This window comes from Microtus pennsylvanicus, chromosome X (assembly GCF_037038515.1).
Source record: "Microtus pennsylvanicus isolate mMicPen1 chromosome X, mMicPen1.hap1, whole genome shotgun sequence".
NCBI classification, from domain to species: domain Eukaryota; kingdom Metazoa; phylum Chordata; class Mammalia; order Rodentia; family Cricetidae; genus Microtus; species Microtus pennsylvanicus.
In genome coordinates this window covers 90648145-90720233 of record NC_134601.1, presented here as the reverse complement: position 1 = coordinate 90720233, position 72089 = coordinate 90648145, and the positions used below count along the sequence as shown (strand labels likewise).

The 72089-nt window shown below is 37.5% G+C and overlaps 1 pseudogene; it reads right to left on the bottom strand.

The window, feature by feature from the left end:
* Positions 1-25051: 25051 nt before the first annotated feature.
* Positions 25052-27225, bottom strand: LOC142840948 (heat shock protein HSP 90-alpha pseudogene; annotated as a pseudogene).
* Positions 27226-72089: the final 44864 nt, after the last annotated feature.

The window sequence follows — 72089 nt, the reverse complement described above, 5'->3', positions numbered from 1 at the left end:
TTGTTTGATATCCCTGGGAAGCCTGTTCTTTTCTAAAAAGAAACAGAAGAGGAATGGATCTTGAAGAGAGGTGGGCAGAGGGACTGGGAAGAAAAAACGGTGGGAAAACTTTAATTGATGTGTAATATATGAGAGAAGAATAAATGAAAAACTACAAAAAGAAATTTAAATGAAGCCCAATATATATATATATATATATATATATATATATATATATATATACATATATATATATATACGTATATAAAACATTGGTTGTATATGTGATACACATAACACTACCATACACATAATACATAACACCGTCATACACATAACATACATACACCATACAATACACATACCACCACCATATATATATATATATATATATATATATATATATATATATATATATACAGTTATGTGTACCACATATACAACATTGGTACTTCACAGTAATCAGACATTATGTGGATATTACCAAAACTATAATACTGACCTCTCAGATGTGCTCATTGGTGTGATAATGGCAAGATTCTTTGGGTAAGGGTAATAAACCACTCTCTTGATTGAACTTGAGGCTTTTTCCATGGGGGAATTCTTAATATTTATGTTTATGTCCACAGTCTTAGACTATTCCCAACCTCTGTTAGAGTAGCTTCATTTTGTGGTAGATAGTGGTTAATTTCAGAGACAGTTAACTAGTCAACGTAGTGAGAATAAGCTACTTGGAATGCTCAAATTTAGACAGGATATCTATAGAGTTCTTGACTCCCCAAGGCTCAGGGAAATTCAGCAAGCAGGGACAGAAAATGTATGAGTTACCTTATAAAGAAGATTGGTGTAAAGTACTGTCTGCTCGATAACACAACCATTGATCATATGAACTCTCAATGGATGTCACTCTTTGCATAGACCAAAAAAGATCAAACCAATTAAATATCCCAGTATATAGAGGGGACACACACTCTCTGGTTTCCACAACTAACTGATAATTGCTTGATGGTTGGTAAAGGGAAAGTCCCTTTCTTTGGGGTGTGACTACAGGTAGGCAGCTCGTTCCATCATTTATGCAGCAGAGCCATGCATAAATGAAAAGTACAAGTTATATTCAGTGACTTCTCATGAAAAAAGGTACATGATGTTGAGAAAGTGTTCTGTAACCCTTTTCCTGTGAATACATGTCTACTAACTCCAGATAGGGTTCTGACAACAGACCAAAATAAAGATTCCACCAAAGTCCAACTTGGTGACCAATGAATTTTATTGAGTTTACTAACAGAGCAATCATAACGGCATCTTCAGCACCAAAACTCACCCATGTTTGCTAACAACTCATCAAAGCTGGAAAGCATACCACGCAGCCTCCAAGTAGTTCAAGAGGTTGCAGAGTGTCACTAGTTTCTCTTTCCTTCAGGTGGTTCAGCTGGTTTCTAACTCTTCCAGGCATTTTTGCTTATTTGTTTCTTCCAGGACATTAAGTTGTTTTGTCTGAGGCTCTTCTAGGCAGCTGAGCTTATTGAAAACCTTCTAGGCAGCTTGTTTTTTCTGAGAGTGTCTCTCAGAAGTACTTCCTGGGAAGGAGGGAATGATAAGTATGGTCAGACTAGGGGAAGAAGGGACTAGTATATTTCAGGGGTTTCCTGCAACTATCAAGTTGTTAATGAGATTTAAAGAGTCTCCTTGTAGAATGTGTTGGGGTCCGATGCCCCATCATAAAACTACATTTCCGCAACTGGACTAGTGCAGATGCGCGGAAAAAAACGAGACACAGTTCACGCAGCAATATTGGAAGGGAGTCTCATGCTTCATTCATTCCTGAAGATCACCCTCTTTTATTATTCAGACACCTTTTATTCCCCCAGATAAACCAAGGTGGAAGCCCATTAATATTTTCTTTCCAGGGACACGTGAGTATAGTTATACCTGCAACTCTGTCACCAGCTTGGAATTCCCACCTCTTCCCAGGCGATCTACATAATAACAGAAGAAAAGGAGCAATACATTCTGAGCCTTTTGTTAGGTAACCACAGGTTGTCTGGCAGGTCAGTAGCTGACTTGAAAACCAACTATGGCCCAAAAACTTGGCTGTCACACTATGTAATAAATATGGGCCTACAAGGATGGCATGATTGACCTTGTTACAACCACACTGCTTTTAATGGGATTCCCATTAAAATGGAAGGCTATAATCTTGGACACTGTTTTACAAAAGAAGGCCCTGATGGGAAGATGAAGGGAGAGATTAATGGATGAGTATGATTATGAAATGTTATATAGATATACAAGGATTTCAAAAAATTGCAAAACCCTTATTTTTTAGTAAACAAACCCAGGGAAATTATATGTGGAATGTGTCATAGATATAATCCATGTAAAATGAGTTATGTCTAAGGAAATAGCTGTCAATACTGACTTGATTTCAATTGTAACCAGTCTGAAAATGTATAAAATTAGATAGCTGTTTTGATGGCAACTCTTGGTAGTCAGTTTGACCATATTTGGAATGAACTACAATTCAGAAATGGAGAGCACACTTGTGATCCAGATCTTTAGGTGGGAAGACACACCTTCAATCTGGGCCACATCTTCTGCTGGAAGCCTATATAGAGACAATGGAAGACTGAAGGTTTTCTTCTTTGACTGCTTGATCTAGCCTCGCCAGCATATCCACTCCTCCACTGTCACTGGAGCCTACTTCTTCATCATTTCAGCATATACAGAAGAAGACCACCTGAGCCACACAGCTTTGTGTGACTGAGCAACTACTAGATTCTTGGACTTTCCATTCAAAGTTAATTGGGCTGTAGCTTGAAAGTCATTCCAATAAATTTTATATAGATATAGATTAGATTTAGATATAGTTATAGATGGATGGATGGATGAATGGATGAATAGATTTATTCCATAATTTGTGTGAATCTAGAAAACTTTGACTAATACAGAAGATTTGATACTTGAGTGGTGTAGAGAGACAGAAGTAGAAGGACGTGTAACGTAACATAAGGGCATCCATTTTTAGCCTACAGACCCATAGTATCTGGCAGAATTTTTCAAGGGTGACACATTAAAAAGTCTGCCAGACATTCTGCAGGACACAGAAGAAAGAGACTAACAAACTGCCAATATAGTCGGAACTCTCTTTGAAATTTCCTGCTTCAAGTGTGAGTCTTTTAAGTTTCTAGGATTGACTTTTTAATTCACCAGCACCTTCAAATTCACCAGCATCTTCAGCTTCTGAGGCCTCTCCAGTCACTCCTGTTGAGAGCTTGGAGAATACTTTAAAAACTATGTTTCAAACTTAAAGAAACAATGTCTTTGATTACCTTGATTCATCAATAGTGAGTGGCAATGGATTTAGTGACCCTAAGAGCAGGTCTGCAGAAAAGGATCGGTAGATGCCTGATATCCCTTGACTTAGTATTGATGAGAGGATTTTTAAGGCTCACGGAAATTGCGGTGCAAGAGTGGGTGCGATGTGGAAAACACAGTCCTCTCCAATGGGAAGGCTTGAAAGACACGATGACATTTCTTCATGAATCCTGTAAGATGCAAACTGAGGAGAGGGGCACCAGCACATTTGAAGAGTTTTGTTGTCGTCCTTTTCCTTGTGCCAGACTTTAGGATTGGAGATGACACTGTTCAACTGAATGAATTAAATGCCATGGGTTTAGTTTGGCCCTGAGGTAGCAGGGGCCAGGTGGCAGCACTGAATTGATGAGGTAAAGTATCATAGTTTTCATAAAGAGCAGTGTAAACAAAGCAATGCTCATGATGACCTAACCTGTAATAGTCAGCACAGGCAAAGGGAATTTTATAGTGGCATTACTCATATGTACCTTTAGTACTGGATAATCAGTTGTGGTGTTTCATAAAACAGATAAGAAGATAAGAAGTCCACTGCATTTTTTTTTACCTGTATAAGAAGAAAAATTCTCAAAGAAATGAAAGAAAGGCTGCACTGGATTATGACAAAAGGCAATCTCACAGTGAATCAATATCCAGGCTTGAGCCAGTTCTCAAACCCGGAACCCTTTGAATTAAGGGGTATCTAGATGAAGGATCCCGATAAGATACCTAAAAGTTCTATTCTTCGGTCAAGGGGCATTTAGGTTGTTTCCAGGTTCTGCTATGACAAACAAAGCTGCTATGAACATAGTTGAGCACATGTTCTTGTGGTATCATGAGCACCCTTTGGATATGTACCTCAAAGTGATATTGCTGGGTCTTGAAGTAGGTTGTTTCATACTTTTCTGAGAAATCACCATACTAATAATAAAAGGGGCTGCATCACTTTGCACTCCCACCAGCAATGGAGGAGTGTTCCCTTTAAGCCACATCCTCTCCAGCATAAGTTGTCATCAGTGTTTTTGGTCTTGGCCATTCTTATGGGTGTAAGATGGAATCTCAGAGTTGTTTTGATTTACATTTCTCTGATGGCTAAAGACGTTGAACTTTTCCTTAAGTGTCTTTAAGCCATTTTAGATTCTTCTGTTGAGTGTTCTCTGTACTCCATTTTTATTGGATTCTTTGTTCTTTTGATGACAAGATTCTTGAATACTTTGTGTATTTTAGAGATAGCCCTATGTCCAATGTGGGGTTGGTGCAGATCTTTTCCCATTCTGCAGGCTGCTGTTTCATCTTGTTGATCATGTCCTTTGTTTTAAAGAAGCTTTTAAGTTTCAGGAAGTCCCATTTATTGTTTCTCTCAGTGTCTGTGCTACTGGGGTTATATTTAGGAAGTGGTCTCCTGTACCAATGCATTCAAGTGTACTTCCCACTTTCTCTTCTATGAGGTTCAGTGTGGTTGGTTTTATGTTGAGGTCTTTGATCCATTTGGAGTTCAGTTTTGTGCATGGAGATAGATAAGGATCTGTGGTACATTTACACAATGGAGTACTACACACCAAAAAAATGACATCTTTAACTTTGCAGGCATATGAATGGATCTAGAAAACATCATATTGAGTGAGATAACCCAGGCCCAGAAAGACAAATATCATATGTACTCACTCATAAATGTCTTTTTGACATAAAACCAGAAAACCAGCCTATAATTCACAATCCCAGAGAACCTAGACAACAATGAGGACCCCAAGACATACATGGATCTAATCTGCATGGGAAGTAGAAAAAGAGATCTCCTGAGTAAATTGGGAGCATGAGGACCATGGGAGAGGGTTGAATGGAAGGGAAAGGAAGGGAGGGGGAAGTATATAGTTCAATAAAATCAATTAAAAAAGAAAAAAGTTACCTAAGATTTCTACTGTTAACCTTTCTCTAGTTTTTCCTCAGAGGGACCCAAGGCCTTTTTCAAGGATAAGTGTACACTGGGGGAGAGGAAACAATCAGACTTTTCAAGGTCTTTTGGATACTGATTTTTAACTGATGCTGATTTAGGGAGAGCTAAAAAAGCATTGTAGTCCTCCAATTAATGTAACAGCTGGTGGAGGCCAGGTGATTAAGGGAGTTTTGACTGGTGTCTATACCACAGTAGGTACAGTAGGTTCAATAGGTCCATGAACTTATCCTTTGGTTATTTCTTCTGTTTCAGGATATAAAATTGGGATAGATATACTTAGAAGTTGGCAGAATCCTCACATTAGTTCCCTGCCCTGTGGAGTGGGGGCTATTATAGTTAGAAAGGTTAAATGGAAGCCTTTAGAGTTGCCTCTGTCAAAGAAAACAGTCAATCAAAACAGTATCGTATTTCTGGAGAAATTGCAGAAATTAGTGCCACCACCAAGGACTTGAAAAATGCATGGGTGGTGATTGCCACCACATCTCCCTTTAACTCTCCTATCTGGTCAGTGCAGAAGGCAGATGGGTCATGAAGAATGACAGTTGACTCTTGAAAACTCAATCAGGTACTAACTCCAATTGAAGCTACTCTACTTGAGCAAATTAACACATCTCCTGCCATTTTGTCAGTACCTGTCCATAAGGTACAAGAACAATTTGTTTTCAGTTGGCAATGCCAGCAGCATACTTTTACAGTTTTGCCTCAAGGACATAGTAACTCTCCTACCCTGTTATAACTCTTCACAAAACATCACACTGGTGCAGTGTATTGATGACATGACGCTTCGTTGATGAAGTGTCTAGGAGGTAACAACCATTTTGAGCTCATTGATACCATATATGCATATCAAAGGATGGAAAATAAATCCAACAAAAATTCAAATACCTTCTATCTTGGTAACATTGCTAGGAGCCCAGTGGTGTCGGTCATGTAGAGATATTCCTTCTAAGGTGAAGGCAAAGCCATTGAACATGGTTGGCTATCCCACCACTAAGAAAGGAGCACATGCACCACTTGGGTGTGTTAATCCAGCTCATATTCCAAGTGACTCATAAAGCTACTAGCTTTCCATGGGTCCTGGAACAGAAAAGGGCTCTTCAACAGGCTGCCCTGCTTCTTGAACCATAAGAAGCAGCAGACCTGATGGTACTTGAGGTGTCATTGGAAGATAGGAATGATGTTTGGAGCCTTTGAGTGGCCCCTAGAGGTGAACCACAGAAGAGACCTTTGGGAGTTGGGAAGAGGGTTCCTCCATCATCTTCAGACAGCTATTTTCCCTTTGAAAGACAGCTCTTGGCCTGCTACTGAGCCTTACTAGAACTGAATGTTTGACAGTAGACCACCAAGTTACCATGTGATCTGAGCTGCCAATAATGAGCCAAGTGTCATCAGACCCACCAAGTTATAAATTAGGACATGCACAACTGCAATTTATTAGTCAAATGTAAATGCCTATGGTTTCGACTTCTGCTACAATGCTGTTTGCTGCCAAGCATACACCTATAGACTCATGGAGTGACTGGTTGACTGAGGAAGAGGAGACTAGGGCCTCTTTACTGATGATTATAGATATTATGCAGGCATCATCCAGAAGTAGACAGCCGCATTATTACAAGCACTTTCTGGGATAACCTTGAAGGATTCTGGCAAAGGGAAAAATCTTCACAGTGGGCAGAACTTTAGGCAGTACATGAGGTATTGTAATTATTTTGGAAGAAGAAATGGCCAGATGTATGATTGTTCACTGATTCATGGGCTGTAACCAATGGAATGGCTAGATGGTCAGGTACTTGGAAAAAGCATGATTGAAAAATTGGTGAGAAAGACACCCGGGAAAGACGTATGTGAATAGATCTCTCCCCATGAGCAAAGGATGTGAAGAAATTGTGTTCCACGTAAATGCTCATCAAAAGGTGCCTTCAGCTGGGGAAGACTTCAGTAATCAAGTAGGTAGGATTACCCATTCTGAGGACAGTCAGACATTTTCCTCAGCCATTCCTGTTGCTGCCCTTGAGGCCATGAGCAAAGTGACCATAGTGGCAGAAGATAGGAGCTATGCATGGGCTCAAAAACATGGACTTCCACTCACTAAGGTTGAAATAGCTACAGCTTCTGCTATGTGCCAGATCTGCCAACAGCAGAGACCAATGCTTAGCTTCAGATATGGCACCATTCCCTGGTGTGCTCAGTCCACATCCTGGTGGCAGGTTGACTACATTGGACCACTTCCTCTGTGGTAAGGACAAAGCATTGTCCTTACTGGAGTAGATACTTATCGTGGTTATGAATTTGCCTTTTCTGGATGTAATGCTTCTGTCAAAACCACCATCCATAGATGTATACCATGCTTTAACCACTGACATAGTATTCCACACAGAATTGCTTCTGACCAAGGAACTCACTTAACATACAGAGAAGTATAGCAGTGATCCCACACTCATGGAATCTACTGGTCTTACAATGTACCCCACTATCCTGAAGTAGCTGGCCTGACAGGAAGATTGAATGGCCTTTTGAACATACAGTTACCACATCAATTAAGTGGCAGTAGCATGTGGGACTGGAGCAGGAGTCTCCAGAAGGCAGAATATGCTTTGAATCACCATCTAATATATGGTACTCTTTCTCCAATAGCCAGCTTCCATGGGTCCAGGAATCAAAGGGTAGAAAAGGGAATAGCTCCATTCATAATCACCTCTAGGAACTCATTATGAAAGTTTTTATTTCTTCCTGTTCCTACAACCCTAAGTTTTTTGGGTCTAGAGGTTTTGATTCCAGAGAAAGCAGTGATATTCCTGCCAGAAGCCATAGCAAATGTTCCATTGAACTGGAAGTTTAGATTTCTCTCTGGTCGCTTTGGGCTATTGATTTTCTTAAATCAACAATATAAGAAAGGAATAACAGTGTTATGAAAGGATGATAGATCCAGATTACCTTAGGGAAATTGGATTGCCTCTCCACAATGAAGATAAGAAGGATTATTTCTGGAGTGCAGGAGATCTTTTAGGGCATCTCTTAGTACTATTGTGCCCTTTGATTAAAGTTAATAGAAAAATATAATAGCCTAATCCAAGGAGGATAACAAAGGGCACAGGACCATCAGGAATGAAAAGTATAGGTCACTCCTCCAGGAAAAGAGCCAAGTCCTGATGAGGTGCTGGTAGGAGGTGAAGAAAATACAGAATGAGTAGCAGACGAAGACAGTTATAAATACTATCAAATGCTATGTGAGCAGTTGCAGAAACGAGAATCATAGTTGACATGAGTTTTCTGTTATATTTTGTTAAAATGTATTTGTACATATATTTGTGTTATCTTTTAATTTCTTTAGAACCAATTAAGAGAATACAAATGGTTATTATATTTAAGTTTGGTACTAAAAGAATGTCCCTCAAGGGACATTGCTACCTATTCAAAATGTATAAATGAATTTACCGTTGTACAAGGAATAGTTATATCAGGTTAGGTGTTATTATTACCTGGTTAAACATAGTTTGATATTGTCTGTGGGATAGTTAAATTATGTTTAGGTGTTATTATGACCTGGTTAAACATAGTTTGAGATTGTCTATAGGATAGTTATATTATGTGTAGGTGTTATTATGACATGGTTATTGTTTTCATTCAGAAATTAATCATGACATAAGGAGATATAAATATGTGTCAAGCTGACAAGAAGTGGATTATGATAACTATCCTTTGTTGTCAACTTGATTATGTCTGGAATGAACTATAATACAGAAATGGAGGGTACCCATTTGATGAAGATCTTGAGGCTAGAAGACAGCATGCCTTTAATCTGGATCTTGAGGCTGGAAGACACACATTTAACCTGGGCCACATCTTCTGGAAGCCTATATAAGGACAATAGAAGAAGGAAGATTTCCATTCTTTCACTAGCATTGGAGCCTACTTCTTCAGGATTCCAACATATACAGAAGATCATCTGAGACACCCAGTCTCTGAAGACTGAACAACTACTAGATTCTTGGACTTTTGATCCACAGCTAGTCCTTGTTGGGTTTATTGAGCTATAAGTTCTAAGTCATTCCAATAAATTTCCATTTACATACACACACACACACACACACACACACACACACACACAGAGAGAGAGAGAGAGAGAGAGAGAGAGAGAGAGAGAGAGAGAGAGAGAGAGATTGATTCATTCCACAAGTTCTGTAACTCTAGAGAACCCTGACTAAAGCAGATTTTTTTGGCCTTTTCATTATATGTATTAAAAATTCTGCATGGTAGTCTGTTGTGTAAGCACATTTTTACAGAAGTAGTTTATAAAAACAATGTAATAATGTTTGTTAAAGGGACCTGTGTAGGAGGATCTTAGCAAGGTACAACACACATACCTTTAATTAATTTTTAAATCATTTCTGGAGAAGGTGCAATATAACGTTGATTTTTCTGGCAATTATATGATAAATTATCCATACCAACCATGAATAAGCTATACATAAGATCTCCAATCAGATTAATGTGACTTCTATTATTATATTTTTCAGAATACCATATGCATAGAATTAAAATATTAAAGTAAGTTGAAGTTGGTTTAAACACATATTGATTCTTGAGTGACACAGTTTGGTCCAAAGAAGCTTCTATATATATTGAACTTTTTCTTAGCTTAATAATCTAAATGAATTGGGAGCTATCTTTCTATTGACATTTTTATTGATTCCTGTTTTAGTTCTCTTACTCCTGTATTATTTTGTTGTTATCATTTTTTGATTTTTTAATTTATTTCTTTTATCTTCATTTTTATTTTTATATTTTTATTTCTACCATGAACTTTCATAGATATTTTAATATTAACTATGAATTTTGCATTAATCATAAATTCAATTACATGTTAAAACATATACTTTTATACTCCCATATACACACATCATATTTTCTTGAAGTCTTCAACTTCTTTTATATTTTGAATACATTATTAAATTTGGGTAATTATAATTCTTTTTACTATTTCTGTCTTTTAAGTTTTATACTCTAGTTTCATATAATGCATATATTACCATTTCTACATTATATTATTTGTATATATTAATATATAGTAATTCTAATGTACAATAGAAATATATATATATATTTGCTTGTGAGAATTAAAGTTGTGTATGTTTCATTGCTGTTTAGCATCTCTTTTTTTATTTTTTTTTACTTTTATTAAAAATTTTCGCCTCCTCCCCACCTCCCCTTTCCCTCCCCCCACTCCTCATGCTCCATTCCCCTCCCACTCCCTCTCCAGTCCAAAGAGCAGTCAAGGTTCCCTGCTCTGTGGGCAGTCCAAGGTCCTCTCCCCTCCATCCAGGTCTAGGAAGGTGAGCATCCAAACAGGCTAGGCTCCCACATGCAGTAGGATCAAAACCCAGTGCCATTGTCCTTAGCTTCTCAGCAGCCCTCCTTGTCCACCATATTCAGAGAGTCCGATTTTAGCCCATGCTTTTTCAGTCCCAATACAGGGACTTGGTAAGCTCCCAATAGATCAGCCCCACCTTCTCAGTGGGTGGGTTCCCCCTCGCGGTCTTGACTTCCTTGCTCATGTTCTCCCTCCTTCTGTTCCTCATTTGGACCTTGGGAGCTCAGTCCATTGCTCAAATGTAGGTCTCTGTCTCTATCTCCATCCTTCGCCAGATGAAGGTTCTATGGTGATATGCAAGATATTCATCAGTATGGTTATAGGATAGGGCCATTTCAGCCTCTCTCTCCTAAGCTGCCCAAGGACCTAGTTGGGGATATCTCTCTGGACCTCTGGGAACCCCTCTAGAGTCAAGGCTTTTGCCAACCCTAAAATGGCTCCCTTAATTAAGATATATACTTCCCTGCTCCCATATCCATCCTTCCATTATTCCAACCATCCCATTCCACCAAGCTCTCCCCATCCTCCCCTTCTCACTTGTCTCTCCCCATCTCCCCATCTCCCAGTTCCCAATTTTGCCCAGCAATCTTGTCTACTTCCAATATCCAGGAGGATAGCTATATGTTTTTCTTTGGGTTCACCTTCTTATTTAGCTTCTCTAGGATCACGAATTATAGGCTCAATGTCCTTTATTTATGGCTAGAAACCAATTATGATTGAGTACATCCCATGTTCATCTTTTTGGGTCTGGCTTACCTCACTCAGGATAATGTTTTCTATTTCCATAGATATGCATGCAAAACTTTGAGATACCATCTTATACCTGTCAGAATGGCTAAAATCAAAAACACCAAGGATAGCCTTTGCTGGAGACATTGTGGAGTAAGGGGTACACTCATCCATTGCTGGTGGGAATGCAAACTTGTGCAACCACTTTGGAAAGCAGTGTGGCAGTTTCTCAGGAAATTTGGGATCAACCTACCCCAGGACTCAGCAATACCACTCTTGGGAATATACCGAAGAGATGCCCTATCATAGTACAAAAGTATTTGTTCAACTATATTCATAGCAGCATTTGTAATAGCCAGAACCTGGAAACAACTTAGATGCCCTTCCATGGAAAAATGGATGAAGAAAGTGTGGAATATATACATATTAGAGTACCACTCAGCGGTAAAAAACAATGACTTCTTGAATTTTGCATGTTTAGCAACTCTTTATTTCATCTTGAAGATGCTGCCCAATATATTTCTCACAGCCCATCTTTAGAGTTAATACAATCACTCAGGTTATTATTGCCAAAAATACTTGAATAGCTCCAATATTTTCAAAGACCACCTTTTCAGAATATAGTCTTCTTGATTAGCATCTTACCCTTTCTATATTGTTAAATATATCTTGTAACTATCTTATGGCATGTAGGATCTGTGATGAATTATCTATCTGTTGAAAATGTTTGTAGTAATAGGAGTGGCAGGGCTGCATCCCCAGCACCCCGGCCGCCTGCTAGCTTATACCCGAAATAACAACACATAAACTGTATTCATTTAAACACTGCTTGGCCCATGTCTATCTATCCTCTTCTAGGCTAATTCTCATATATTAATTTAGCCCATTTCTAGTCACCTGTGTAGCACCGCTAGGTGAGCTTACCGGGAAGATTCTAACCTACATCCATCCTGGGTTGGAGCTTCATCGCGTGTGCCTCAGAGAGCAGAGCTATGGCATCTGCCCGAGAGAGGGGAGCATGGAATCTCTGAGCTCACTTCCTCTTCCTCCCAGCATTCTGTTCTGTTTACTCCTCCCACCTATGTTTTAACCTATCAGGGCCAAGCAGTTTCTTCATTGCTTAACCAATGAAATCAACAGATTGATATATGACACTCCCACATCAAATGTTCACTTATACATTATTCCACTATAAAATTTCTGTTTGCTTTTAAATTTATCACTGATTAAAATGAACATATATAGTCTGCTTCATGTTCAGTCTATTTAAGGAGTTATGGGATTCCTATCTGAATGTCGGTTTCTATTCTAGACTTGAAAAGTCTATGAATAAATATTCTATAATTTTATATTTTTATTCTTATAAAGTTTACTATGAAATTTATTTCATTTAATATTTCTCAATGAGTTTATCCATCTTATGGCATTATTTCTCTTGTGATTGGGTAATTTGTCTCCTCCTTATTTCACTTATATCTGATTATCTCTTTTTTTCCCCCTGAATGTTCTTTGAACATTTTAAGTTTCTATATTGATATGTTTGTATTATAGTGGAATATATCAGTTTGTATAGTTACCATACTTTTTTTCTATAATCATATTACAATATATTATATGCAGCATCTCACAGTCTAATTACATTTATGTTCTGCCATTTTAAGTAAGGTATAAAAATATATATACCATTTCGTGTTGCAAGGTGAGGGTCGCTTGTTTTTCCTGGCTACCTGGCTATCTTGCACCTGAAATAATTTACAGAAACTATATTAATTAAAACACTGCTTTGCCATTAGCTCTAACTTCTTATTGGCTAACTCTTACATATCAGTTTAACCCATCTCCATTAATCTGTATATCGCCATGTGGAAGTGGCTTACCAGAGATTCTAACCAGCATCCATCTCAGGCAGAGGATCCATGGCTTCTCTCTGACTCTGCTTTCTTCCTCCCAGCATTCAGTTTTGTTTTTTCCACCTACCTAAGTTGGAAGAAGAAGATTGTCATTGTAGAGGCCTACTTTGAGGTCTCATTTATGTTATAGCCATGCCTAGTGTCTCAGACTACTTTCTGTTGCCTGCAGGTCAAATTGTAGGATTCTCAGCTACTACTTTAGTACCATGTCTGGCTACATGTGGCCATGTCCCACCATGGTGATACTGGACTGAACCTCTGAAAATATAAGCCACTAGAATTAATTATTTTTCTTTATATAAGTTGCCATAGTCATGATGTCTCTTCACAGCAATAGAAACCCTAAGATAGGCATCACATACGTAAAAGCCAAGTTCAATATCTTAGACCACTTCCTATTGCCTAAGTGTCAAGATCTAAGAACTCTCAGCTTCTTCTCCTGCTTTCCAGCATTATGTCTGATAGCATTCTGCCTTGCTTACTGCCATAACTATAATGGACTAAAACTCTGAACTGTTATGTGAGCCATCCCAAGTAAATGTTTTCCTTTCTAAGAGTTGCTATGGTTATGGAGTCTTTTCACAGCAATAGAAACCCTAACTAAGACAGCTTTCTTTTTTTTCTATTCTGAAAGTTATGTATCTGGAATCAATTTATTGGTTAATATTTACACTTTTAAAAATTAAAACATTCTCATGGTGGTGATGGTGCACACCTTTAATGCCAGCACTCAGGGAGGCTGAGGCAGGTGGATCTCTGTGAGTCTGAGGCCAGCTTGGCCTACAGAATGAGTTCTAGGACAGCTTGATATATAGAGAATCCCAGTCCCAAACCACCAAAATCAATCAATCAATCAATCAATTAATAAATCATTCTATCTTTTTGGAATACAGGTGTTTATAATGTTCAAAAAAGGACTAAGTCTTAGTAGGGTATTGATGTGTCCTTTTCTTCTATGTAGTTTTTTTTCCTCAGAGCCAGATTCTATATTTCTAAGAGGTCTTCCTTTCAGAGTCATATTTCTATATACCAAGGATAGGCAGGCTAATGAAAGAAAACATGCCTACTCACAATACCTTCAAAAGAGATTAAATGTCTAGAAGTAAACCTAAGCAAGGAGTTGAATGATCTCTATAATAAGAACATCTCTGTATAAAGATATTGAAAAAGACACTAGAAGGTGAGAAGTCCTCCTATGTTCATGGATTGACTATGATCATTGTAACATAAGCACTTTATAGATTAAGTTCAATCTCAATCAAAATTTTCATGGATTATATTCTTCACAGTAATAAAAATTTGTAAAACTTATGCAGAAGTACAAAAGTATGTTTATTGAAAGCAACCCTAAACAAAAGTAAAAATGCCAGATGGATTGCCATTTCAGAACTCACGATATAGCAGAGAACTATAGTGATAAACACTTCATAGTACCAACAGGAAACCAGATATGTAAATCAGTTGAAGAAAGTAGAATACCAGAACATGAGCACATTAGTTACAGCCATCTGATATTTTAAAAAGATTCTAAAAAATATATAAGAGAAGAAAGACAGCATCTTCTAAAAATTTATGATGCTGGGAAAAAATGGTTGTTCACAAGTAGAAGAATGAAATTAGATCCATATGTGTGGGTCTTCACAAAAATAAACTTGAAATTGGTCAAAGACCTCAACATATTATATGAACCATGTAAATGCTAGGAGAAAATATGGAGATTATCCTACAACAGAAGTGTAAGAAATTTCTTTCTGAATATACTTCAACTTGACAAATCATTAAGGACAATAATTGACAAATGAGACTTCATAAAACTACTGAGCTTCTGGAAAAGTAATGAAATATTTGACTAAAGAGGGATCCCACAGAGTGAGGGAGAATTTTTACCAGCTATACATTTGACAGAGGATTAACATACAGAACATATAAAGAACTGAAAAAGCATAGTAAAAAATGACCAGCTTAAAAATGTGCAACAGATCTGAACCAAGAGTTTCCAAAAGACACAAAAGTAGCTATGAATACAGTTAAAGTGTTCTTCATTCTTAGGTATTAGGTAACTGCAAATTAAAACTTCATTGATGTTTCAACTTATAATCAGAATGACTAAGATCAAGAAAATTACTAACAAGTACTAGTGAGGATACAGAAAAAGGGGAATCCTTATTTACTGATGGTGGAATTGAAAACTGTTTCATCCACTATTGAAATCATTGTGGAGACTTTAAAACTCCTGAGCTTCTGGAAAAGTAATGAAATATTTGACTAAAGAGGGAGCCCACAGAGTGAGGGAGAATTTTTACCAGCTATACATTTGACAGAGGATTAACATACAGAACATATAAAGAACTGAAAAAAGCATAGTAAAAAATGACCAACTTAAAAATGTGCAACAGATCTGAACCAAGAGTTTCCAAAAGACACAAAAGTAGCTATGATTCAGCTACACCACTCCATGCCATGTGCTTGAAAGATTCTGTACCCTACTCTACAGAAAGTTTCTTTTTTATTATAGTTTATTATTTTTATTTTCATTTTACATTCCATCCATAGTTCTTCCCCTACCCCTCCTTCTACTCCCCTTGCCTCCCACCCAGTCAATCCTCCATCCATTCCTCCCAAACAGGTAAAGGTTTCCATGGGAATTCAAAAAAGTTTGGCACATTAAGTTGGTGAAGGACCAAGCCTTTTCTTTCTGCACTAAGGGTGAACATGCCATCCAATCACAGGGAATGGGTTCTGATAAGCTAGTTTATATATGAGGGATAAATCCTTGGTCCTACTGCCAGGTGTGTCACAGATAGTCCAAGCTTCACCACTGTCTCCCACATATGGAGGGCCTAGTTCGGACCCATGGAGGTTCTACAGTTGTTGGTCTAGGGTTCATGAATTTCCATGTGCTTGGTCCAAAAGTCTCTGTAGATTTCTCCATTATGTTCTTGACCTCCCTTGCTCATATATTCCCTCCTCCCTTTCTTCATTTGGATTCCCAGAACTTGGCCTGGTGCTTGGTTATAGATCTCTACATTTGATTCCATCAGTTACTGGGTGAAGGCTCTATGACAGTAGTTGGGGTATTTACCAATCAAATTACCGAGGAAAGTTAGTTCAGACTCCTTCTGTACTATTGCTAGGAGATTTAGCTGGAGTCATCCTTGTAGATTCTTGGGTATTTCCCTAGCACCAGGTTTCTCCCTAACCCCAAAGTGGCTCTCTCTATCAAGATCTGTCTTTCATTGCTCTCCCACTCCATCTCTCTCCCAACTCTGTAGCTAGAAGTATTCTCCATTCTGATGGCTCCCCTGGACAGGTTTTTTTCCACCCACCTGATCCTGAAGCCGCTTATAAAATAACCACTCTGAGGCTTGTTATTAGTTACAAGTGTTTAGTCAATGTCTTAGACTTCTTAATGGCTATCTCTAAGTATTAAATTAACCCATTTCTATTAATCTGTATATTGTCATAAGCTTGTGATTTACTCCGAGCTTGTGGCATGCTACTCCTTTGGTGGATACATGGTGTCTCTATCACTGCACTTACTTTCTTTCTCTATCTCTGTTCAGATTTCCTGTCTGGATTTACACTGCTAAGTCATTGGCTAAAACAGCTTTATTCATCAACAAATAAAAGCAATATTTATACAGATGTACATTCCACATCACTTCTTCTTCTCTGTCTAAATAAAAGGAAGGTTTTAACTTTAACATAGTAAAATTACATATAAAAACAGGTATACATGTAACTATCTACTCTCCAAATTCCATTAAAGACCCCAGAAGGATACAATGCTACCTAAGTAAAAAGAAAATACAGTGTAAGCAGCTTCCAAAACTCTAGAATTGACAGAGACATCTCATTGCCTGGAGAGTCACCCAAAGTTCTTTTGGTTAAAGATGGATGACCCAATGTTACAGAAGAACTTTGGAGACTACATAGTTACAATATAGTTTTCCTTAGTTATGATAAAAGATAAACCAGATATGAAACTTTAGACTCACAAAGAAAAAAATAGATGATAAACTATTTCTTTAATTTTGTCAAATATTTGTAACTAATTTTTGCTTTATAGCTGTCATTTGACAAGTTTAGCAGTCATTTTCCTGTGGATCCTGCATATTCAGTTCATATAGCATTCCATCTAGTCTAGGAAAGAACAGGGTTTTTTTGCATAAATGGCTAGCACACTCTATAAGGAGCTTCTTCAATGCTCTTCATCCTCTTGAAGTAGATTGGTGCTGTCCAAAGTAGACATTATCACTATCTAGAAAAGTCTAAGTTTTTAAAACATTTTAAATGCTGTATTCTATAGGCCTTTGAAGTCTTTGAAAGTTTATATATATATATATATATATATATATATATATATATATATATATATATATACACATATATATATATATAACTGAAATATATCTCTGTATATCTAGAAAGCCTAACTAACATGATTAAAGTTACTTATTATAAATGACTATCTATTAAACTGTATTTTTAATTATATAATACATTTTAAATGAGATTCATAAGCATAATACTTTAAACAAGGATATATATATATATATATATATATATATATATATATATAAACTTGACCTTAAATTTATATCAGTAGACCAAAATCCATACAAATGTATTAATTTTATAAATCATATCCCTTGTTTATTATTTTTAGAAAGAGAATGACTGTGACAATGAACCATTTATACCCAACCCCAATTAAATGAAAACAAACACTTATAAAAACTCATTTGGGGAATTTTACTATATTTTTTTCCAATCTTCTTCCTGCTCTTCATCAGGCAAAGTATTAGTAGGATTCATGGAGACCTTGCAGGGGTTTTGTTCCATTAAATCACAGTAGCTTGGAAGGAATCCACAGGTTTCCATCCTCTGTAGAAACAAAAACAGAAACTCTTTTCAAAAGTAACATATCCTTAGACTCAAATTTAAAGTCAACATACTTAAAAAATATATATGTTGGTTTAGTTTAACAGTTCCCAGAATCAAATGTCTCTCTGTAGTCAAAAACTACAAAGAAAATACAATAATATACATAATCCAGACTCGGTATTTTCCATCTTTTCATGACCCATTATGATTTTTTATTCTTATTTTCCTTCAAGAACCACAGTGTAATATCTTTAAATTATTTTTTTATGTATGACTCTTTTTTATCCTCTCTGACTCAAGTCCATGCACATTTATCAGTCTTACTGTTGCCCATTTATAGGCCTTGGCGGGGGGGGGGGGTCTGAATCTGTCTTTACTGTATATCTGTAATCCTTCTCTGACAAGGAACATTTTTCAAATGGTAAGCAGCATGGTCACAGGAGGCCCTGGATGTTGGCTCCATTTCTCTCGACCTTTTAAGATGGCAGAGGTTTGTTCATTGCCAGCCCCAGGACCACTCAATGGGAGCTGTGCTCACCACCTCAACTCTGGTAAGCAATGTGTAGCCCATAAACCCTTTTTGTCTGAGTAAATTTAAATCTGCCATGCAGCACACTGCAAGGCCTGGAAATGTCTCTGTGTATGGAGGCAGGAAACTGCCATGCTCTCCTGCCATGCACACCTAGCAGACCAGATCCATCTGCTTTGCCCAATCAGGGAGTGCTGAGCCACAGGCATGCTCACAGCTGCTTTCTTTCTAACCCCAAGCAGGTGTACAGACCCAAAGTGGTTGGGTGGTTCAGCCCCAAACATTTAGGCACCAGATATAACTAGAATTATTTTCTGTACTACTGGTCCCCCCAGACTCATTTTTCTCTGTCCACCTGTTCCTGGAGCTGATTATGAAATAAACACTCTGAGACTTATTATCAGTTACATTCGTTTGGCCAATGTTTTAGGCTTCTTACTGGCTATCTCTAACTATTAAATGAGCACATTTCTATTAATCTGTGTATTGCCATGAGGCTGTGGCTAACTGGTGTGGTAAGTTACTCCTTCCATGGATACATGGTATCTCTGTGACCCCACCTACCCTCTCTATCAATCAATCAATCTATCTCAGTTTGAATTTTCTACCTGGCTTTCCTCTGCTAAGCTATTGGTCAAAACAGATTTATTCATCAACCAATAAAAGTAATACATATACAGAAGGACATTTCACATCCCTTTACCTCATGTTCCCATCTCCTATCCCCTTCCCTTTACCACGTCCCCTTGTTTACAGTTTACCTAGGAAATCTCAAATAATTCCCCTTCTCTGGGAGATCCATATGTTGCGTTTAATGTCTTCCTTACTACATAGCTTCTCTGGAGCTGTGGATTATAGTCTAGTTATTCTTTGCTTTGCATCTCAATGAGTACATACTGTATTTGTCTTTCTGAATCTGGGTTACTTCACTCATGGTTTTTTCTTTCTAGTTCCATCCATTTGCCTGCAAACTTCATGGTGCCATTTTTTTTTTGCAGCTGAGTAATACTCCATTGTATAAATGTGCCACATTTTCGTTATCCATTCTTCAGTTGAGGGACATCTAGGTTATTTCCAGGTTTTAGCTATTATGAGTAATGCTACTATGAACATTGATGAATAAGTATCCTTATGGTATGATTGAATATTCTTTGGATATATGGTCAGGAGTGGTATCACTGGGTCTTCAGTTAGATTCCCAATTTTCTGAGAAACCATGATACTTATTTCTAAAGTGCCTGAACAAGTTTACACTTCCACCAGCAATAAAGGAGTATTCCCCTGACATAAGCTGTCCTCAGCACTTTTTGATCTTAGCCATTTTGACAGGTGGAAAATGGTATCTCAGAGTCATTTTGATTTGCATTCCCCTGATGATTAAGGATGTTGAGCAATTCCTCAAATGTCTTTCGGCCATTTGAGACTCTTCTGCTGAGTATTGTCTGTTTAAGTCTGTACCCCATTTTTTAATTGGATTGTTTTGTATTTTCATTTCTAGTCTCTTGAGATCTTTTTTTTTTTTTTTTTGATATCAGCCCTTTGTCAGATGTGGGGTTGGTGAATCTCTTTTCCCATTCTGTAGGTTGTCATTTTTGTTTTGCCTAATTTATCATGTCTTTTGCCTTACAGAATCTTTACAGCTTCAGGAGGTCTCATCTATTGTTTGTTGCTCTCTGTATCTGTGCTACTGGTGTTACATTTAGAAAGTGATCTCCTGTGTCAATGTATTTAAAACTGCTTCCTACTTTCGCTTCTATCAGATTCAATGTAACTGGATTAATATTGCGGTTTTTGATCCATTTGGAGTCGAGTTTTGTGCAAGGAGGCAGATATGGATCTATTTTCAGTCTTCTACATGTTGACATCCAGTTATGCCAGCACCATTTGATAAAGATACTTGGCTTTTTTCATTGTACCATTTTGACTTCTTTGTCCAAAACCAGACATTCATAAGTCTGTAGATTAATATCAGGGTCTTTGATTTGATTTCATTGGTCCACATGTATGTTTTTATGTTAGTACCAAGCTGTTTTTATTACTATAGCTTTGTAGTAGAGCTTGTTGTTAGGAATGGTGATGTCTCCAGAAGTTCTTTTATTGTGCAGGATTGTTCTAACTACTTTGGAAATTTTGTTTTTCCATATGAAGTTAAGTACTGTTGTTTTGAGGTCTATGAACAATTTTTTGCTTGGATTTTGATAGGGGTTATATTCAATCTGTAGATTGCTTTTGGTAAGATTGTCATTTTTATTATGTTGATCCTACCTATCCAAGAGCATGGGAGATCTTTTCATTTTCTGATATCTTTTTCAATTTCTTTCTTTAGAGACTTAAAGCTCATAAAACTGATAAATGGGCTGAGAAAGAACTCAGACAAATATCACAATGGACACAATTATAAAATATCTTGGGGTAACTCTAACCAAACAAGTGAAAGACCTGAATGACAAGAACTTGCAATGTCTACAGATACTTTTTAAGCCATGTCCATTGCTGCTCTATTCACAATAGCTAAGATGTGGAAATAATACAAATAACCATCAATTGATAAATGAGCAATCAAAATGTGGTATATAAACATGATGAAATACTATTAATCTGTAAAGAAAACTGAAATTATAAATTTTACAGGTAAATAGGGTATCTCAGAAATATACTAGTTGAGGTAACATTGTAGAATATTCCTTTATACTATGTGAAGATGTGTCATTGTGATTGGCTTAATAAAGGGCAAAATGGCCAATAGCTAGGCAGAAAGAGGCTACGTGTGACTTCTGGGGACAGGGAAGAGTCAGGAAAGAAGAGAGGTGGGGTCGCTGGCTAGATGTGTAGAAAGCAGCATGAGCAGTATGGAGAAATGAATTAATGAGCCATGTCACAGAACATGAATCAAAATGAATGGGTTAATTTGTTTTAAGAGCTAGTGGGACAAATCTAAGCTGAGTCCAAGTTTTCATAATTAATAATAAGTCTTTTTGTCATTATTTGGGAGTTTGTGGTACTGAAAAAGACTTACTACATGTGGTGTCCAACATGGAGACTTGAATATCCAAAAGTAGAGTCTGAGTAAGCTAAGCAAAATTCTGGACAAGGAGTTGGATGTAGCTTCCTAGTCTTGTATTTTCTCAGGCTGGCTGGCACTCAGTGGCATACAGAGGTGTGGCTACCAGCTGCTGCCTGCTGGCTGGATCCAGCTGCCAGCACTATGTGTCAGTGCCTTGCACCAGGCTGAGCTATACAGCTGCTGACATGACAATTTAAGATTTGTCTTGCATGGTCAGAGACCACTGCAGTTTCTTAGGAAAGTCAGGTCCAGACATAGAAAATCTCTAAAAAGGCACAGTATGTTTAAAAATATGTTTAGTTATATGCTAGAAAAGAAAATGGGTATAGACAGTAATAGCAAGCAGTAAATAGTTTTAAAATAATAAAATAAAATGTTTTAAAAGAAAGTAAAATAATATTTTAAAAAGTCATGTAAAATTGGAATACACGGGCCATCTGGATCCTGTATGGTGCTCTGTGGACTTGGAATTTTTTGAATGTTAAAGAAATGAAAACAATAGCTGCTGGGGGACATTGGAGTATGGAAGAGACTGTTGAATTAAACCAGTCTGTATACATTGGGGATATCTTGGCTTCAAAATATGTTGCATTGGGGGAGAGTCTATGCTTCTGTTACCACAGGAGTCAGATTTAGGGGTTAATGCTGAAGATCAGAGAATCAGAGTGGCCAGCCACTCAAGAGTTCTCTTATCTCTATCTATGCTCAAAAGGAAGTGGCGATCCTGTCCTTAGACTACATCTCCCAACTAAATACATCTCTCTCCACCAAACATCAGTCTGCAACTGTCTCCACCACACCTCAGACCGCAACTGATTCCATTAAACCTCAGACTGAAACTGTCTCCACAAAACTTCAGACTGCCACAGTCTCTACCAAACCTTAAACTGCAATGAGATCCTGTCCCCTTCCACCTTGTATTCCCTCTCTGCGCAGCCGTATCACTACTGTCTTCACCTTCCTAGTGCTCGGATTAAAGGTGTGTGATCTCAAATGATGGGATCACCTCTGTGTGAGCTCTGTTTCTTTTAAACAGATTCAATCTTGTGTGGCCCAGGATGGCCTTTGTTGAGGGAGGTCCTTCCGCTCCCTCAGCCAATAGCAGCTGAGGGCCTTAGCCAAAGTTGGTTGCTTCAACGCTGCAAACATGACTTTGGGTGATTGCCCAGGTAGCTAGTTGTCTCTGTGATTTGTTGCATGTTTTGGAAGTTGTTTTACTGAACTTCCTAATTACCCAGGTAACATTATTTCCCTTCTCAGATCTTCGATGGGGTTGAAGACTATATAAATGTAGTTACTTTTCTCTCATGACTTGGCTAAGTTATTTATTATACAAGACCTAAGCTAGTTAGAATAGGATATTTGTACTTATTGTATATAATTTTGTAGTAGGTTTAGAACTCTCTTACTTAAACAAAAGGGGGAGGTGTTGCAGGAGGTCCTTCTGCTCTTTCAGCCAATAGCTTTCAGCCAATAGCCACTCAGAGACCATGCCCCAATGGGCTGGTATCTTAGCGGCTATTGGCTGAAGGAGTGGAAGAACCTCCCGCAACAGGCCTTGAACTAACAGAGATCCCTCTACCTCTGTCTCCTAAATTTTGGGATTAAAGGTCTGTGTCTCCTCTCCCTGGCCTCTAGTGGTTTAGCTATGTACTCTGATCTTCAGGGAAGCTTTATTTGTTAAAACATAAACAAAATATTACTACACATCACCTTTCCGGTTTTCCAAATGTAAATCTCTCTTCCTTTCCTACTTGTCCTTGAGGCTCTGCCAAACGCACATGACAGAGGCTGACTCTTGCTAACGTAAGCCTTGATTGAATATTATTTGCTTAACTAAGTGTGGTAGTGCACAACTATAATTCCATCACACAACAGACTAAGGTAGGAATTGTTGTGAATACAAGGATAACCTGGACCACACTCAAGAAAGCTTAAGGTACAATGTGAGAACCTGTTTCCAAAATGTTATAAAATTCTGTGGTTTTAAGAGCCAGAGAATGTGGAGCTTGCTGTGAGATTGTGTCTCCTAGAAATGCCAGAAGCTATACCTGTTAAAGCTTACTAACATGGTTGCCTAAACATGGCCTGAACAAGGACAGCACCAATAGATTGCTAATGAGAGTTCTATGGTAAGCTCAGGAGGTCTCAACCCTAGACAAAGAACTGCAAGAAACTAAGTGCCTATAGAAGAAGAAATAGTCTTCCCCAGGGAAGATTACACCAATTGGTTATCTAATACTAAAGAATTAGCATGGAAAACTTATACAAATATCATCATTTAGACTGAGAAGGTTGTATTTAGGAATATCTAACTCCATATAGCTAGGAATATCTGCATGTAGATGGGATAGGTAGGTAGGTAAGTGGATGGATGGATGGATGGATGGATGGATGGACAGATGAAATTTTTAAAAAGAGATCATGAATTTGAAAGAGCAAATTGGGAGCATATGGGAAGTTTGGAGGGAGGAACAGAAAGGGGGTGATGTATTATAATCTCAAAAAATAAAGAAAACTATTTTTTCTCATGTAGATGATATATCACATTTTCCTTTGTCTCAGGTCACAGATATTTTCATGTTACTAAACTACATGCTTTCAATTTAGCATAGAATACCACAAAATGCTTCATTTTTTTCATAGCCATTGTTCTACTCACCCAACCCCTACTGTGAACTTGTTTTTTTTTTTTAATCTCATCTGCTTTACCTTTTAAAGTAGAATGCGGTTGGGCATTGCACTTCCATTCACAAGCCTTGTTGTGTTACAAGACTAAGTGAAGCTTAAGGTTTTGCTCTCCATACCTTACTTGAGAAAACAAGCCAAGTGAGGAATTTCTGTCAAGCTGCTTCAGCTTGTGATTTTTTTTTATTTATAGGACTAGTATATACAGAATTTATTACTGGGAATGAAAAATTTGGAAAGTAGATTCTATAAAGTGACTTTAAATCATCCATTTTTCCTTTTAAACATGAAGATATATACTTCAGTAGCAAACAATTTGCACTACTAAGGAATTAAGCTATGTAGCTAAACACTTCAGACCACATGATTAACAATAGGTTACATTTTCAACAAACCTTCTACCAGTCTGTAGAAACAAGCATACAGTATCACAGTATCCTAAGTAGAAAAAAAAATTATCTTCCACATAGTTTTCCTGCCAGGTAAATAACTTTAAATGCTAACAAAAGTAAACAAAAAAATACCCTGAAAAATATGTTATCAGAAGGAACTAAGGTAAGCGTTAAACATGTGGTTCTTCTAGTGAAGTTTAGTTTACTTCTTCCACATGTGATGTGTCATCTTCTCCTTCCAGGGACATCATTTCTTCAGCTACAGTGCACTGGCAGCATTTATCTGCAGTAGGCTCATCCTCATCAATACCTAGACAAAGCTTGATCAGCCTTTTCATCCTATTAGCACGTCTTCCAGACTGAAGCCAGAAGCCAGAAGTGCAGTTTCATACACAAGATAATCAGATCCTTCACAGACTTGTCATTCTTTGCTTTTTGCCTTGAGGTTTCGATAATTGAGTGGTCAGTGTTTATCTCCAGGTGTTTCTTGGCTGCCATGTAAACAATTGCTGTGTAGTCTCTGAGGGCTTGAGCTTTGATGATCCTCTCCATGTTTGCTGTGGATGCATGTGCTCTAGTGAAAAGGCAGTATGGGGTTGCCACCAATTGGTTTGAGACAACCTCCTTTTCAAACTTTTTCTCACAGATAACTTTCATCACACTGCAGAGCTTTTCAAACCTTGCTTTTCTCAATGTTTCTTTTTCTCCTCTTCATCTTCTGGAAGTTCCAGTCTTTTGGCAATTGACACTAAGGTTTTTTTCCTCAAATTCCTTCAGCTGTTGCACACAATACTCACCAATGGGCTCAGTCATAGAGATCACTCCTAAGCCAGGATTTCAGAGATGTTCCACAAAGGCTGAGTTAGCTATTTGGTGCTAGGTTTAACTTTTGATGAGAAATAAATGTGTTTCTGGTTTTCCTTCATTCTGGTGCAACACTCCTTGAGAGAACCCATCTCATCCCCAGAAAAAGATGTGAGTACCACAAGAGCTCTGTAAGTTTTTTTTTCTGATTTTGAGAGTCATAATGAATTCTAAGCTTTGTATTTTTTGAGGACTGTCCATAAAACTTTTTGTGGCACTCTTTCTTCTGCCAGTTCAGTGACAAGTTCTAAGCATTTCTTAATGAAATTATTTTGATAACCTTCAAATTTTTGCTTTCCTGCAATATTTCAAGGAAAATATTTAGAGGGAGAGCCTTGGAATATACCACCCCTCTAATAAAATGCAGATACTCATGAATGAACTCCTCATAGCTATTCATGATGAAACCTCTGCATACGTACAACTTGATATCTTTTTATTTCTGTTTTCAAACAGACAAAAAGAATCATGTCTTGGACATAGAACTTAAAATTCCTATTGTCCTTCAATAAAAAAAAATGTTTTACTGCCAAATGTTTTCCCCAATTATTGGTTAAGGGCTTGTATAACTCTCCATATTCTTTATTAGTAATGTCATCAGGATTTCTGTTCCAAATAGACTGTTTTGTTGAGTACTTGATCAGTAGTTGTTGTTTGTGAAAGTCCTTCTCCGTCTTTACCTCTTGCTCTCTTTCTCCTCCTCCTTCCTTCCTCCTCCTTCTGAACCAACATCATCTATTTCACACTTGTCATTATATTCCTTCTATTTTTTATTTCCTATTTGTCTTTATCTTTCTTTTCTTCAGTTTCATCATCATTGACTTCCCTATGATGCTCCTTCTTTACAAAGAGCAATGGGATAAAGAATGTTTCTTCACAATCTCCTTTATTTCCCTTTCTTCCAAATAGTCAGTTTAGCCTTCTTTAAGGTATAAGATAACTTTTGCTCCATGACCCATTGGTTCGTCTGTGTTAGTTTGCACTCTGAATGATCCCCCTGCCAAGGATTCTTAGGTATACTGTTCACCATTATTATGCTTGGTGATGATAATTATTTTTTAACCAACCAAATATGTAAAGTAAAAATCAACCCAAAATTGTCAGTCACAAAGTTATATTCACCAGCTTGCTAAGTATCCATGAAGGCTTTGATACTAGACTTGGCAATAGTGTTAGATTTATTGATCAAGCCAGTTTTAATTATTCCAATTCCAGTATCTACAATTGTTAAGTGTTCAGTCAGGAGTTTGCTGGAAATGAGATTAATCTGGAGCTCCTTCATAGAGTCTGGTTATCGGGGATCTGTCAAACTCTCATATCTCATCTTTTTCAGAGCACCTGATTAACTTGAAATGAGCACCTTCAGAAAGATCTCTTCATTCAAATAGAAAGTATTGATGGTTAAGGACATTAACCAGGCAATTTCTGTCTGAAAGACAAAATTTTCAACCTCTTCTTTCTCCACTGGGTTTATGTTTTGGTCTTGGGTATATGTTTCCTCAGGCATCTTTGCAGAGTAACGACCACACATGAAATAACACTAAAACTACTTCCCACTGTCAAATCTTAGAGTAGCCCAAATCTCCTTGCAAATATTCAGTAAGACCCCTTTAATAGATTTGCAAGTTTGTGGGGTTTCCACTTTTTTCTATTTCTCACACAGTTGGTAATTCTGCAATCACTGTCTTATCTGTTCCAAACATCTCTGATCATTTTACTGTCTTACCCAGAATATTACTATAGCTTCCTATCCCAAATAGGATAAAATAAGAACACCATGTTGTTACATGTTAAATATTTAGTTAGCCATCACTTTCTAATTTTTCAATTTTATCTCTAATCTCTTGTTTTAGCAAAACTTGATTTCTAAGATAAACTAAGCTTTTGCATAATTATAATCTCAGGATAGCCTTTTTTAACCTAGGAAGGCTGTCTGGGGAAAATAAATAAATAGATATTTGTAATTTCTCCAAGGTAATACATGCTTCTACCTCAAAATGAATGAATAAACCAATAAATAAAGCCAAAAAAGCCACTGTATTATATTCATTTATTTTTTTTCATGTAATTAACTTCTTTTTTGTTGCCATTTTGGACATTGACTGTCACTGTAATTCAAGCTAGCCTAGAACTCACACTGTTTCTCAGGCTGGCTTATAAGTCATGGTAATTCTATCCCAGGTTCTCAAGTATTGAGATTATAAGCAAGATGTATCACTGCATTTTTTTTTGCCATCACTTTTGCTTGAAACCATCACCAGCACTGACTATGATCTCAGTTCTGTTAAGAGTAAAATTAGAAGTTCTCTTCTTCTAAAAGGCAGGCTTCAAGGAGCTGCTGTACCTGGTACACTTGGTCACCCTTATTTATTCTCTTGCTCTTCAAGTAAATAGACAAAAATGTTATCTGTTCTTTCATTAATATTAATGTAATTCGTGGAATCAAACTAAAATAGTAAAGTAAAACCAATTCAACAAAAGACATATTGTGAAGTTAGTGACAATTCCCGGCTACAGTGATGATTGTACAGGGCAGTAAAAGTTTATCTACTAGAGCCTCCTAAACCTAAAAGGAAAGCTTTATCCACCTAATCACAGAAATTTTAGGAGACTTGAACTTTCTAATTAACCAATAAATTTGCATTTCTTCTTAAATAATATTTTAAATTATAGAAATATAGATTATAATCTACTTGCTATTCTCATTTTACAGATTAGGAGGCTGAGGTTATTAGATGTTCAGAAAGATTTTTGAGAAGGTCATGTTGTGCAGCCCATTAGCAGCACAGCAAAGAGAAAAACAAGTCTCGAGTTTTCCTCTCTATTATGGTTTCCATGACATCTCAAGGCCTTACAGCCACCACTAATGATATCCTCTATCTAGTGAATCTCAGACTAGAAAGGTCTCTGTAGACAAATCATTCAGAAGGAAATACTCTTTCTCTGATAAAGCCTGCAGATCACACTATGCTCTGAAGAGAATCCAAATAACACAAGTATTTATATAGTCAGAAATAAAGTTCTAAATAAAGTCTATTCTAATTCCTTATATTCATACAGGGAACATGAGGATCAGAGGTGGAAGAAGTAGTTTTCTCAAAGTCTCATTATAACTTGAAAGACAACTCTAAATTATTAGTGAGTTCTTGTAACTCTCAAACTTAAACACCATTCATTAATCTCATTTCTCATTGTTTAAGTTAGGGTTTCTATTTCTGTGAAGAGACGCCATGACCATGGCAAATCAAATAAACAAAATCATTTAATTGTGGTGGCTTACAGTTCATAGCTTAGTTCAGAGCTTTAGTACGTTATCATCATGGTGTAAGCATTGTGGTGTGCTGGCAGACATGGTGCTGGAGGAACTGAGAATTCTACAGCTTGATCTGAAGACAACACGAAGTGGATTGACACTGCGAATAGCCTGAGCATAGGAGACCTCAAAGTCCACCCCCACAGTGACACACTCCTCCAATAAAGCCATCATACCTACTTCAACAAAGCAACACCTTCTAATAGTGTTGCTCCCTATGAGCTTATGGGGACCAATTACATTCAAACTGCCACAATCACCAAGCCAAAATTTTAAGCCCATGTTGCCCATGGATTATAGTCAGCTATCAATACATGAGTGCTTCATTTGCACAACCTGTTCCTTTTTTTTATTGAAAAAATTTCCACCTCCTCCCAGCCTCCCATTCCCCCCACTCCTCTCCCCCTCCCCCACTCCTCTCCCCTTCCCCCGACTCCTCTCCCCCTCCCCCCACTCCTCTCTCCTTCCCTCTCCAGTCCAAAGAGCGGACAGGATTCCCTGCCCTGTGGGCAGTCCGAGGTCCTCCTCCCTCCATCCAGGTCTAGGAAGGTGAGCATCCAAACTTGCTAGGCTCCCACAAAGTCAGTACATACATAGGATCAAAACCCAGTGCCATCGTCCTTGGATTCTCTTCAGCCCTCATTGTCTGCCATTTTCAGAGAGTCCGGTTTTATCCCATGCTTTTTCAGTCCGAGTCCAGCTGGCCTTGGTGAGCTCCCAATAGATCAGCCCCACTGTCTCAGTGTGTGGGTGCACCCCTCGTGGTCCTGACTTCCTTGCTCATGTTCTCCCTTTTTCTGCTCCTCATTTGAACCTTGGGAGCTCAGTACAGTGCTCCAGTGTGGGTCTCTGTCTCTATCTCCATCCATCACCAGATGAAGGTTCTATGGTGATATGAAAGATATTCATCAGTATGGCTATAGGATAGGGCCATTTCAGGTTCCCTCTCCTCAGCTGCCCAAGGAACTAACTGGGGACATCTCTCTGGACACCTGGGAGTCCTTTTAGGGTCAAGTCTCTTGCCAACCCTAAGATGGCTCCCTTAATTAAGAAATATACTTCCCTGCTCCCATATCCACCCTTCTTTTATCCCAACCATCCCATTCCCCCAAGTTCCCCCATCCTCCTCTTCTCACTTTTCTCTCCCCATCTCCCCTTACCCCCATCCCACCCCACCCCCAAGTTCCCAATTTTTGCCCGGCAATTTTGTATATTTCCAATATCCAGGAGGATAATTATATGTTTTTCTTTGGATTCACCTTCTTATTTAGCTTCTCTAGGATCACAAATTATAGGCTCAATGTCCTTTATTTATGGCTAGAAACCAACTATGATTGAGTACATCCCATGTTCATCTTTTTGGGTCTGGGTTACCTCACTCAGGATAGTGTTTTCTATTTCCATATATTTGCAAGCAAAATTCAAGATGTAATTGTTTTTTACAGCAGAGTAGTACTCTAATATGTATATATTCCACACTTTCTTTATCCATTCTTCCATTGAAGGGCATCTAGGTGGTTTCCAGGTTCTGGCTATTACAAATAATGCTGCTATGAACATAGCTGAACAAATGCTCTTGTAATATGATAGGTCATCTCCTGAGTATATTCCCAAGAGTGGTAATGCTGGGTCCTGGGGTAGGTTGATCCCGATTTTCCTGAGAAATCACCACACTGCTTTCCAAAGTGGTTGCACAAGTTTGCATTCCCACCAGCAATGGATGAGTGTACCCCTTACTCCACAGCCTCTCCAGCAAAGGCTATCATTGGTGTTTTTGATTTTAGCCATTCTGACAGGTGTAAGATGGTATCTCAGAGTTGTTTTGATTTGCATTTCCCTGATTGCTAAGGAGGTTGAGCATGACCTTAAGTGTCTTTTGGCCCTTTGAACTTCTTCTGTTGAGAATTCTCTGTTCAGTTCAGTGCCCCATTTTTTAATTGGGTTAATTAGCATTTTAAAGACTAGTTTCTTGTGTTTGTTATGTACTTTGGAGATCAGACCTTTGTCTGTTGCGGGGTTGGTGAAGATCTTCTCCCAGTCAGTAGGTTGCCTTTGTGTCTTAGTGACAGTGTCCTTTGCTTTACAGAAGCTTCTCAGTTTTAGTAGGTCCCATTTATTCAATGTTGCCCTTAATGTCTGTGCTGCTGGGGTTATACATAGGAAGTGATCCCCTGTTCCCATATGTTGTAGAGTACTTCCCACTTTCTCTTCTATTAGGTTCAGTGTGTTCAGATTGATATTGAGGTCTTTGATCCATTTGGACTTGAGTTTTGTGCATGGTGATAGATATGGATCTATATTCATAATGTATACCTTAGATCTATCTCTCTAAAACATCAGTTTAAGACAAATGATTCAATATTTAATTTTTCCTAAAGATTGGGTTTAGTAGTAAAATCGTATGGGTTTTCAATTTACCATTATTGCCTAATAGCCTCATGACCTTGGACCTGTTAATCCATCTTTCTTACCTCAGTTTTCTCATATTTAAATGTTAATAAGTACTAAATCTGGGGATATATCAATAGCATAGCATTTACTTAGTGTGCATGTGATCTTGAGTTCTATCAGAATCATTGCAAAATAGATTAAAAAGTGCTGTCTTATAAATATTTGGTTATTCTGTGTATTAATGGCATATAATACTAACCGATGCCAACCAGTACTGACCAGTGGCAGAATTATTGCCAACAGATGTTGGTTTCTATATAACCATACCATTTTGTATTCATAAAGATTCTGTTGCTTTCTACATGGGATAAAACCGGACTCGCTGAACATAGCAGACAATGAGGACTACTGAGAACTCAAGAACAATGGCAATGGGTTTTTGATCCTACTGCACGTACTGGCTTTGTGGGAGCCTAGGCAGTCTGGATGCTCACCTTACTAGACCTGGATGGAGGTGGAAGGTCCTTGGACTTCCCACAGGGCAGGGAACCCTGATTGCTCTTCAGGCTGATGAGGGAGGGGGACTTGATCAGGGGAGGTGGAGGGAAATGGGAGGTGGTGGCAGGGAGGAGGCAGAAATCTTTAATAAATATAAATAAATAAATAAATAAATAAATAAATAAATAAATAAGAATTAAAACTCAGAAAGACATAATGATTTGAGTTTTAATTTAGGCACAGGCCTGCTAAGGATATAATATCTGTCATCCTAAGGTTTATGAGAATCCATGCACATGAAAGTTATTCTTCAGTTACTTTCCATTTTCCTTTGGCTCCTGAATACCATCTCTACATATTGAGTACCACAATATCTCTGGAATCACAACCCAAAATTGTTTTATTTGACAAAACCAATTTTTATATTTGGAGACAAAATACATAGTTTTATTCTATGTTATACACTATATAAGGAGTTAATGAATTTAATTAATGTAAATATCACACCACCAATATCATTTTGTTTATTAGAACATTAAAATATGAGGGTTTTATAATTTTGAAATATGTACTACCTTATAAATAATGGTTTTCACATAGTGCAATATGTCATTAAAGTTTCCCTGCAGTCTAATCTCCTTCACTCAGCCTTTCTTTTTTTCTCCAGGTAGCAACAATAACTTCCACTATTCTGTTTAAATGAAAATAAGTTCTGAAGATTTCCTTGAGAAAATGTATCATTTGTCTTACTGTGCCTTTTAATTTTACTTAATGTAATTTCTTTTATTTCTATCCACGTTGTATTAGTTATACAATTTCCCTTCCTTTCAAAACCATATAGTATTTTAACTACATAGAAGAGAACTCCATATGAATACTTCATTAATCCTTCAAGATAATATAATCAAAACCCAAAGTAACTCACCATCTTCTTCTCCATCCCAAATCTACCATCATTAAATGTTTTCTTTTTCTATATTAGGTGGGATTCTCTAGAGAAATAGATTTGATAAAATGGGCATATATTAATGGGAATTTATTGAAATAGATTTGATAAAATGGGCATATATTAATGGGTATTTATTGAACCGCTTATTGTGAAAGCCAAAGTTACATTTTAAGCTTTAAATACTATGCCTTAGAGATCCAGGACACAAAAATACCTCTTATCTGCGAGCTTCTTACCCAAGGACAGATAGTTCCTAAAATGCTGAAGGCTATTATTTAGAGGAGATAATAAGTCACACGAGTTTCATTCTCCGAAACTCGTTTGTTTGATCCTTGTGCACAAATGCTTGATCACATGTGGGTAGGAGGTCCACAGGCTAAAGGTACTCCAGGATGCATGTTGCCCTTGATTGGACCTGATGGGAAATACAATCAATTATTAGGTTTTTTTCTTAAGTTGCTACAAACAAGTTAGACAAAAACCATATATAAACTGACTAAAGGATGAAGAGAAAATATCCACATTAATAAAATCAGTAATAAAAGGGGAAATAACAACAGACACATAGAAAACCAAATAATCATAAGGACATACTTTAAAAAACCGGTACTTGACCAAATTGGAAAATATAAGTGAAATGAATAATTTTGAAGGTATCAAATTTGATAGGTACCACATACCACAGTTAAATCAAGATCAGAGAAAAAAAATGAATGGACCTATAATCTCTAGTGAAATAGAAATTCTACCAGGCATTCAGAGGAGTTAACATCAATACTCCTAAAATCATTCCAAAATAGAAATAGAAGGAACATTGTCCAACTCATTTTATGAGGGCACAGTTATCTTGATACCCAAACCACAAAAAATTCAACAAAGAAAGATAATTACAGACCAATTTCCCTTATGAATATAGATACAAAAGTACTCAGTGAAAGATTCACAAACAGAATCCAGGAACACATCAAAAAGATCCTCCACCACAGTCAAGCAGGTTTTATTCCAGAGATGTAGGGATGGTTCAACATACAAAAAACAATAAATGTAATCCACCATATAAATAAACAAAATAAAACAACAGCAACAACAAATAATCATGTCATTAGAAGCTGAAAAAAACTTTGACAAAATACAACACCCCTTCATGATAAAAGTACTGGAGAGAGGCCAGGCGGTGGTGGCACACGCCTTTAATCCTAGCACTCGGGAGGCAGAGGCAGGTGGATCTCTGCGAGTTCGAGGCCAGCCTGGTCTACAAGAGCTAGTTCCAGGACAGGAACCAAAAGCTAAGGAGAAACCCTGTCTCGAAAATCAAAAAAAAAAAAAAAGTACTGGAGAGATTAGGCATACAGGTGCATATTTAAGCATAGTAAAGGCAATTTACAACAAGCCTATACCCAACATCAAATTAAATGAGAGAATCTCAACGCAATTCCACTAAAATCAGGAACAAGACAATGCTGTACCCTCTCTCTGTATCCACTGAATATAGTACTTGAGGTTTCGGCTAGAGCAGTAGTAAAGCTAAAGGAGATCAAGGGGATACAAATTGGAAAAGACAAAGTAAAAGAAATGTTATTTGCAGATAATATAATACTATGTGTAAGTGATCCCAAAAAATCCAGCTGACAAACACTTTCTGGAGTCCAAAGGCTTAGGTAGCTCCATATATCCAGTTCTTCCATGCATAAACCTGTACAGCTTGTCTCTGATTTTAGTGGAATTGCGTTGAGATTCTAATCTCTCCAGTACTTTTTTTTTGATTTTCGAGACAGGGTTTCTCCTTAGCTTTTGGTTCCTGTCCTGGAACTAGCTCTTGTAGACCAGGCACAGAGTAACCAGATCTGGTTTTACAATACTAAATTCTTGTTTTGCATAAGTGTGGTTCTATCATCCCCTAGCTCTTAAATTTTAGGGGTAAGAAAGTAAGTTATTTTTTTAATTTTATTGTAGCCTACAGTTAAGAGACTAGATTTTAAAGAAACCTTGATATTTTAAAGGCCTAATTTTTTGATGACTGTAAGAATTGAACGGTTGTGCTGTGTTTGATGTAATAATATTTAAATAAGGATAAGAAATTTAAAGTTTACAGTTTCAAGTGTTGTGTTGTAAGTTATCAAGTAGTAGAGGGCTCTCATTAGCTTTAACTGTCATAACACATCCCAGAGTTATCTGAGAAGAGAGTCTCAATTGAGAAACCACCCAAATGAACTTGGCCTGTTGGCATTTCTGTAGAGGATTGTCTTGATTGCTGAGTGAGGTCAGAGTGTCTCGCTGGCTATACAGAGCACCATTCCTTGACAAATAGTCCTGGGCTGTATAAGAAAGCTAGTTAATTATGAACCAAAGAGTGAGTAAGTAATCATTGTTTATTAGTCTCTGCTTTGAATCCCTACTTTCCTCAGGTATAAACTATGACCTTATAAACTATAAGTTGAGTAAATCCTTTGCTCCCTGAATTTGCTTTTGGGCACAGTGTTTAATCAATATATATAAATATCTACAATATATTATAATCTATAAGCCTATAGTTAAAAGCATACTCATAAGTATATATAAGTATGGTCTATGAGTATATAATATATAAGTATAATATATGTAATATCATCTTCATTAAAGTTGAAATTTAGTAGCAAAATACAAAGTATTGGTATTAGACGCATAATTGTTATAGAGAAATCCTAGGATTCAATTCAAGTCCAATTTTACAAAACAGTCCTCTTTTTATTATACTCCCAACTCAAGTGTAGGGAAAGCAAATTATTAGGTGCAAGAACATTGCTAATATTCTTGTTATTAACTCTAATTAAGAATTTATTCACATTCACATTGTTATTTGTTCCTGAACATAAAGATCCCATCCCACAGGATGTACAACAGCAGTGTAAACACTCATAGACTTTAGATTTGTTTAGTATCTGACATAAAATTCATACTTAGTAAATTTCTAGGGAATAAATGAATGAGTGACTTGCTTAACCAAGGACGTTCCTTGTCATTGAAAATGGGAAGAGAGGATGTAGCTTAAGGAATATATACAAATATATGAATATCATATGTGGAGGTGTGCATGGAAGTCAGCAGAGGAAATTGGATTGTCTGGAATTGGAGTCACAAGTTGTTGTAAACTGCTCAATGTGAGTTTTTGAAACTGGATTTGGCTCCTCTAGAAGAGTGGTAACTACTTTTGGCCTCTGAGCCATTTCTCCAGACTCCAGTCATGATGTTTTAATACAGGTACATAGTCTTGTGTAAATAGATGGTTTAAGTGTAATGTATTTATGTCAAATATTCAATCCATCTTGGGAAGATTTTATGCATACTATGATAGAAAGTCCAGTTGTCCTAGTGCCATTTTTAAGAGAATATTTTTTATCCATTGGGTATTCTTGGAAGATTTTTTTACAGATAAGTTGACAATATATACACAGGACTTGTATAAAATATGTGTTTTGTAGTGCCAGGAATTGATCCTAAGAATTCATGCATGCTAGGCAAGCACTACACCACTGATATATGCCTCTGACTCCTTAAAATGTGTTAAGTTATTGAGCTAGGTTGAAATTCCCCAAATATATTCTGATTCTAATATCTGGAGCTTGTGAATATTGTGAACGAGAGCATATGCATGTGATTAACTTAAGGATTTGGAAACTTGGGGATTATTCTAAGATTGGATCCCAAATGACATCCTAAGTATCTTTATAGATGAAGGAAGTATATGATTATTGGATATGTCTTTGAATAGAGAACATAGAAAACCAAGGGATGCAAGGGACTTGTTATATATGCTGGCAAAAGGCAAAAAAAAAAAACATTTTATTTCCCAGATACTCTGTATAATATATAATCTAGTTAGCACCTTAATTTCACCTCTAGGACATTTTATATTGGAGTTTTGACCACCATAATTCTGAAACAATAAAATGTGTGATTTCAATATTAATTATTTATTTTAATTTGATATTATAACCACAGCAAAGTAGTATAGCAATTGAGGATAAACAGGAAAATAATTACTGTAGAATATTGACAACAATTTGATAGGAATAAAGCTGATAAGTATCTAAATTTTGGTTATAGTTGAAGACACTATGGTGACTAGTTGTTGAATTAAGAGCAATAAGAGAAAAAATTTAATTAAAACATTTTAAGCACCTGTAGAGATCATGATACGTTTTGCTAAGCTGGAGATCTCTAGGTGAAAAAAAGACATTAGGATGAAGAGAAGTATCACATTTTAACCATTTTATGTTGAGATGCCTACCAAGTGAAGTTGTAAACCCATGTCTGAAATTCGGGCTAAATAATATGGCTAGTGAATAACCAATATCCCTGCCTGTGATGTTTGGTGAGTAAAAGGGACTTCCATGGTATCCCTTTGGCCAACTATTAAACAAGATATACTATATTCCTGGCACTGACGGTGTTACTTGGTGGCATAAGATATACTTAGTTTATGGTTCTTTCCATTATATGACAATTCCTTTATATTCTTTTCAAGTTTGTATATGTTTTAGGAAACTTGTCCAGTACAGCAGTAGATTTCCATTTGATCTATTCTTTCCTTCTCTCTCACTCTCTTTCTTTCTTTTACTTTTATCTGCATTCATTTTATGTTGAATTTATTCCCACGCCAAAAGTTTCTGTTTCTTCAGGGATATCTTCTATTCTGTGCAACCCCCTTTTCTGGCTTTGGAACAAATTGTTCTTTTTCAGTGGTAAGGGGAGCTCCTGTGTGGGTATTATAGCCATGAGCTCTGTAAGCTTGTCGGTGCATCGTAGGTGTTTTGTTCTCCTGGATATGTTCAATGACTAGAGAACCTACATCTAAACCCTTCAGTTCAGCATTGCTTTCTGCAGTTTTAAGCTTGTGCAGTAAAAATTCAGCACTTTTTTTTTATTGGCTACTGACCTGTGTCCAGCCCCACTGTTTGACCTGGGCGCATTTACTGACTCCACCATTGTACTATCAGAATGGCACACACTGCTTCCTTAAAGTGATATCTTTCAGATACTTGGCTTTTTGGATATGCATACCCTTGATGGCTTGGGCAGTTTTATGGATTTTCTTAAAGCAAACCTGAAGATTTGTATAATTTATTGGGTTTTCTGAATCAGGAGAGTAGTGAACCATCTTCCCAGGTCACCTGAGGTGGCTTCCAAAAAGAGGATGCATCCATTTGACTTTTCAAAAGACCTTTAGTGATAGCTGTCTCTTCCCATATTTCCTTCGTTACTCCCATTTCCCTCCGCATTTAATCTTCCTATTAGTTTTCCCCTTGTCCCTCCATAAGACTTTGTTTTATTTCCCTTGCACTGGAAGATCCTCTTCTTTTCCCTGGCCCATTAATAAGTACCTAAACCTTCATGGTTATGTGGATTCTAGCATACATATTGAAAACTTAAATGATCAATCCACATTTAAGAGAAAATATACACTCTGCGGCTTTTATAGTTTAGGTTGCCTGATTCAGAATGAATTTTCTAACTCCAGCCATTTACCTGCAAATTTTATAGATTCTTTTTTCTTTACAACTGAATAGCATTCTACTGCGTGAATGTAGCAAATTTTCATTATTGATTTACCAGTTCAGGAATATCTATGCTTTTCTCGGTTTCTGGCTATTATGAATGCAGCAGCAATGATTATAGTTAGTGCTCCATTGCTAATAAAAAAAAAACCTTTATTTATTTCAAGAAGCCTGGAGAAGTCAAACTGATCTTCAACTAGGAGCTTTATGCATACTATCATTCATGTTTCTTAAAGGGACTCTGCACACTACTGGAGAAGAAATGTATTAATATCACCTAGCTACAAACTCCACAGCCTACAACAGCAACCGGCCTGCAAAATATACTGCTGCAGTAGTGACACAAATGTTATAGAAAAAACAACAAAAAAAAACCCATTGTTATTGGACTTAAGTCACACTCCATGAGATGGAGCATATAGTGCTAAAGTTGCCAAGACCCTGAACTTGATAGGCCATAGGCCTAGGGAAAAACCTAATACTATTATTTTGCTAAAGGAACATAGCAATAAAATGACTCCTAATGACACATTCATATATCCATAGATCAGTGTGTCATTTAACCCTCATCAGAAAAGGCTGTTTTTGCAATAGATAGAAATTAATAGACAGATACACAACCGAACAATGTGTAGAGGATGAGAGATTTTGGACTCTAAATGGGATGTCTTTAACAAAGCTCTCCCCTCAAGTCTCACTCATCTAGGTTGAAGAGATAAAAAGACTGTGAGAGCCAGATTTGTTGGATGAATCCAAGGAAACAGCATTTTCCAGACACTATGTGACTGAATATATTTTTTCTATGGCTGTGAAGAGACACCCATGACAAAACAAATTCAAAATAAAGCATTTAATAGGAAGATTGCTTGCAGTTTTAGAAAGTGAATCCATAAACATCATGGTTAGAAGCAAGGCAGCAAGTAAGCAAGCATGACACTGGAGCAGTAACCAAGAGCTTACATCTGATCTACAACCACAAGGTTGAGAGACGGACTGGAACTAACGTGGGCTTGAGCTCACCAACTCCAGCTGGACAGGGAAGGAAACAGCATAGGTCCAAACTAGTCCTCTGAATGTGGGTGACAGTTGTATGGCTGGGGCAGACTGAGGGGCCACTGGAAGTGGCACCAGAATTTATACCTACTGCTTGTTCTGGCTTTTTTGAAACCTATCCTCTTTGGATGGATACCTTGCTCGGCCTAGATATAGTAGGGAGGGCCTTGGACCTTCCACAAAGCAATGTACCTTACCCTCTCTGAGGTGTAGGTGGGGGTGGAGTAGGGGGTAGGTGGAGGGGAGGAGGGGAGGGAGTGGGAACTGGGATTGGTAAGTAAAATGAAAAACGTTAGTTTTCTTTAAAAAAATAACATAAAAATAGATAAGTAAATAAATCTCAAAATACACCCCAAGGACACATGTCCTCCAATAAGGGCACACCTCCTAGCCTTACCGCACCACTTCTACCAATAGGAACCAAGATTTTAAATATATGGGCATATGAGGGTCATTGGGTCATTTTAGTTCAAATCAACACTTTTCATCCCCTTTCCCCCATAGGTTTGCTGTCATGTCTTAATGAAAAATATATTTAATCCAATTTCAAAAGTCCCATAGTCTATCACAGTCTTAAAACAGTTTAAAAGTCTAAAGTCTTTTTCTGAGACTCAAGGCAATCTCTTAATGCAATTCCCTGAAAAAAAGCAAATTACATGCTCCCAACATGGAATATACACTACCATTACATGATGGGAAGCAAGACAGCAATCAGGGAGGCATAGTGCTGGAGCAGTAGCTGAGAGCTTACATCTGATCCACAACCACATACATGTCTGAAAAAGAGAGAGACTGGACCTGGAGTGGGCTTTGAAAATCTCAAAGCTCTCCCCCAGTGATACATGTCCTTCACACATATCGCAGTCATTCCCAAAACTCTTACACCAACTAGGGAACCAAGTGTTCATATATGGGGGCCATTCTCCTTCACATTGCTACAGACTCTCATATGAACTCACAGAGCCTGGGGCAGTATGCACAAGACCTGCCCAGCTTCAGCGCAGATTGAGCTACAATGCTAAGAGAGAGAAGTGGACACAAAGTCTCATTCCTACCTAGGAAGCCATTGGCAAATGGGAAAGGGAAGACCTGTTTTCTCCAACCAAGTGTCCCCGGGTTTATCAACCACATCCAGAGTAGGCCCAATGCTTAGTAGTCATTTTTATTTTGCCCTTCTTTTGTTTTTTGGCTTTTTGTTTGTTTTAATTTTTTATTTTTGTATTTTTGTGCTTTTTTTAAGAGAGAAAGAACATAAAATTGGGTGTTCAGGGAGGAGGGGAAGATCTGGGACGAGTTGGAGTAAGGAAAACACAATCAAATATACTGTATAAAAAATCTTAAATGTGGCTAGAGATTGAAATTTAGAAATCATTAGCATGTTGAAGGAATTTCAAACAATGAATCTAGAAATAGCCGTGTTGGTTCTCTTGTGATGAATGTCAAGCTGTATTTTCAGTGAAACCTTTCAAAGCTGAACTCCTCATTTCATTTTGAGTCTGTGCTCCTTTCAGTGCTATCTATTCAAATCTTTGGTACACTCAATGAAAAAGCTCTTGCATATTTTCTCTCATGTGTAGGAAAATGAAGAGGGGCAAAGGAAATGAATGCCAGACAGAAATACCCAGTAATATGAAGAAATGAATGCTAAATAGAAATCACCATGAATATGAAAAATGGAAATGGAAATGTGCACAAAAGATGATTGTTAAAGGAGATGAATCTGATCAAAGTACCTTAAATACAGGTGTGTGATATCATAATGAAACCCATTATTTGCATAATTAATAGATTCTAAGAGAATTTTTGCTACTGACGTTGCTAAGAAAAGGGGACAATTGAATGCTCAGCTCTGAAGAGGACATTTACATGACTGTATCTACCATTCATGGAATATTCCAAAATAAGAGACAGAAAGACTGTAAGACTCAGAAGGCAGCAAACGGGGAAGCAAAATGCTATGCTGAGTATGACACAGTTATTGCAATTACGAGAGCTATGGTTGCCTATAGTAGACCTGTATAAGGTTGGACCTGTCATCAGCCAGTCATGGATAGAAGAGACATCGGACATACCCGTGTCTGATAAATTGCTATCTAGTGATGGATTGTGGAGGAGGGGTAGTCACTGTCTTAAGATGTGCATCCACTGATGAACACACCAGTGACCAGTGAATAACTTAGTACCCATAGTCACAGAGACGGCCCTAGTTAAACTTACTTGGATTCCAATGAAAACAAAAAGATATAAACATGAAAGAGGAACCTGTAGGGGATTTGAGAAGATTCACAGGAGAGGATATGAAATAAAAAGGTGGGTGGTGAGAGTAATTAGAATGTATTACATAGATGTATAGGACTTTCAAAGAGCAAATTTAAACAATAAAATATTTAAAAATAGCAGTATGTCTGTCTGCTAGTCATCTAAGCTAAAAAAAAAATATTGGTTTTCCTAGACTTTCCCTTTCCTCCCATGCCTGTTGATTTTAGTTTCAGAATATTTCTTTAATCTGCCTTTTCAGTTTGTAGGTCAGGCATTTTGTCCTATGTTATTAAGGCTATTGTTATGGTCTCCTACGTGTTTGTACTGTCCTTATCCTACTTTCTCCAAATCCATAATTCTCATTGCTCCCAGAGATTTATTTGGAAATAATTTATAGTCATAGAATTCAAATTATTGTTATTTTATATTGGTCTTTCATATGTTCTGTTATTCAAAATATATTTAGTCATCAACCACTATGAGCCAGACACTGTAGTGGTCATAGGGAACCCAAGGTGAGAAAATCCAGACAGAATCATTGTTTCAAGGAGGTGACAGAGAATAAAGTCTGAGAGCTTTATCAGAGGGTACAAAGCCTTCCATCACCAGGCTGCTGTATATCTTTCTAACTTTATGGCATCTACTGCTTTTCAGTACTTCCTCTTGCATTTCAGATATAGGAAATATTTCACTCTTTTCCTTAGAGCGTATGCTTTTTAATTCCCTTTCTTCTGTACATGATTTTTTTTTTTGCTTAGAATACCAGTTCTGCCCTTCCTCTTTTAGGCACACCAATTTATCTTGGAAGGCTCCTCTCTTAGTGGTTTTAATTATTTGCGTATTGAAATGCTTCTCTGATACCTTAGGCTTACACTTATACAAACATATCATATTTATAGAAGTTAATTTCTGATAAGTCAGTCTCTCTATTTTATAAGTATCTTGAAATTGTCAAAATAATGTTGAAAATATATTAAAGCAATGAAAAGAAATATCTGTAAGTCTTAACAATAAACACCCAAGTTTGTATAGAAGAGACCAGTCATTTTAAGAGGAGAATGAATAAGTAGGGAGTGTGAAAACAGAAGCCTAGTTGTCAGTCATGGACAATACAATTCTTTTCCCTTATAGAGGCTTAAAAGATGGATACCTTAGCTCTGAAGATGGTATTTCAAGGAAATGATATTCAAGGTCCTAGAGAAGATAAATAGCCATTTTAAAAGGACAAAAGATACATTCACTATTGTAAATCTTTTGCAGTAAATGCCCCAAGGAAAGAAGTACAAAGGTGAGCTCAAGCATTGGCTAAAATAATAAACAAACAAACTTCACTAGGCAGGCATCTTAAGGAGGACAGAGATAATGCTAGAAAGCCAGATTGTGTCTTTCTCTTAGTGTCAAGATTTTCAGAGAGTGTTTGCTTTGTGTTATATAGTTCTCAAGGATAAGATCCCCCATTTATTTAGCTTTTTATACATAATTCACACTTCAGGCATCAAACAGACTGATTCAATCAGATCCTGAGAACACCAGGAGTAACTTAAGTTCTGATCAGGGGTATGGGATTTCCTTGGTATATGCTAGCCTGGATAGGGATTTCTCCATAAAGCCCATATAAATGAATTTTGGGTAGTGGGTTTATATTTCAAATGCTTGATATATGAAGGACATAGTAACTGAAACACCTAAGTGCCTACTATGAGCAAGGTTGTGAGCTGGGTTTAGCATGCTCTTAAAAGAGAACTACCCAAAGAGCTGAATTTGCTGCCCTCGGAAACTACATTTTGTTAAAGAGAAAAAGAAAAATACACATAAAAGACATTCTGAGCACCAAGTGAGAGATACCAACAATGAGTGGTTCACATACATGGTAAAAGGAGCAATTTTCTACCATCATTTTAATCAGGAAGACTCATTGTTCATGGTTATAACCTCCTCCACAGCCTCTTGAGCAGCTAGTTTTGGAAGAAGAGGGCATTAATGAAACCAGGAGGCATTGAAGCCTGAATAGACATTTCCCAGCATGGTTGAGTACATCTAGATTGAGATCCTTGAATTAATACTCTCGCCAACTTGAGTTGTTTTTAAAGTTTTTATCTATTTTTAAGGAACTGGAACATTTTGTTCCCAATTCTCTGACCTCTATGAGAAACCTGACATAGAGCAATCATGGTCAGCCTCTCACATGTCCCTGACAGAGCCATAGGGTAGCAACTTATACAAAGGCCTGGAGAAAGAAATCACTCGCTGCTGTTTTTATTACCTGACACATAAAATTATTAATTGTCTTGTTCTATTACATGCACAACCAAAAATATAAGAAACTAAAATTCTAAATCAAAGCAAATAAATGCTAATGAGGAAAATGTTCAAATGAGTGGATGCTAGGTATTGTGTGCCACAAACAAAATATGAGTCAGCAAAATACAGTCATCATTAAAGCAGGCAAAAGGGAAGCAGTGAAATGGCTCAGTGGGTAGAATTACTTACTGCTAAGCCTGACAACCTGTTTGATTCTCAGGATAGGAAAAAAACAGACGCCTTCAGGTTGTCTTATGACCTTCACACATATACCATGACATACACGCACATGCACACATGTGCAATTGCAAATAAATAGGTATTTTAAAAGAGAAAATGGATATTAATGCTAAAAGTAATTAAGTAAGCAAAACATATAATGACACAACTTGAAAGGTCAGTTTCTAGACACGGGAAATGAGGGCTACAAAGATGATGGAAATGTTTCAAACTTCCCCCAAGCAAACAGTCGCATGCAAATCCCAAAGTTTTCAGCTCTTTGACTTTTACTTTCTTTCAGATAGTTCCTTTAGTATGTATTTTTCCAGGCTAGAGAGATAGATCAGCTGTTAGGAGCATGTGTTACTCTTGCCGGGGACTTTGGTCTGCTTCCTCTAGCATCTACACGGTGGTTCACAAGCATCCATAACTTCAATTCCAGGAAACCTGACACCCCTTTTGACTTCCATTGGAACCAAAAAAGCACATGGTTAATGTGAGAGTACCCTCTGTGTGCTGTGATTACCATTAATGAATAAAGAAACTGCCTTGGACCTATATCAAGGCAGAACTTAGGTAGGCAGGGAAAGCTAAGTTGAATGCTGGGAGGAAAAAGGGCAGAGTCAGGGAGATGCCACAGAACAGCCACTAGAGATAGACATGCTGAAACTTTGCTGGTAGGCCACGACCTCATGGTGCTATACAGATTAATAGAAATTGGTTAATTTAAATAAATATATAAGACTTAACCAATAAGAAGCTAGAGCTAATGACCCAAACAGTGACTAATAAATACAATTTCTGTGTGATTATTTCAGGTCTAAGTCAGCCGGGCAACCAGGAACCAACAAGCAGCTCACTCCCTCCAACACATGGCGTCTATATATAAATGAAGCAAAACACTCCTGCACATAAAATAATAAACCTTTAAAAACTTAAATTAATTTTAATGTTTTAGAGAATAATGGTCTTACCATATAGCCCAGGCAGGTCTCAAATCTGCAATATCCCTGCCTGTATCTCTCAGTGCTGAGGTTATAAATATGTACCAGCATGCTATGATCATTAGGTGCCTTTCATTACTCAAAGTTTTATAAGAATTGACTTTGAGGAAGCAAAGAAGACTGAAGTATAAGGCATAGGTTGAAATTAAAACTCTTCTTTATTATAAATTTACATGTCCTTATTAATTGCTAGTTTGAAATTTTCTTATAAGACAGATCACTGACTTGTAATTCTGAGTCCAGCAATGATGCTAGGCTATGCGTCATCAATATAAAGGTTTCAGTCACAACCAATTAATTGCAGTCACCCCTCTACACGCTCCCAATACCGTTCTCTGATCGCTTCTATGTGGCACATGTCATGTACTCACAATCCTTAATAGCTCATTTGTGTCTTTTTCCTACAACTTCTTTCTCACAAGCCCCATTTAAATGCTTGGTCTCCCAAAAGAGCCAGAGGTTGCGCTGGCAGCATAGCCCAGAAAGCTGGCATTTCAAAATGGCTGAGGCTTTTTTCTTGCTATGGCTAAGTCAGGAAAATCTCTCTTAAAGGAGCTGTGGCAAGCCACCAGCAAACACAAGAAGCTGTGTTAAACTCTATTACTTTTTGTCTAGAATTCCTTTTTAAGCCCTCTCAGTTTTTATGTGGATTCAGTTGGCCACGTGGGTGTCAATTTGTCAGGAGCCGTTTCCTCCTAGGATTATTACAGGAACCGTCACCCTGGGGAGTCTGCAGAGAACCCCACACCCATAATTGTGTTAAGAATCGTTCTATTGACAGAACCTACCCCACACTCAATTAGCTGTTAATAGAGAGCTATCTGTTAGCGGAACCCATCCCACATTCCAAACTATCTAGAGAACTAGGTGTGTCAACTCCTAGTTGTGATTTCCTGGCCTATGTGACCTGACCATACGTAACCTCCTGGCCTAAGTGACCAACGTGAACCATGTGACCAACGTGAACCATGCGGCAAGAGTCCAGGCCCCTGTGCCCACCCCCCAACTCCTTATCCTATATAAGCTGTAACCTGTCTCTAATAAACAGAGGCTTTGACAAGAACCCCACTTAGCCTCCTTCGTCTCTCTTATCCCATTATCTTCCAGATAGTGCCTCTCCGTGACCCTGGAATAACTGACTGCAGGGTGGGTTACAACCCCTAGACTAAGTAACCCACCCAAAGCAGTCTACACCAATTGTTTCAAGGAAGGGTTTGTTCATCCCAGCCGCCTAGAACCAAAATAACCACACAGAAACTATATTAATTAAATCACTGCCTGGCACATTAGCTCTAACATCTTATTATACATACATATACATACATATATATATATATATATATATAAAACATATTAATTTAACCTATTAATATGTATATCACCATGTGGCAGTGGCTTACCAGGTAAAGTTCCCAGCATCTGTCTCTGGCAGCCTAATGGCATCTCTTTCTCTCTGCCTTCCTTGTCCCAACATTCAGTTTTGTCTTCCCTACCTACCTAACTTCTGCCCTATCAACAGGCCAAGGCAGTTTTTTTATTCATTAATGGTAATCACAGCACACAGGGGGGACTCCCACATCATCATTTAGAGTATTTCTTACTTTGTTGAAATAGCCATTGTAAAAGCAAATGGAATTGAATCATTTGATTTATTTGAAACTTCACGCTACAACTTAATGTGTGGCATAATGGTAAGAGTACTTGATCAGCATGAACATAACCTAGAATTCCATACACAGCCCCATAAAAATATATAAGTAGAAATTAAAACTTTACTATAATGCATCTGATGCCTAGACCAGCAAATGTGACAGAACAAGTAAGAGTCAGGATGTCTGTCTTGTTTTAGAAATCCTGTCAATAAATTCAGCTTGAGAAAATTTACATGGCACCTCCACTTTGGTGTGGCTCATGTTTTATATTAGTCTGGGGTAAGATTTATGGATATATCCAATATTTATAACCCTCATTCGGATACACAGCATAATAAATGATAGGCCCCCCAGGACTAAATCTGGAGGCTGTAAAGTTCGATATTTTCACAGCATAAATTATAGTAGATAGTGTCAGCTCTATCAATGGGAATCAATTAAATTATAATTGCAAAGAAGGAACTTGAACTTCTAATTCTTTCTGCGCATTGTAGCCAGACTGATCTTAAAATACTACTTTCATAGTATCATTGCTTTGATAGCTAGCCTAAAATGAACCCCTAATTTCTGATCCAAACTTAGCTTTATAGTCCAGGTACATTATAACCATGAACTATATACGTCTTTTAATTTTAACTTTAAATATATATATATATATATATATATATATATATATATATATGTGTGTGTGTGTGTGTGTGTGTGTGTGTGTGTGTGTGTGTGTGTGTGTGGTTAGTGTTATGTTTTACTACATATACATTGTAAGCATAGAATAAAGTCATCCTCCATTTAGCTGCCTTACCCAAACCCTTTCCAGTGTATACTAATTACACTAGTATACTCACTTTGTCTTTTTTAAACTTCCATATATGAAAAAGAACGTTTGAATTTGTATTTTGTGCCTGGTTTATTACATCTAACATCAAGTCCTCCATTTCTTTGCAATTTGCTGCAAATAAATGCTTTATTCTTCTTTGTGACTTAATAACTTCCTCTTTTCCTTTATCTGTTAAAGGGCACCTAGATTGATTTTGCATCTTAGCTACTGGGGATACTGTTGCCATAAATAAATGCATATAGGCTTTACTTTAGTATGCTGATGATTTCATGTCACTTCAGAAGTAGCAAGGTTGAATCATATGCAGATATATTTCTAGACTTTTAAGGGCACTCCACACTGTTCTCCACAATAGTGGCATTAATTTATATTCCTACTAACACTATGTGAAAATTCCCTCTTCTTTAACATCCTCACAAGTATTTGTTTTCATATTATTCATTGTAATTGGACTGAGAAGGAATCTCAGTGTAGGTTTTAGTTGTGTTTCCCTAGTGGTTAATGATATTGAGTTTTTGTTCCTTATATTCTTGTCAGTTGAAGTGTATGTTCACATGATTTGCCAAATTTTAAGTTGGATTAATTTGGTTCATAATTTTTGTTTGTTCTGTTTTCCTATTAAGAATTTTTGGCTTCCTTATATTCTGGAAATTAATCCTCCATTTAGTGAACAGTTGGAAAATGTTTTCTTCTGTCCTGCACGTTGTCCTTCTCAATGTGACAACTCTTCCTTTTACTGACCATGTCATTTGACTTATCAGTTTTTACTTATTTTTGTTTTATTTCTACTCATAAATTCCCCATCTTCTATAACACTGAAATCAATAAAGATCACTGAATACATAAGCTATAAGAGTTTTAGAAAAAAAATGTAGGGGAAAATCCAGAGTATCTATAGCTATGTAAAAATATTTTTAGAGTTTACAAAAAGTGTATTACAAATAAATACCAAAGTGATAAACTGTATTTCATTAGAATTATAATCTGCTATTTTATGAAACATTAAGAGTATGGCTATAGAAAGTACAGGCTTGAAAAAATATTTTCAAAGTGAATAAATTACGTATCTGCCAAATGGTTAGTCTGTATAATATTTAAAAACCGTCAGAAACATAGCATGACAAAGTAGCACTGCACTCAGTTATCTTGGGCACCTTATTTTCAAACACAAGGCAGTCTTTTGCTCAACAGAGACCAACATATTGTGCTGTACATGGTACATTCACAGTTAGTATATCCCTGCAAAGTGTATTTAAGTCTCAATAAAGCTTCAGACTCAGAAAATGCCTCTTTTAGCTATATGACACATAAACCTCAAGACACCTACCTCAAGTTCTATTTTATGAAATAATTTGTATCTTATGAAATTTTCATTGTTTTATAGGTTAGAACAAGCTCATGTCTTAGTCTTATTTGTGATACTGTAATACAACAAATGAGGCTAGGCGCTTTATAGGTAAAGATGTTTAAACTTAGTACTGTATTATTCATCTATAGTCCCAGCTACTCAAGAGACATGGGTAAAAGAATCACTTGATTCTGCAAGTTCAATGGTAATCTACTCAACATGGTAAGACCTAGAAAATAAATAAATAAATTGATCCCAGTTTTAGTGGCTTGGAGGACCAATGAGCATAGTTCTAGAATTTTGACAAGGACCTCCTCTGCTGACACAGAACATATCAGAAAAGCTAAAGAAAATGGCCACATCTAGAATAGGCTAAGTATTTGAGCTGACATCACTTTCTAACAACCTGCTCTAGTAGTTACTACTCTATCTCCGAAACATTACCACTGTAACAATAGTAATTCATTCAGGAGCACTTATAAACTAACCACTTCTGAAATAAGTCCCACGTCTTATAGGCCCTAATACTTATTTTAGGCCCATATTTCTGTATGGCACAAGAGCCATAAGCCCAGTCTGAGGTGGTCACGTAACTCTGCAGACAAACTGTCTCTGTTTAACAATAGCCAGGATGTGCTGCTCCTAGTTTCTTTTGTTATAATGTAGATTATCTGAGAAGAGATGTTGGCTGAAGCTGATGACTTAAGAGTTAAGAGGTTTGGTGCTTCCTTCCTTTGTAATTTGGAGGATGTCCTATAGAAATGCTAATTCATGGCCTACTTGACTGCTAGCATACAAGTAGATGCGGACGTGACTTAAGCCCATTCACCTGGTTGCCTAGGAGACAGCATAATGTGTTTTTCTGCTCAATTGATGTGATGATATATAAGGTGTTTGGATGATAAACGAGAGATCTTGCCCTTCCATGATGACCATGTAGGCTGAGTCTAATTATTCCTCACGACTCCATTCCAGTCCAATTAGAAAATCTGTGTTGGACCCACATGGACTTCAAGAACTTACTACCCAAGTTTCCTCATATGTAGCATGACTAGGTATATCCTGTCCCTCACAGACATTATAAGACCTCATTATTCAATTCAATTAGGTTCTTAGAACAATAACTTTCCCAGGCACTATACCCTCCTAAGCTATTGATACTTGAGTTATGGTAGGAGATGGTGGGCTATAGAACTATAGTAGTATCACTAAGAGAGAAATAATAACATGATTATAAAAGGATCTATTTGAACACTGTAGGTTGGGATACTGGAAAGTGAGTGCAAAAGCTATACTAGAAAATGAGAAAGCATTATTGAAAAGTGGAAAGTAAGCACACAGCCTATGCGCATGGAGCAGAGAACTTATTCTCCAAATCAAAAAGAGCAACACATAATCAATACAAAAGATGTGTGCTTTGAAAAACCCACAAAAAATTGTATTGTAGAGCCACATTAATGGAAAGAGCCTGAATCCATAAGCAGAGGACTGTTGTGAAGTGTCTGTGCTCCCCAAGAAAACCTGCAGATATGGTACGAACCCCTTTTTATCTTAGTAGGCATTCTGTGCAAATGAGTAAGTCAATTTTAAAATTTCAAGGAACCCCAAATAGTCAAGACAATGTTGAAAAAGATGAAAACAGGACTAACCTGGGTATGATGACACATACTTATAATTTTAGCTTTCAAGACAGAAGACTCACAAGTTGATTGCAGTCTGAGTCATATACCCTGTCTCAAACAAAACAAAAAAAATGTTGAAATTACAGACATCATATAACCCTGCAATTCTACTCTTATGAGTACTCCTAAACAAAATAAAAAAATCATATTCACACAAAGTTTTGCATAGCAACATCATCTTATTTGGAATAATTTAAAATTAAAATATCATTATATAATTTCCTTCATGTTTCTCCCAACTCCTCTAATATTACATTCCTATTCTCAAATTCATGGCCTTATTTCCTTTAAGCATTATTGTGTGTGCCTGTGTTTATGTATGTATGTATAAGCACATACAAATATAAATACAACCCGCTAAGTACATTTAATGTTGCTTATATGTATAGTGTAGTTGGAGATTTAAAAGGCAAAATTTTTATGTCATAGAGTCTTCAATATTTTAGGAGGCTAAATGAAATGTTTGTTTGTTTGTTTGTTTGTTTGTTTTTTACCCAATCGTAGTCTGAGTGTCATGAAAGTTCACAAAAGCCCAAAGTCATCGAGGCCCAGACCTGGGACAGACACAAGCCAGTCATGAACACTACTGCTTGCCAAAGGCTTCTTTGAAATCGGAACATGTACAAATCCTTAGATTCATTTTGATTCCCCCCAAACACGGAGTCTTTCTTCACATAAATGCAACAGCCACTATAGCAGTCTTCAATTACCGGAACAGATGTGATGTATCTGACCCGCCAAAGATGTTACTTGGAGAGTAGTTCTCATGTCTTTTTGTTCCGTAGCCCACAGATCACTTATGTGTGGGTTCCATAGCCCACAGATCACTTATGTGTGGGTTCCATAGCCCACAGATCACTCATGTGTTGGTTCTATACCACATTCATATTCCTCGGAATATGTCACCACATTTGCCACTAAGATTTTTTGTCTGACTGCTGTCTTAGAACAATAACCTTGTAAGACTAGGATGTTGCTGGATGGTGGTGGTGCACGCCTTTATTCCAACCATTTGTGAGGAAGAGACAGGCAAATATCCATGGGTTTGAGGCTAGCCTGGTCTACAGATCAAGTTCCAGGGCATGTTCCAAGGCTACACATAGAAACCATGTATCAAAAAACAAAACAAAAACACATAGACAGACAGACAGATAAATAGCAAGCTATGTTTTTGCCTGTTCTATCTTTCTAAAAAAGAAAATGGAAGTCCTGGATAGAAAGACAAAAGACGTTTTCTAAGTTACTACCAAGACAGTGACAGAGTCTACAGTACAGGAGTTCTTCCTCACATGTCCTCATAGATGCCATGATTATTTGGTTTGGAGTTATGAGATTTTTTCCTTAAAGAATGTTATTTTTTTCTTCTCTCATACAACACATCTCAATTGCAGTTTCCCCTTCCTCCTCTTCTCTTAGTCCTCTCATCTCCGCTCCCCCACCAGATTGATTCCTCTTCCATTTCCCTTCAGAATAAATCAGGCCTTCCAAGGATATCAACCTAATATTGTATAATAAGATGCAATAAGACTAGGCACAAACCCACATATAAAGATTGGTCAGGGCAGCCCAAGAGGAGGAAAAGAGTCCCATGAGCAAGTAAAAGAGCCAGAGATGCTCCACACTCCCACATTTATGAGTTCCCCAAACATCCCCAGTTAAAAAACTACAGTATGTATGTAGAGGACCTAGTGAAGATCCATACAGGCTCTGTGATTGATGCTTCAGTTTCTGTGAGTCCCTATGATCCCTGCTTAGTTGATTCTGTGGGTTGTGTTCTCCTTGTGTCCTTGACCAGTTTGACTCCTACAATCCTTCTTTCCCACTCTTCTGTGGGGTTCCTTGAACTCCAAGATGATAATTTTGTATATGTTTATAATGTATCTTGAACATATCAACCCTCAACTCCCCTACTACTACACCAGAACATGTAACTTGTATTATCTTGATGTCTTCTTTTTTTAATAACTCAAGATCTAGCTAGTGCTGCCCATATACCTAGGGTACAAAGTCATCCACCAGAGATTGAAAAAAACTGCCAGGGGGCACACCAACAAAAAAAATTCTCACATAGTAGCTATCAACTACCAATAGCTCTTCAGCTAGGAATGAGACTTCAGGAGTATGTCCCCACTCCCTACCAGAATGCTGCCTGGCTTGGTTTTTGTGTAGGTCTTCTGCAGTCAACAATGCGGTAAGATTGGCAGTCTTGTCATGTCCAGAAGACAGTATCTCTCTACACTCTTTTCTACTCTCAGGCTCTTACATTCACTTCTCTCCCCTTCTGTAATATCCCCCAAGTCTTAGCAAAGGATAGGAGTGTTTTATTAGTTTCTTCTTTAACAAGTCACTACAAACTCATGGTTTAATCTGAACAAATTTATTATCTCCCATGCTTTTGGATTAAATTGGACTCACTTATATAATGCAGGGTAATATCTAATCTCAAGATCCTAATCACATCTGTTCAGTCCTTTTTGACATACAAAGTAACATATTCACAGTTTCTTAGGACAGAATATGGACGTTATGGGTCATTTTATCACTATAAGAATTTTATTCTCAGACAAATGAAGGGACTGAAAAATATGTCACCTGAATTCTCCTTAAAAATATAATATAATTCAAACACAATAGGAAGTGAAAGACCTGTTATTAGTTATATTATGAGTCAGCTCACATCTTATATGGAAAATGAGGGATGCTATGCCTTACTAACTTTATGATTTCAAATAGCTTCCATGGAGAAATTCAGCAGCAAAACATTGCATTATTCTAACATAGTAATAAAAGATATACCATAAAATTATCTTTAGAAGCTGTCTGTCAACTGTTCAATGAACAGATCTCCAACCTAAAGCTTTTCACGCTTCTCAACCTGTGCTGCCTTGTATGCTCAAATTACTCATTTGTCTTCACATCAGGCTGCTTTCTGCTCACAATTCTCATATATAGTATTTCCACACGATTATACCCATCTAGATGTATACACATACACACACATGCACGGCTGGTTGGTAAATAAAAGTTCAGATTTGCTGTCTTAGGAGAAGCATATTTATTTACTTGCACCCAGAGAATCATAGTTCCATAAAAGAAGCAATGAAGGCTTCCCTGATTCCAAGGTTCTTTCCTTATTTTGGAATGTTTCTACCTACTTTCTTTCATTGTCTAATTGTTTCTGCAGAAAAGTGAAGCCATCAATCATAAAATAAATTTCTGTGAAAATCACTTTTTTTGTGTGTATCTCCTCTTAGTAAAGGGAATTTTGAAGAGTTTATTTTTTGTTTTAACTTAATAGCTGTCTATGATTAGGAAATGTACTATTTTGCCCCTCCCACTCCCATCCGATTTTCAGCTGCATGGTGCATTTGCGTCTGTCATACAGCCTCTTTAAAATTCAGAAGGACGGCATATAAATAGTTCTGTTTCAGCAATGATGTATTCCCTTCAGAATGAGGGGCTGCCAACTGAGATGAATTTATGGCTATTTTCTTTCCATTTCGAAGTATTTTCTGCTGCAGTTTTGTTTAGCCATTCCTGTTATAGTGGTAGTGGTACAGTTTGAATATTAAATGCTCCCTGTATACTCATATGTCAGAGGCTTGGTCCTTAGCTTGTGGTGCTATTTGGGAGGTAGTTCGTCCTACATGATGGGAGTGGGACACTGGAGGACTCTTCTTTGGGGCTTTATCTTGTACCAGTTCCCTTCTCAGCCTATACAATCTGATTCTCATGAGGTGGGCGGTTTTTCCTTACCATGCCCATCTGTCTTAATGCTCTGCCTCATGATAGGCCCAGACAATGTTCAGTTTGAAACCTCTGAAATGGTGACCCAAAATAATCTTATCTTCTTGTGGTTGTTTTGTGTTCTTATGCCCAAACACCTGAAAGAAAAGCGTAAGAGAAGGCATTAGGTTTTTTGACCCACAGCTTCCCACTGTTGTGTCCATCAGTTCATTCATGACATGGCAGGCAATGGCTCGGAGAATGGCAATTCAGGATCTTTATTATTTTTTCCTTTTCATCATTATTCCATTTTGTTCTCAATTGATGGTATGGGATGGCCCATGTTCACTCTGGGGCTTCTTTTTTTTTTTGAGAATAAATTTTATTTTATTATTTTTTTCCGCCTCCTCCCCGTTTCCCATTTCCCTCCCCCTCCTCGCACACATCGCCCCCTCCCCCTACTCCCCTACCCCTCTCCACCTCCCCCCCCACTCCATTCCCCCTCCCTCTTGAGAATGCAGAGCAGTCCAAATTCCCTGCCCTGAGGGAAGTCCAACGTCCTCCCACTTCTATCCAGGTCCAGGAAGGTGAGCATCCAAACAGGCTAGGCTCCCACAAAGCCAGATCATGTATTAGGATCGAAACCTAGTGACATTGTCCTTGGCTTCTCATCAGCCTTCATTGTCCGCCATGTTCAGAAAGTCCGGTTTCATCCCATGCTTATTCAGTCCCAGTCCGGTGGAACTGATCTATTGGGAGCTCACCAAGGCCAGCGGGACTGGCACTCTGGGGCTTCTTAACCTAAGTAACCTGTATGGAAATTCCCTCGAAGACACACTCACAGGCGTATCTTACAAATCTCGGGTAATTCTAAACCCAGCCAAGTTGACAGTTAAGTTTAAGTCTAAGGCGCCTTTTATGCTTTTTAATTTGGTTTCTTCTGGTATTAGTTACAGCGGTGAAAAACTGAGTTAACAGAGAAAATACTTGTGATGGTTCATTGTGGCTTCATTTGCCTGAGAAATGCTTAGTTTAGATAATAGCAAAGATACCTGTTTTCTGGCCTGACAATATCTCTGGCTCCTACACCCGTCCTTCCCACTTTTCCACAGTGAACCTTAACTCTTTGGATGAGGTATACAGTATACATGTTCCATTTATGACTGAGCATTCTGCAGTGTCATTCTTGTGGTTGTCTGTGCTAATTGTTATCTACTGCAAATAGAAACTTCTTTGATGAGGGTTGAAAGATGCATTCCTCTATAGATATAGAGATAAGATGTTAGAAGCCAGTTCAAAATAATACTAATAAGATCTCCCCCAGTGAAGGCCGAGTTTCTCTGTGTCCCAGCACAAAGAACTCCCAAATAACCATTCAAAGACTTAGTATTAATTATAGATTCTCAGCTGATAACTTAGGTTTCTTTCCAGCCAGCTCTTACAACTTAAATGAACCCATTTCTGTTAAATTTATGTGCTGTCCCGAGGATCTTTTACTTCATCTATGAATGTCCCATGTTGCTTCTTCTGCATCTGGCTCACAACTCCTCATACTCCACTTTTTTTTCTTCCCAGCATTCTCTCTGCCTTGCAAATACTTCTGAGCTATTGACCAACCAGCAATGTGTTAATGAGAACAATGCATCTTCACAGTGTACAGAAGGAATATTCCGCAGTACCCTAGAGCCTATGACCTTTCTAGCCATAGGTTCATGGTCCCGATATTGGTGCCAAATATAGGTTTCATCTTGTAAAAAATAAACCTTAATTCAAATCAGAGAGTTATTTGTTATTTCCATGATCCTTGTGCAACTACTGCACAAATATGCATGCCTTCCCAGGCCAGTTACTATCGTAGCTCACAGGGTTCACAGCTAATTACTTTTGAGAATGTGAGCAAAGAGGTCAAGACTATGATGGAGACACCCAGTGAAACAGCTTACCTGAGCAAATGGGAGCTCACCAACTCTGGCCGGACAGTAGAGGAACCAGCATAGGATCAAACTAGTCCCTCTGAATATGGTTGACAGTTCTATGGCTGGGGTAGACTGTGGGGCCATTGGCAGTGGCACCAGGATCTGTCCCTACTGCTTGTACTGGCTTCTTGGAACCCATTCTCTTTGGAGGGATACCTTGCTCAGCCTTAAATGTAGTAATGAGGGCCTTAGTCCTTTCTCAAAGCAATGTGCTTTACCCTCTCTGAGGAGAGGATGGGGGGTGGGGGTGGGATGGGATGGGGTGGGGGGAAGGTGGAGAGAATGGAAGGAAGGGAGGGAGTGGGAACTTGGATTGGTATGTAAAATGAAAAAAAAGTTGGTTTGTTTTCTTTAAAAAATAAAATAAATACAAACAAAAAACAGATTGATTACTTTTTTCCTTAGTTAGCACGCATAATATGTGTGGTACTACAAAATTAGCCAGTAATCATGAAGCTTCCTGGTGAGTACCTGTTTGATTCCTTTATGTTCTATTAGTCAAGGCTATCTTCAGCAATAGGATATTATGAGCAAGTTCTGGCAGGTAAATGAGGACAATGACAATCGCCTAAAATGTTTGAGAAATTTCTAAACGAAAATGAAATGAATGCTTATAAAATTCATGTTTTCCACACCTAATGAAATGATCACAACACTGAAAACACTGACTGGACTTAGAAATATTCATACAAAATACTCATTTAAATTGGCAGCAGTAATGAGTTGCATTTTTGATAAGCTGGCAAGTTGCTGGGTTACTTTGAAATAATGATGCTTAGATTTGGAGATTGAGGCTCACCCAGAATATAGGAATTGAAGTTATATTTTAGTATAGTCCTGACAGTAATTCCAATAGACTCTCCATTACTATAAAGTGATATTAAAATGACCACAATACAAGAAACTCAGAATAAAGAAAAAATGAAAGGTAGCCATTTCCTTGTTATAAATCAATACTACATACATTAATAGTAGTGTATATTCAACATGCCTTCATGTCTGGAGTAGGATAAATGTATGTCTTTACTGTTTTTCTGATACAGCAAGCTCAGTGAATCTTTTTAATATCAGGGTAGGTTTTCTTCAAGAAAACTGAATATAGGGTTGCCCCTGAATACATTTCTTGCTTTACTATGGTTAGTCAGATTAAACTCTACACTCTGAATCTCAGTTCCTATATCCAAGAACTTCAACACTGTGATCATAATAAAATAGTAAGAACTCACTAAATATCAGTTCCCAACTTCTTATGCTCTCTGGCATACTGGACTTATTCTTTATCTTCCTTTATCAAACATTACTAGTTCAAAATTCATCTCTTCTCAGGTATTTTCTCTGTTTTTTTACAAGAAAAAATGCTGCAAAGCCAGGGATTTTATTCATTTTGTTTTGTTTACTAATGTAATTTAACACTTTGAAAAATCTCAGCTTATCTTACAGTAGAAGTTTCTAAATATTTGTTAGAAAAATGAATCAAGACCTACAGCCTGTAATTTGGTTTTCATGAAAACAGTAATGAATCATGCAAGGTTGTGAACACAATGTGCTAAAACTGTGACTGGATTCCAGGCCCACAGCCTCCGAATGTGCAAATTGGAAACTGCATGAGAGTGTTCTGCTTTCAGGAAGAGACCTGATACTAAAATTTAGAGTGTTAGATCTTCTCATAACAAAGATTAACATCTGCTCAGGAAGGTACCTTTTCAATTTATACAACAGGTTCTGCTACTAGGGTCTTTGTTTGCCTGGAAGAGAAGAGATAAGTTTTTGTAATCCTGACAAAGGTATTGAATGCAACCACCTTAGATGGGGCATTTTCTCTTCGTTAATTCTTGTAGTGTCATGTAAAACTAGGCACATGATGGATAACCAATAAAAAAATTCCTGTAGATAGTTATGGGAAAATATTAAAGAGTCATCTTTCCTCATTATTTTTGTTGCCTTTTGCATTTTATCAGGCTATCAAAGACAAGGCCAACAGGATGGGAAATACAGTATATCTACAATTTCCACTGCTTCAACAAAGGAATGTCTTTCTAACAAGTCAACAGTGTTGCTACACACTCGTTAAGCTGGCGGTAAAATAATCAATTATTTTAACATCAGTGTCAGTAAATATATTGAACAGCGCGGCAGTTAAGAAAAACAATTGCAACAAGCTGTGTAAGTGAGCAAAGATAGTGCTGTGAAGGTCCATATGGTTTCCTCTTTCTTAACTGTCTATAAAGATAAAAATGCTTCCAAATAGAAGCTTAATAAAATACATGAGATCATTTAAAATATGCTGGAACTATAAAATTTAAAATATTTTGAATAAAGATTCTAGTCATAATTCTTGAAATAATACACTATTTGACTTTGTCTATTAAACGATTGTGGATTTTTTGACAAGAAATGAGTATTTTTGCACACAAAAAAGCATCTTCTTACACTGAATCTTTAGCATTAGGCAAATACATGGATGATTGCAAATGCTTTTTCCTGCTTCTTTGTGGAATAATGAACCTGAGGGCTATTTTCAAGGTACTGAGTGAGAGAGAATTAAAGCTCTACACCAGTACAGGACTCGGTTCCCATTTCACCATCTAAATCCAGGGTAACAACGAGCAAGTAACAATATCCAGGCATAAGTTGTTCTAGTGTATTTGCAAAATCTGATGAACAGATCAGAGAATTTAAAAATTCTGTGTGCATCCATATGTTCACCTGTGTGTGTGTGTGTGTGTGTGAACGCGCGTGCATGTGTGTATGTGTGTGTTCCTGTGTGCAAGTACAGGCATGTCTGCCACAGCACATTGGTGGGAGGAAGAGACTGACCTCAGATTGTGGTTTTCTCCTATTACCTTGTTTGAGACTGAGTCTCTTATCATTCGACATTGTATATATGCCAAAAGCCAGGTCGGCAAGGAGCACAGGACTCTGGGAATTATTGTGTCTCTGCTTCCTAACTCACTATAAGACTGCTGGAATTACCAATGAGCCTCAGACTTTTTCCGTGCATTCTGGGGATCTGTATTGAAGTTCTCACATTTGCATGGTAAGTGCTTTATCCACTGAGCCATTTCCGCAGTCTGATAAGAGAAGTTTAATCTCAGAAGGTAGCACGTTGTAGAAAAATCAACAAGAGTAAGAGGCTTATGTGTAGCAGTCCACAAACTAATAATGCACAATTCTTCAGGGAGAAAAGCAAATAGAGACAGGAGAGCATGAAGCTCTCTAAGAGCCCAGTTCGAAAATAGCACATGACAGCACCATATCTTGCATTAGCCAGTTAAGGACAGAAATTTAATAACTGTCTTCAAGAGCATGAAGGGCCATTATGTTGACAGTTCTGTCCTCTGCACAGCCCAAATTCTCGGAACTACAAGAAAATTTAGAATCTTAAAGATGATTACAGAGATTGTCTTGAGAAACAGAGGACATTGAGATAATCGCTCTAAAGAAAGCAAGTGAAAATTGTAAAACATTCTAACTATATCCAATCAGTTCACCTCGGAGCAAAATTTGCTTGCTTGTTGAAGGGTTAGTAGCTACATACCTTGATAGCCAGAATACTTTAGCGAATGTGGTGTTGCATTAGTAGAATAATATGTATATAGAATTATGATTGAAGAAATGACAAGAGAGGAAGTGATGTAGGTGTTGTTTCATTGGTTAATTAATAAAGAAACTGCTTGGCCTGATAGGTCAGAACATAGGTGGGTGGAGTAGAATACAATTTGTGTGTTGTTATTTCAGGTATAAAGCCGGTGACCGGGAGCTGGGAGGCGGGAAGCAGCCCGCAGCTCCTTCTACAATAATAAGAGGAATTAATGCAAATAAATGTTTCTACATAATTTTATGTTAATTTGCTAATCTAGTATACAGAGCAATCTTAAGATGAAGGCTCTGATTTTAGACTAAGGCTCAGAGAAATTCAGCCCTAAAGTCTACACCCTTCAGCAATGTTGCTGTAAGGAAATCTTCTATAGGAGCAAGTGTGCTTGTTTGAGAGTCTGGCAAAATTTCTTCTGCTTTTGACTCTGCCATTAACTAGGCCATATGGTCCTAGAAATGTCTCTTGTCCTTGTGCTCAGGTTTCTAAATCACTAACATTCCTTGGTAAATTTAGAACAATTCATCCTCCTGAGACTATACGTAAGGACATGAGGATAGTCATTCAGAGTTTACCAATCTCTTTCCCTGTAAGTCTTCATAGGAAAACAGGTGTGAAAAGGGAGCATTGAAGAGGCTAGATTAATCATCTTCAATGTAAAGATATGAGACATGAGTAGGGAGGAAATGGAAAGAGAGGGGGTAGGAGAGGAAAGGGAGGGAACAAGGGAGAGAGCAGAGAAGGAGAGAGAGAGAGAGAGAGAGAGAGAGAGAGAGACAGAGAGAGAGAGAGAGACAGACAGAGAGAGAGGGACAGAGAGAGAGAACTTGTTTGTACTATACCGTTTTTCATGAAATTTGATCTGGCAAATACTAACCCAGAAATGTAGCTCAGAAGAGGACCCTCATTCTTCATTCACGTATTGTTTACTTTACTCTATTCCTGGGACCATGCAATGCACATTTCTATCTCTAAGCCACTATATCCTCTCCATTCTCAGAATCTTTGTTGACAGATGAGAAAATCTGAGGGTGAGGGAAGAAAGGACCTGCTCAGTTATCCAGTTAAGGTGTATAGAGTTAGGAAACCAAAAGTGTTGTTACATCTCAAAGCTCATGATCCAGATCTTATACTTTGGATGAATGTATTTAGAAAATATTCAGCACCATTTTAAAATCCTGTTTTAAAAATGAAATAGAAAAGCTGGGCGGTGGTGGCGCATGCCTTTAATCCCAGCACTCGGGAGGCAGAGGCAAGCGGATCTCTGTGAGTTCGAGACCAGCCTGGTCTACAGAGCTAGTTCCAGGACAGGCTCCAAAGCCACAGAGAAACCCTGTCTCGAGAAACCAAAAAAAAAAAAATGAAATAGAAAGAAAGGGAGATAAACTAATTCGTTGTAGTAGAGGCTATTTCATTTGCTATTGAAATCTGTTCAACTGATGCCAGCTACACCTATGTACTTCTTGTTACTATCCACCTCCCTAGCCAAACTGTAAATCCCATTCTTCCTTCTTTGTCATTTCCCCCCTAACTCGAAGAAGATGAAGTCACAACTTCTCCTGTATTATCTTTCTCCATGTCTTTGTAGCATCGGACACCAATATTAACCCTTTCTTTGAAATACTTTCATATGTGACTTCCATTACACAAACTTATTCTTTTCTATTTGGGCCTCAGTTTCCCAATCTGTACAATGTTCCCATCTAAATTATGGGACTAGATGAATCTTGACAGGCAATTCTGTAATATAGGTGTTCCAAATATCCCGTGTATTTTCTACCTCCTTGATGTCCTTCTCTTTTCTTTGACTCACTCAGTTCCCCATGCTCCTCCCCTATCATTTCCTCGTGTTTGACTTCAAAGTATAAGTTTTCTTCTTTCACATCTGCAACATCGGCAAAATAATGTATCTACTCTTTCTGCAGTCTTGTCTCAGTACATATATTGCCTCATTTTATTTTTTTAATTAATTAATTTATTTATTTATTAAGGATTTCTGCCTCCTCCCCTCAACCGCCTCCCATTTCCCTCCCCCTCCCCCGATCAAGTCACCCTCCCTCATCTGCTCGAAGAGCAATCAGAGTTCCCTGACCTGTGGGAAGCCCAAGGACCGCCCACCTCTATCCAGGTCTCCAAAGGTGAGCATCCAAACTGCCTAGGCTCCCCCAAAGCCAGTACGTGCAATAGGATCAAAAACCCACTGCGATTGTTCCTGAGTTCTCAGTATTCCTCATTGTCCTCTATGTTCAGCTAGTCCGGATTTATCCCATGCTTTTTCAGACCCAGGCCAGCTGGCCTTGGTGAGTTCCCGATAGAACATCCCCATTGTCTCAGTGTGTGGGTGCATGTTCCTAGAGAAGCTAAGTAAGAAGGTGAACCCAAAGACAAACACATAGTCATCCACATGAATATTAACCTTCATCAGGTGATGAAAGGAGACAGAGACAGAAGAGCACGGGACAGAAATCTCAAGGTCCAAATCAGGAGCAGAAGGAGACGGAGCACGAGGGGTGCACCCACATATTGCCTCATTTTAAACTCTAACAGCAGTTAGCACTGCTGCCGTTCCTTTAACTACTTTGCTGTTTGCTAGCTTATATTATTCAGTGATTATCCTGTTTGTAAATATTGCATTCTCTGTTGGATGGGAGAAGAAAAGTTATCACCTTATCCCTTCCATTCTCCATGGCTTCTTGTATGACTGGAGAACACATGTGATAATTGATAATGAACATTGTAGACTTAAGATAATACTGAAGAGCAACGTTGGAGGAGTATCTGTGTGTGTGTATGTGTGTATTTGTGTATGTCTATATGTGCATGTACATGTGCTTGTGTGTATGTGACATCCTTTTTTGCTTTTTGCCTGGTTGTCAGTTTATACCTTATATTAACTGGAATCATAATGTGACCTTATATGCCTTATTTATTTTATTAAATGATATTTTCAATATTTATTCATGTTGTAGTAGATAACAGTAGTTTATTTACTTTTATTGATCATAAAATAATAAATGTACAGATATACTTCATACTGTTTATCCATCCACCAATTTGTGGATACCTTCCTGTTTCCACTTACTGACTCTTAAGATTATTGCTGTACTGCTGTATCCAACCTCCAGACCAAGTTTGTCCTGCATGACTTGTACTGAATTCCAATCTGGTGAGTCAACTTGATCTTACGCTACTCATATCCTTTCTGATTCTCAAATCCAGCCCAAGTCTCATATAACCTAGTCAGGTGAGCCAAACTTACACCATTTGTAAACACCTTGCTTGGGCTAGGACTGCATAACCTGTGACTACCTGATTTATTTTGCCCATGCCATATTTAGTCTACAGGTCCAGCCTGGTTCACACAGCCTGCATTTGGGCAAAACCTGGTGAGTCTGACTGATCCTACATTGTCTACATGCTCCTCATTCTTAAGATCCAGACTGGGTCCCACATATCATTCTCTGATTTAGTCTGGTGGACTCACTCATGTTTTGTACAACCTTCAGGTTTAGGTAAAGACACATAACCTGCATATTACCCCAGGCTTCTGCATCTACCTGATTTAATCTCACTCTATGATATCTAACCTCCAGAAAACCCAAGCCATCTTGATCATTATGTACTCCAACCCAGAATTCTCTGTCCACATCAGACACAAGCCCATGAAAGAAATCCACATTCTCAGAACTCATTGCGAAAACACAAATATGAAAGGTCATAATAACATACAGCACCAATCCACCAGTCCTATAGAAATTTTCTTCAATAAGAACTATGTAGTAAACCCCAAGACACAGAATTTAAAAGAGCTATCATAAAGGTCATCAGATTTCAAGGAATTTAAAGGAGACAGAAGTAAAGAACTCAATAAACAGAAGAATTTCAGTCAAGAGACAGGAAGCAAAATCAGTTCATAAAATGCAATAACATTTCTGTATACCACCAACAAATTCACTGAGAAAGATATCATGTACCCACTCCCACTCATAATAGCCTCAAAGAAATAAAAGGGGAATAAGCCTCAGCAAGGTGAAAGACCTCTACAATTAAAATTGTAAATCTCTGAAGAAAGAGATTGAGAATGCACAAGAAAATGGAAAGAGCTCCCATAATCACGGACTGGCAAAATTAATATCATGAATATAACCTTTCTACAAAAAGCAATGTACTCAATGTAGTACAAATAAAAATCCTCACAAAATCCTTCATAGTAAGAGAAACAAAATTCTAATATTCTCATTGATCCACAAAAGACTCCAGATAGTAAAAGGACTCCTATTTCAAGATATATTGCAGAACATCAGTAAGGAAAACAGGATAACACTACACAAAAAGGCATGTACAACAATGAAACAAAATAGAAGACCCAAATATGAGAACATATAACTACAGCCTTTCGATATTTGACAAAGAGACAAAAATCATGCAGTATGCAAAAGACAGCATCTTCAACATATGTTTCCAGGGAAGCTTGACGTCCAGATGCAAAAAAAAAAAATAGAATTATACATACATCTATCACACTGCAAGTGCATCAACAGTCTTATTTTGAAACTTAGAATGATAAAACTACTAAAGGAAATGATAGATAGTATTCTAGAAGACATAGGTATAGAAAAGGGCTTTCTAAACAAGACACTATTTGCCCAGGAATTAAGGAAAATTTGATAAGTGAGACTGTGTTGGTTTGAAAGAAAATGGTCCACATAGGGAGTTGCACTATTAGAAGATACGACTTTATTGGAATAGGTATGGCCTTGTTGTTGGGAGTTTATCACTGTCGGAGTGGGCTTTCAGGTCTCCTATGCTCAATCTATGCCCAGTGAAACAGTTGCTTCCTGTTGCATGTGAATCAAGATGTAGAACTCTCAGCTCCTTCTCCAGCACCATGTCTGCAGGCTTCCATGTCCCCCCATGATGATAATGAATCAAACCTCTGAAATTGTAAGCCTCCCCAGTTTATTGGTTTTTTTTTCTCTATAAGTGTTGTCATGGTCATGATGTCTCTTAGCAGCAATAGAAACTCAAAGAAGGAGACCTCAAAAATTTTGAAAGCTTCTATATATCTAAGGAAACAACCAAGTGAAAAGGAAGTAAAGAGAATGGGAGAGAAGCTTTGCAAGTCATTCATCTGATAAAGGATTACTATCAAGAGTATATAAAACACACACATATATATACACAAAAAAACAAAGCATCAAGAAGAGAGTCTACTCCATTAAATTTGATATATGAATCTGAACAGAGTTCCCAATAGATAATATAAAAATGGCCCAAAAATACCTCAAAATGTGCTCATCATCCTTAGAAATTGGAGAAATGCAAACTAGACTTTGAAGTTTCCTCTCATCCTAGGTATAATGACTAAAATCAGGAAAATAACAAAACATACAGCAAATGCTGACAAGAATGAAGGAAAATGGGAACCTCATTCAAATTAGGGGAAATTGCTAACTGCTGCAGCCACACTGTAAATCAGTGTGGAGAATTCTCAAAAGTAAACCTATCATATGATCTATCTATATCACTCCTTGATATATACCCAAGAGACTCATCCTAATGCACAAGTGCTGGCCCAAGAGTGTTCATTCCTATCCTCTTCACAATAGCTCAGAAATAAAAGTAACATCAGTTGTTTCCACTCAAATGTCTTTCCACTGATGAACGGACAATGAAACTGTGACACACATACACACACATGCACACACAAAAATATATGAACAGTATTCATCCATAATGAGAAATGAAATTATGTAATTTACAGGCAAATGGAAGGAACTAGTAAGAATTTATAGATGTGAATATATAACTTGGAGTAATCTCAAAAGACTAGAAAGTAAAATGAAACTATGACAATGGTGGGGGAGAAGGAAATATAGAAATCAGGATATAAAGATGAATACACAATAAAAAAGGAAATACAAAAAGAGGGAATTACCTGGAAAAGATGGAGGCAAGGCAATATAGAAAGAGAGGCAAAACGTACTAAAAATGTTTGAAAATTATATAAGAAACGATGTGTGTGTGCACGTGTGTGTATGTGTGACTTTAGGTAAAAATGTTTCTTTTTAATAATGTACACATATATGATTGATAAAAGAAGTTATAATACTTGGAATGATAGTGATTCCATATAGATATAGATTATCTAACAAAAATGCCAGTTCAGGGCAAGGGAAACCTTCTTTTGAATTGTTGGTCAGGAGAGTACAAGTGATTCCAAAAACAATATGGCCTGTTGTTATTGCCCTTCATTACCTCCAAGGACTTGAAGGGAAGATCCAGGACTTGGATAAATAAAACTGTAGCTGACTTAGAATCCTTGCCCCTAAAGGTTAGTTCTTATAGTATTCAGAGGTGCTGTGCAAATTCATTGCCAAGGTGAGAATATAACCAGTAATAACACAGATGTGGTGCTTATAAGCTTCAACAACATTAAGAACTGAAATACATCCCTAATTTTAAATAGTAGCATCCATATCTTGAGAATAGACAACAACTGTCTAATTGGGCTTAATACTTATTCAGTAAGAATGAATTCATGCCTGGTACTGTAAACTTAGCCAAGTACTTTGGGCTGGTGAAATCATGAACCCTAGAGGAGAAGCTACTATTAACCACTTTTCTAAACAAGAACAATTCTTTTCCTCATCTCCATATTCTGGTCCACACCCCTGGCAAAAGCCCCCTATTCTACCAGAGACCAGGCCAGATGTCTGCCCCCTTCCAGCCATACTCACCCAGGAAAGGTTGGCATTAATGTTCCATCTAAAGCAGAGCACTGTTAATTATTCTCAGCATCATGAATAGTTACAATGACATAGAAAACCTAAGTTTGTCAAGCTATACAACTTTCACACATGCAGACTCCTTAGCTGTTGGTTCAGTGTCTGTAAGTTCCTATGAGCCCAAACAAATTGTTTCTGTGGGTTCCTTTCTGATGGCCTTGGAACCTATTCCTCTTACTGGGTTGCCTTACTAAGCTTTACTTAGTAAGAGGGTGTGGAGCTTAGATCTACCTCAACTTGATATGCCATGCTTTATTGACACCCATGGGAGGCCTGCCCCTTTCTCAATAGAAATAGAGGAGTGGATCTGAAGTGGATTGCAGGGGAGATGTAGGAGGGAATGGGAGGGAAAACTGTGATTAGGATGTAAAAGAAGTAAATAAATTAGTTAATAAAAATTCCAGATAATGGTTGATATATCCTAAAAATTCCCACTCATGTTCCCCAGTCATGGAAGTTAAGAGCTGAACCCACAAATGACAGGAAAGGTCAGAAGTCAGGCTGACTGGCTTCTAAGTTTTATAATAAAAAGAGGATCAAGACTCAGGCTGTGGAGACTACTCTCCTGAATGTGTGATGGCCTGAATAAATACTTTTGATTCTCTAGTTGCTGTCTTATTCTTGTTCTGAGTGTGGTGTTTCCTATTTTATTTATTCCTTACAAATGAGTCTCTGTGTTAAGCACTACCTACTGAAATAAGCTTTTCTGATGAAGGCAGAAAACAGCACAAATCTATGGATATAAACATAAATATTTCAAAGGCAATTTGAAAACATGACAGTTTAACAAAATACCATTATGTTCTCTTGATCCCATGACTTATCTAGCTTTGAGTTTTGATCACATAAAATATGCTAGGCACTAATTTCCCTTTGTGGAGCATGTCTTAAATCCAATCAAGAGAGTAGTTGGTTATTCCCAGAAATAGTATTGTCACTATTATATCAGAGAGCAAGTCTTGCATCCTTGGTCAGTATTGAAAGATGTAGAGTACAACACAGGGTAAGGCCACTGATGTCTTTTCTCTCCAAACAGCCTATATAGCACCTTCTAGCACTATGAAAGTTTACTACTAGGGAGAGTTTTCTGGTCAGTTCAAAACTAATTTCTCTGTTTCACAACCAGTCTGTAGTGTCTTCAGCAATTTACTATATTTTTATAATATAAATATAGTATATAATTATTATATTGATGTATTTATTATAGGTAGACAAGAGCAGCAACAATAGCCCATATTGTTTGGTATAGGAAGTTCTTCTGTTTCAGTGTTGCTTTCATTGGCTAATGAATAAAGAAACTGCTTTGGGCCTGATAGGGCAGAACTTAAATCGGCAGAGAAGACAGAACTGAATGCTGGGAAAAAGGGCAGAGTGAGAGAAGCCATGAATCTTCTGCCTGAGATGGACACTGGTTAGTGGTGTAGGAGGGTAATCTGTCTATATGTTACTTTCATGGGTTAATAATGAAACTGCCTTGGCCTTTTGATAGGCCAGCCCTTAGGTGGGTGGAGTAGACAGAACAGAATTCTGGGAGGAAGAAAGCAGAGTCAGAGAGACACCATGAAGCTCTGGCCTGAGATGGATGTAGGTTAGAATCTTCCCAGTAAACCACGACATCGTGGTAAAAACAGATTATTAAAAATGGGTTAATCAAGATGTGAGAGTTAGCCAATAAAAGGCTAGAACTAATGGTTCAGGCAGTGTTTAAATGAATACATTTTCCGTGTAATTATGTTGGGTAAAGCTAGCTGGGGAGCCAGGCGGCAGGAAGCAGCCCGCCACCCCTATTGCAACAGGTTAGAATCTTTCTGGTAAGCCACAGTCATGTGGTGATACACAGATTAATAGAAATGGGTTAAAATAAGATGAAATAATTAGCCAATAAGAAACTAGAGCTAATGGACCAAACAGTGTTTTAATGAATATAGTTTCTGTATGGTTATTTCAGGGGTAAGCTAGCATGGTAGTCAGGAAGAACAAGCAGCCCCTCATTCTACAACAATTGTTTTATGCAGTTGTGAGATCTTCCTGAGAAATAACACCTAGGAAAGTAACAGATGGCTGGACCTGAAATTCTCATTTAATAACCTGTCTGAAAGCATCATTGCTCACCCATGTGGGGTACCTCTATTCAAATCTGGTTTTTAAAATATATTTAGTTTCCTGGTGGTAGTAGTACTTCATTAGGTTTCTTCATACATCCTTATTTTTTTGCTAACCCACACCTATCCCTGAATCTTCCCATTCCTCCATCACCATACTCATATGAGAGTGATACACATAGTATTTGTCTTTTGAGGGCATGGTTTTATACCCTGCATAATTATATTTCAGCTATATTCATTCTCCCGAAAATTCAATAATTTTATCTTATTTGCAGTTGAAATTCTAATATATATATGTATATATATTTCATTGTCCAATCTTGAGGTGCTGAAAATATAGGTTTATTCCATTTATTATCTACTGTGAATAGAGCAAAAATGAGCATGTATGACTAAACATCTCTGTAGGAAAGTATAAAGTCCTTTAGTTGTATTTCAAGGAATATTATAGCTGGGTCATAAGTAGTTCTTATTTTAGTTTTATTATAAAAAATCTAATTGCGTCAGTTGTCACAAGATTAATTCATGCAATCCATGATAATAATAAGCCTTTATATCTTCTTGTGTCTTCCTTAACCTCCTTTTTATGGATCTTAAATTTTTCATTTAAGGCATTTTCTGTTACACTGGTTTAAAAGAGAGAGAGAGAGACAGAGAGTATGTGTGTTTGTGAGAGAGAAAGCTAGAGAGAGAGAGAGAGAGAGCTAAAGAGAGAGAGAGAGAGAGAGAGAGAGAGAGAGAGAGAGAGAGAGAGAGAGAGAGAGAGAATTATAAATAGGACTGTTTCCCTGATATCTTTTTTAGTATGTTTGTCTCTGGTTTATAGGAAGGTTATATAGAGTCTTTTTATTTTGCATCCTTCTAATTTACTGAAAGTGTTTTTCAGCTCTAAGTGTTTTATTATATAAAATCTTTGGAGACTTACATATAGAATCATATCCTCTATAATAACATATTTTGACATCTTTTCCTATTTCCTATTGGTTTATTCCCTTCTCTTATAGGAACTCAACTTTTTATTGAATTATAGTCTTTTGACTATAATGATAGGTAAGATTTAAGTCATTGAATCTGATTGAATATGCTGTCTTGAATGCCAGTTCCTGCAATTTCCTAGCTCTATTGTATCATAAAATCTATTCAGATCCTATAAACCTCGGTTTCTTCTTGCTAACCATAAAGCAGATTGAAAGATGCAATATGTAAGCATACCCAAAATGGGGCTTGGAATAAGTACACATTAACTAGTGTTGCTTAAGCAAAAATAATGAGATGGTTGCAATTCTATCTACAATGTAAAAATATGCATATCAAATTGATGAAAAGCAATCCCTAGTCTGTTATAAGAGATCATGAGTGCTCTGACTACTCCCATTTGTATAAACATATTTAAGCAGAATTCACATTGTTACACAAATTATTTTTAAAAGGCACCCGTTAACATGCTGGGAAAAAAATTTCTCCTAACATTCAAGAGACTGAAACGGCAGGATTGTGAGCCAGAGGCCAGCCTAGTCTATGACCCTATCTTAAAGAACAATAATCATGACATACATTTTCTGCAATTATACATTTTTTTTGAGACAGGGTTTCTCTGTAGCTTTGGAGCCTTTCCTGGAACTAGCTCTGGTAGACCAGACTGGCCTTGAACTCACAGAGAACAGCCTACCTCTACCTCCCAAGTGCTGGGATTAAAGGCATGTGCCACCACCGCCCGGCTTTGCAATTATACAAATTTTAAGCCAAACATACTATATAATAACATAAACACATTTTAAATATGCAAAATTTAAAAAAATAGCTAAAATTTAAAGGAGGGTACCAAATTAATGATGTTGGCCAAGTGGATTGAAGAGATTAGGAATGACCTAGATTCAATTTTCCTTTCTGTTTTTTAAATGTGCTGCAATTTTGTGGTATTACTTCTCTAACAAATTACAAAATTGAAATCAATATAGCATATATATATATTTATTATTATTATTATTAAAGAAAAGTACAAAATGCAAACTTGGATCACACCATAGGATTAGACACATTTGGAATCTCTTTTTTTTAATTTATCAGATTTATTTTTTAAAAAATACCAATGCAAGTTCCCACTCCCTCTCCTTCTCCCATTCTCTCCACATACCCTCCCACCCTACCCATATCTAATCCTCAAAGAAAGTAAGGCACATTGCTTTGTGGATGGTCCAAGGCCCTTCCTACTATATCTAGGCTGAGCAATGTATCCATCCAAAGAGAATAGGATCCCAAAAAGCCAGTACACGCAGTAGGCATAAACCCTGGTTCCACTGCCCCAGCCATACAACTGTCAACCACATTCAGAGGGACTAGTTTGGTCCTATGCTTGTTCCTTCCCAGTTCAACTGGAGTTGGTGAGCTCCCATTAGCTCAGGTAAACTGTTTCTGGGGGTGAACCCCTCATGGTCTTGACCTCTTTGCTCATATTCACAATCCTTTCACTCTTCCACTATGGGTCTCCAATGTGGGTCTCTTCCTCTGTTTCCATCAGTGGCTGGATGAAGGTCCTATGGTGATTTTTAAGATAATCATCAGTCTGATTGCAGGGCAAGTCAAGATCGGGCCCCCTGTCCTTTATTGCTTAGGGTCTTAGGCTGGATCATCCTTGTGGTTTCCTGAGAATTTCTCTAGAGCCTGGTTTCTGCTAACCCTATAATGACTCCCTTAATCAAGATATATCTTTCCTTGCTCTCTTCTCTGTCCTTCCTCCATCTCAACTATCTCATTCCCTCAAGTTTTTCTCAACCCTCCCCTTCTCCTTTTTTCTATGCATTTTTACTTGAAAATACATTTTCCTGTCATATAATACATCCTAACCACAGATTTTCTCTCTCTACTCCTCTCAGAGCCATCCAGCTCCACCTCCCCCCCCTCATTCACTCCCCTTCCAACCCCCTTCAGAAAGGAGCAGGCCTACAGGAGGTAACAGTCAAACAGTGAAACAAGATACAATAAGATAAGGCAAAAGTCCTCATAATAAGACTTGACATATTTGGAATTTTTAAGCAGGAAATCAAACATGGCATAGAAACATATGTTCCAAATCAGGTTTTATTCTGAAACCTAGATTCAAAGAAGCTTTTATCCTTGCTTTAAATTTTAAAATCTTGTGC